Here is a 55,023-nt window from a genome sequence, read left to right on the forward strand (position 1 = left end):
CTGGATGGATTTTCACTGAGGCTTGGGCTCTTTATCTGACCCGGCCCTGGGAAAATTTTTGGCTCTTAGGGAAAAAATACAATATCCTAACTTTCTTTGGGCCACAATCACAATCACACAAGCATGCATCTCTTGAGTTGGATCCGGCTTGCGTCCAGTTGCAAAGTAACAGGACATCTCCAACCATGTTGGCAAGCAAAATCAAACCATGTTGAGAATGTTCTTACAATTTTAATAAAAATAAATTTAAAGAGACCATTGAGAATGTTCTTGCATTTGCTACGTTATTTTTGTGTTTGTACATTAACATATTATTTATTATAAATATTAAAAAAAATAAAAATATCTTTGATACTAGTTACTATGTTTAATGGGTAAATAGACGGTTTTGTTATTATTAGCATGCTTAACGGTTAAATAAATGATTTTACTTTTATATTTTTGTTGAGACAATTATAGTTGATGCAATCTATTGGTCATGTAAGAGAGTCAAGTTATTACAAGTGTCATGGTAGACAAAATTTCTTTTAATATTTATATTTTTGCAAGTGCCAGCGTAGAAGATATTAATATATTTTTGTTTTCAAATATTTATAATAAATAATATATTTATATATCAACACATAAATAACATAACAAAAATAAGGATATTGTCGTTGGTCTCTTTAAAATTTATTTGTAGTAAAATTCTGACAAAAATAAATAAAAATATATATATATCTCAACACGTGGCTCTCCAAATTAAGGTTACAGTTTATTCTCAACGTTGTTAAACTTTGAAACAAAGAATTGTGGTAGTGCTACAGAGTAGGAAAAGAAAAGAGAAAAAATTAAGAAATTTGGCTTGCCAACAGACAACAGTAGTTTTTTTTTTTTTTTAAAAAAATGCAACAATAGACCTTCGATTTTATGTATAACAGATTATATTTGGATCATTTTTCAATCTTTGACCGGTTGGAGTTCTACTTACGTACGTACAAGACACTTACCTGTTTCCTAAAAGCTTATGGAGTCTGATCATTAGATCCACTTCATCTGTTGAAAAGTTCCCTCTCTTGATATTGGGTCGTAGATAGTTCAACCACCTCTGTCTACAGCTTTTCCGGCATCTATTTAAACCTGCAAAATTAGTACGTAAATGCAAGAAACATTTTCTCAGATTATGGTGATGTAAATGAACTAGTCTATTCGATAGTCTGTTTAGTATTCATTCAGTTAAACCCGAATCAAACTTGACTCATAAAATGAAAATACTCGTTTGTGAAAGTAAATACCCACTCGATTTGTAAATGACACATATTTGACAAACTCGACTCGACTTAGCTAACGCTTGTTAAGGCACGCTAGTTTATGCTCGAGTTGACTCGTTAGTTTAACTCGATTAAAACTCATATATACATACACCTATGTATATATACACATATATATGTATTAACTAATAATATAAGTATATCAATTTTATAATTAAATATATAATTGTAATCTAATTACTTATGTCTACATAATAAATATACTTCATGGGTATATTTTAGAATTTATATAATAATTAGTCGATAAAATTTAATAATTTCATATAGTAGTACGTGAGAATCATATATGAAATAAATATATACTATCATCTTAAGTATATATATTAATAATGTATTGAGGCATATAATATATTATTATTTTGAATAAATATCAACTAGTTAGATATTAATTATTTAACTTTCTAAAAAAAAGATATTAATTATTTATAATTTTTTAAAAAATTCATAATTGAATAGAAGTTCTACTTGTTAGTTATATAAATTTAATATTAGATTTTTTTCTTTTTTTAATTTACTAATTATTAAATTTTATTTAAAAAATAAAAAATAAAAAATTTGATTTCATTTATGAAATGAGTTCAGAGTTTAATTTATCGAATCAGTTCAAACAAAAATAAAATAAAATAAATCTCGACCTCGGGCTAGTAATACCTGTTATGTGAGGAACTTGGTGCCAGTTTCCTTCTCCATGCTCGCCAATGCACTGCCTCAGACGGATATCTTCTTCTGCAGTCCATGCGCCTTTTCTCAAACAATTCACGACCATGATGTAGTAGTGCGTCTGCAGTCTACTTGAATTAACCGATCGATCGCCCATTTGTATAGGTGCTAAAAAGCATATGGGCCAACAACGTTGTTAATTTGTATTGCCTGTTCCATATGGGGGGCCCATTTGTATGGTCTGTTCTTCTGCAGTTCACTTCTACCATCCCGCATCCAACGATCACTCGCACTGCATCGTAAATAATAAATAAGTTCAGTGGTCCAAACTGTACATAGATATAGATGTTACCTCATCCCGACTAATGACAGCTTTTCTGCAGTGGCATCATTGTGTCTGCAAACTGAAGGATGAAGACTAAAAAAGAAAAGTCATGCCCTTATTTAACTTGGAAAATGCTACATGCCCCGCTGGGCTCCCGCGGGGACCTATAGCATTTTTTTATATATTTTTTTTAAATTTATTTTTGTATAGATATTTTTAAATATTTTAAAAAATAAAATAAAAATTATAATATTATTTAAAAATATTTTCTTAATTATGAAGTAGAATAAAAATTAATATTTAATAATTTATATTTTATTTTCTGATTAAGGAAATATTTTTTTTTTACTTTCTGATTAAGGAAATGTTTTTTAATGATTTGTTTTTTACTTTCTGATTAAGGAAGTGTTTTTTAATGATTTTTTTTTTTTACTTTCTGATTAAAGAAGTGTTTTTTAATGATTTTTTTTTTTACTTTCTAATTAAGGAAGTGTTTTTTAATAATATTTTAAATTTATTTTATTTTTTAAAAATATTTATAAGTGTAAAAAAAATCTATATAAAAAATAAATTAAAAAATTACACATAAAAAAGTACATGTTAAGCTCAATGGGAGCCCCCAACGGGGGCTATAATATGACTATTTTAAATATTTTTTAAAAAAATCATAATATTATTAAAAAATATTTTCTTAATCATGAAGTAAAATAAAATTTTTTTATAATTTTTTATTTTACTTCGTGATTAAGAAAGTATTTTTTAATATATATTTTTTACTTTTGGATTAAAAAAATATTTTTTTAATAATATTTTTATTTTATTTTATTTTTTTAAAATATTTTAAAATATTAAAAAATTTATATAAAAATTATTTAAATAAAATATATATTAAATAATACTACAGCCCCAGCGGGAGCTCCCAGCGGGAACCCAGCGGTGGCTGTAGCACCACCCTTGAGCGGCGGAGTTAGATGTAGATGTTACCTCATCCCGACCAATGACAGCTTTTCTGCAGTGGCATCATTTGTCTGCAGACCGAAGCATGAAAACTAAAAAAGAAAAGTCATGCCCTTATTTAACTTTGAGCGGCCCTACTCCGCCGCGTTTATACCCATAGTTATTTTTGTAATTTTTTTTTATTTTTTTATTGTAATTTTTTAATATATTTATAAATTTAAAAAATATATATATCAAAACATTTAAAATTATTTCTTTTATCATTAAATTAAAAAAAATAAAAAAAAAATAAAATTACTAAGGATTCAAGTGGATCAATAAATAACAATCATTTTCTTTTAACTTTTGGTGGATGCCTGTGAGTGCAACTTGAAAAAAAAAAATTGTCCTTTTTAAGGATTTGATGTTGACAATTCATTTTTGGCATTTTTTTCTCTTTTTTTTTTTTTTTAGGCTTTCGGTATGTTAGATGATGAATTTAACCACTAATCTCATTTATTTTACTATTTTTTATAAATATTTTTAAATTTATCTTAACATATAAACATACATAAACTTATTTCAAGTAAATTTTATAAAACTCACTCAATTATCTTAATTTATTATTATTCATAAAAAAACTCAATTCAATTTAACTCAACTCAACTTTTAAACGCAATCGTGGGGTGAGTCACAAGTAAATAAACAACGATAGAAGTATCCATTTTCTCTGCAACACCATCTTCATCCTCCGTGCCTTCTCATTTATCTCAATCTTTTATTGGTGTCACTGCTCAGGGCAATACTATTCCCATTACCAAATGAGGGAGCAAACACAAAATCAACCGATTGACATCCTTAGATTCCCTTTTGCATGGAATTAACTTACTTTTTCCTCAGAGCCAACTCCCAAAATCCTTAAGATTGCACTCTTTCTCAAGAAATGGCCTGATCCATCTCATGCAGGGGGGCTTGAACGGCATGCCTTGACCCTCCACCTTGCTCTTGCCAAAAGAGACCATGAGATTCACATCTTCACCAGCTCTTCCTCAAACTCCTTCCCAAGATATCCTGTAAACAATTTATATTTTCACCTCTCAAAACCAACCACTGCAGGTTATCTTGATCAAGTATCAGTTTGGAAGCAATTTCAAACTCAAAACACAATTGGAAGGCCATTTGATGTGATCCACGCTGAAAGTGATAGACTCAGGCATACACGATCGCGATATCTGACCAAGTTAGCCGTTACATGGCATGGTATTGCATACGAAATCATTCATTCTGACATCATTCAAGAACTTTCACGACCTTCTGAAGAACCGCAGGCACATGCATTAACCGAAAGAGCTATAAAGGTTGTTGAAGAGGTGAAGTTCTTCACAAGTTATGCCCACCATGTTGCTACAAGCGAAAGAATGAAAATGAGCATGAACAAACTAAATTAGGAGTTTTTCGACCAAACATTGTAGAGAGGAAAACATAAAATCCTTGTATTTTTAAAGAATGACCTAAAGTAGTTTTATGAAGTCTCTTGGTTTTTCCAAGAGTTCCTCGAGCAAACATTCAAAACATGAATAAAGCAAGGATGCTTGGCCTTGAAATGGATGTCTACATAATTTTCATGTACATAACAAACTACATTAGGCCTATCACCATTCTATACACTCTTAAAGACCACAAGCATCACCTGAATCCTGAAAAGGAATTTCTAAATATGACCAAAAAGAACATTAATTTCCCTGATTTTGTTTTTCATTACTATCATATTAAGTTCATCAATTATAGCAACATGATAGAATTCTCAATATAAAACAAAGTATGAGCAGTAAGGAAAACCTATCTTACATTAAACTAAAAAGAAGCGACGTAAAGATAAGAGAATAAGAACAGAAGAATAGTAATGTTAGATTATTAAGGAAAACAATAGTGACCAAAAATAGCAGCTGTAAGTAGTCAAGCATATCCATGATTTCAGCAATCTGTGACAGCAAAGGAAAATCAATTCATACATTTCTGTACATTTATTATCTTGTAACTGTTGCATATTTTCAAATTTCAGATTTTATTTATTTTCCTAAGATAGAACATGCGAGATGTATATATCTACTCAAAAACTGAATCAATAATATTATTGAGGATTGTTTTCTATCAACAGCAGTGTGTTATTCTTTATATGGTATCAAGAGACCTACCTCTAACGAGACAAAGATCCAACCATGTCGTCCACAACAAACCCAAATACTCAACCTATCTCTACCTCTAAAAATCCCTTGGTTGTTCTTAACATCACTGTCCAAATTAATGAAAAACTCACCCCTCTCCACTTTTCCTTAATGGCATGCTCAATTTGAAGCACTGCTCATTGGGTATGATCTAATGGACTATGTTACTGGTGTTTCCTAGTGTCCTCTCTCTGACGGCACACCCACGTCTTCCTTTAGGAAATCCCATTGGATTAGGCAAGACAAACTTATTTTAAGTGTTATTTTAGCATCTACTTCTTCCACCATAACCCCACTCATTGCCACAACGAAAACTTCTCATGAGGCATGGAAGTAGTTGAACAATATGTATGCTAGTTGTTCGCGTACCAAGGTGATGCAATTAAAGGAAGAGCTCATTTTGGTTCAACAAGGAAATCGTTCCGTCCCAGATTATCTTCATGCTGTCAAGACTTTGGCAGACAAAATAGTACTCATAAATCATCCAATTTCGGAGGATAATCTCATCCTCTATGTCCTCAATTGACTTAGACCCGATTTTAGAGAGATAGCTGCTCCTACTCGGCAAGGGAGAAATCTCTAATGTCTAAAGAACTCTATGATCTCTTTGTTGATCATGAGAATTATCTCTGTCGCATAGAGATGGCTTCCCAGCAGCTTGTTGCTGCTGCAAGTCATTTTCACCTAGTATCGTGGCCCCCCACATTAATTGCTTCCTGTGCAATTTCGTCCATCCAAAAGTTAGTATTCAGCTCTTCATCTAAGCGGCCAGCCATACTGTCATTTGTCAAGCAGGTACATCAAAAATTTAACAGAAAAATAAAAAAGATAAAATACACATATGAAGACCCAAATTTAGATCAAAAAATCTTCGCGACTTCCGAATCCTCCAGACTTCACATTATTTTTAATTTTTACCGATCGGTGGCTGTAATTTTACACTTTAACTTGGTCGTGTCAGAAAAGGCATGTACTAACTAGGCTGTGCTGATCTCGATGCCTGAGGACCAACTTTTTCACTTTTAATGTGCTTCCGCTACCACTTGTTACAGTTATTACATGCCAGAGACTCTGCCTACCCCATTTATTACGCGTTACATTCATTAAAAAAAAAATTATAAAAAAAAAAATTTATTATTTAATCTATTAAATTTATTTTATACTAAAAATAATTTTATAATTTAATAAATCAAATTAAATATTTTAATTTATTAAATTATTTTTATATAATTATTTTTTAACTAAAATATTTCCTCAATCACGGATTTACTACGCGTCCGACGTGTTTTTTTTTCTCTCTCTGCGGCTGACAGGTTTCTGCTTGACAGTCTTTCTCTATGCTGACAGCTTCTCTGCTGATAGATTTCTTAATGTGATTCGCTATTGGAATGTCGATGCACGTCTACACAGAACTCTTTTTTTTTTTTTCATTTCGAAATTCAAATCGTAACCGGTTGCTTTCATTTTCATCGGGCTCTCGAACGAACAAACCTTTCGTTATCACAGGCCGAGAACGGATCTCCAGCGTCGGTTTCAGACAATACTTTGAATGCAGTATGATATTAAAACGAAATATTTTGATATTAGTATTATTTTATATATTATTTTTAAATAATTGATATATAAATAAATTATATATATAAATATATATAAATTATATTTTAAAATAATAGTCTATATATAAATAAATTATAAATAGTTTACTCTAAATTAAAAATAAAAAAAAATAAATTTGTAATTTTAAAAAATGAAGAAAAAAATAAAAGTCAAAATATCGATCAGTACAGACCGAAATATAAGACAGTACGAAACATATATGATATCTATACCGACCTAGTGGCCAATACGACAAATATCAACCATACCGGCTGGTATGATACAAGATTAAAAACAATAGTTTCAGAAGGGCTAACCATACTCCCCGACATCGTCAAAGGTGAGATAAACACCATATTCATTCTCGAACCTCTCTCACATACTAACTATGTCTCTCTCTCTTTAAGAAGTGTCACTACGAGTGGCAAAATCAGTAATTATGTTGAGGCTTTTTTTAAGCTAGATATGAGATTTTGGAAATCCTTCACCAACAAGCTAGTTCTTAAGAGTAAATGTTATTATTTGTACCATTTGCTTCAAGTTAATCCCACAACATTGCATATGGGTATGAAATTATATAGCATCATGATAGGCTTACGGAAGCTTGTGTACACGGAGGATATGGATGCTAGGTTAAGGTATATTTGGTTTTATGTATTAGGTGGTGCTAAGTCATTGAATACTATTTTTATAATTGAAAGTGTTTCATATTGTTTGAGTGTAAGTTTAAGCAGGTGTATATAAGCTTTTGGACGCCATCCTCTTAAGCTAGTTTTCAAATTAACTTGGTCTTTCCTAAACCAGTACTAGTAACTTAATGACAAATTTAAATGATAAAGATTCTTTTTGGGGCAGGTTTGGGTTTTCACTTTCACAAAATTCAATACAAATCGTATTTTCAAAAATTAGTTAAATTCCATATGTTCTTTTACAAAACTCGATAAAATAAATAAATAAATAAATTCTCAAAAATTGCGAAACCAAACATGCCCTTGATAATAGACAAATTAACCCAGAATGTAAATGACATGATTTATTCCCTATGTACTTAGTATAGAGCTAATGAGCATAGTCTATTAATGACATGATTCATCAAAACCAGGTGGAGGTTTTGTCTTGTTCATATTTAAGGCAACTTTCAGTTGTACTGGAGGAACTAATTACAGTACTTGGGTAGACAAACAGACAGAATCAACAGTGGTTCATATCAATGTTTTGAATATCATATCGGAAGCTGTATCGATCAAGGCACTGGAACAAAATATTTTGGTACCAGTATCGTTTCGTGTACCGTTTTGGAATAATATTTCGGTACTGATACCATTTCGGTACCGGTACCATACCGATACCGTTTTGTATACCGTTTCGAAATAATTTATATTTGGATAAATTATATATATACAAACATTAACTATATTCCAAAATAATAACAAAATAAGTCATAAACTCAATACTTCTCAATACAAGTCTTAAGTTTTAAGTTACAACTAACATAAAGTTATAAACACCAACATTATCATTATAAAATCATTAACGTCACCAAGTCATCAAAGATACTCATCCTCTTCAAAAAGACAATAAGGATCAGAATTCGACATGTTAATCAAAATATTTACATCAACGTCATCACTGTCAACACCAACATTATCATTATCTTCCTCATTTAGTGAGGTTAATGGTTCCTCAATACTTGTCCAATCCAAATTTTCTCCATCAAGAAACTCAGATTCTTCACCCACCCATTCTTCCATCAAATCAATGTTTTCAAGATTGATTGGATCTAAAACATCTCTTCCCTTTTTTATGCTTCTGTCAAAATAAAATCAAACATAAGTGAAAATGTTATATATTTTTCAACAGTGAAAACATTAGTATTAAAAAAAGTTACCTCTCTCTCAGCTTCAAGTTATAACGAATAAATACTAAGACATTCAAATGTTTATGCACTAATCTATTTCTCTTCTTCGAATGAATAAAATCAAATGTGCTCCAGTTTCTCTCACATCCAGTTGCACTACAACATTGACTTAGTACTCGAACAACAAACATTTGAAGCGTTGGGACCTCACAACCAAAATGGGTCCACCATGCAACTACAACAATAATGCAATTATAAATTATTAATTAAATACAAGTAAAAATAAAATAAGAGAAAATTTAAAGTACAAATTCACACTATTTAACAAATGATATTGATAAATGATAATACCTGGATTAATCTTATCACGCTGGCAGATTGCTAAAGAATGTCCAAACTCACCTACTGCATTCTTATATAAATCAAGTTCTGCAATGATCTTGTCTTGATTATTGGGATCAAGTTCCATCTTCATAACGCAGCTGTTGAAATCTTTTACAACATCATTTTTATTTTTAAAGTTGGGGCTATAGTAAATTCCAGAGTTAAGAAAACAACCCGCCACATGTAATGGACTGTGAAGCTGCCTATCCCATCTAGAATCAATGATCCGGGTGAATGGACTGAATAAACTAACTTTGTTATGTATCTTGCTTTTATGTTCTCTTTGACTCTTTCCATTACATCATACAAGTATCCAATTGCAGGCTTCTCATCCCTATCAACAAGTCGTAGAACACGAACCAAAGGCTCACTAACTTTAACAATAAATTGACATTGAGTCTAAAACTCTTTATCTTCTAAAACGATCTCAGCTATCTCTTTCCCTATGTTGCTCTTAGAATGACTTGATGCAATCCATTTATCACAAGTAAACATTTGTCTGAGTTCTTTCTTAAACAAGAGCAAGCATTGGATACTTAAAAAATTTGCCGCAAACCTTGTAATTGCAGGATGACACAAATCATGACTTTTGGTAAAGTCTTTTCTCATCAATGCCAAAACCCAACCATGGTTATAGATGAACTTTGTTACCTTTTTTACCTTTTTTATAGTATCATCAATAAGGAAAAAATACCTTGGATCAGAAAAATTCTCCAATATTAAGTCTATGCAATGAGCTGCACATGGGAACCAGTAGAAAGAGCCATACTTCTGTTGTAAATTTTTTCCTATAACTTTATAACTTGCATCATTGTCCGTTATGAATTGTACAAAATTCTTAGCTTCAATTTCTTGAACAACCTCATCAAAGATATTAAACAATGTTTCAGCATCTTTTCTAAGGCCAGATATATCAACAGACTTCAAGAACATTGTACCTTTCAAACAATAAACTAGAAAGTTGATTATTGATTGTTGCTTCTGGTTTGTCCAACCATCTGTCATTAGTGAACAATCGGTCTCATTCCAAACCTTCTTAATTTATTGTAAATAATCTTGAACCTCATCCACAGCCTTCTTTAACAGATTTTCTCTCAACTCATATAAAGAAGGGCTCTTGAATTATGGCCTGATGACAGTCATGGCATCGATAGCTAGTTGATAAAACTTAGATTGAGCCTCATTGAAAGGCAGATTAGCATCATACTACCAACGTGCTACATCTATCTTTGCTTTTAAAATCATCTCATTTGAACACATAGAACTCTTAATTTAACGTTGGGCCCCAAGAGTTGTTCTTGGAGCAAAAAATCTACTCAATCCCCCCACTGACTTTCCAATTCCAGATTCTTTCAACTTCCCCTTACCTTTTGAAAGCTGAGATTGTCCCTCCATACTATTACTATCATCAATATCATCTGATGTTAAATCTATATCGCCTCCAATCTCTGAACTTATTTTTCTTTTCTTCTCTTTACTTTTTTTCATTTTATCAAGCAACTTCTTCATTTGCCATTTTAGATCTTCAGAGACCTTTTTATATGCTTCTACATCTCCTAGAATCCCAGCTAGATGATATTTCAACCGAGTGATCCCGCCACCTCTAATGACTTTATTACAATATAAACATTCAGTATTATTTCTTGCCCCTGACACTGCACGTGCATAGGCCCATTCTGGATCTTCTGATCTTACAGGAGCAAGTATTGGAGTTGAAGTCATACTACCGGTTGATTGACAACTAGACATTTTTAACTATTAAAGTATAAAAAATTAACACTTATAAATAAGCCATTAAGAAGAAACTCATCAAATCTAAACTACTTAGTTTAGCATTCTCTTTTGGATAAAGAGCTATTTTTAGTAAAATTGGATTAAAGCTACTAAATTTATCAGAGATTCAAACATCTATAAAAATATATTCTAAAACATTTATAAAAATATAAACAAATATCTATAACAATATAATCTAAAACATCTATAAAAATACAAACAAACACTATAACAATATAATCTAAAACATCTATAAAAATACAAACAAATATCTATAAAAATATAATCTAAAATATCTATAAAATACAAACAAACATTATAACAATATAATCTAAAACATCTATAAAAATACAATCTAAAATATTTATAAAAATACAAACAAACACTATAACAATATAATCTAAAACATCTATAAACATTTATAAACATATAATCTAAAAGACTAAAACATCTATAAAAATATAAACAAACACTATAACAATATAATCTAAAACATCTATCAAAATACAATTCTGATTTATTTATAAAAAAAGTAACAAAAAAATAATCGAATTAAGTTATAAACGAAAAAAATAGTAAAAATAAAATACCGAGATGAGACCCTGAGGGTGGTGGTCGGCGACGTGCGGTGGATTGTTGGGCCGCTGGCTGGCTGTCTGGGACTCGGGTGCTGCAGCTGCACTGCTGCGTGAAGCCGAAAGGCAATGGGCGAAGCCGACAATGAAATGCAAAGGAAGGAAAGTAGGAAACTGAAGGTCTGAAACTTGAAAGGCTAGGTTTTATGTTTGCGGTGAAAGCCCAAACTTGCCCATAAGAGTTTGTGAAAATTTCAAAAATGCCATCAACCCAGCTGCTGAAATTCGTACCGGCCAAAATTTGTGTTTCATCCGAAACATCAAATACTGGCCGGTACATCTGATATTTCGGCCGAAATGGAATAGTCATTTCACTGGTACTGGCCGACGATACGGTACAGTGCCAAAAAAACTGGTTCACATTTCTGCCCAAAAGTGTCAGTTTCTTAGTATTTTTACTAGCACGACTTCATTTATTTACACCCCTGCATCTACGCTTCGAATTTAGTCTTCTCTTCATTTTAGTTTATTTTGGCTTGTGCATGGTTTGTTGTGTGACAGCTTTGTTAGTGTGAAATGTCTACAAATTCTGTTTCAAGCTCAACTTCTAGATCAATATCTGACGATCTAATATGTCGGTATGGTGTGAACGCAAGCCTAAAAACTTCTCATAAGAGTGAAAATTATGGCAGACAATTTTTTACTTATAAGAATTGGCAGGTAAGTTGCCATATTTCAACCATGTCATTGTAATTGGAAAACAAACCTGACCAACATTTTTATATATGATGTTGAACTTTGATTATTTATGCCTTTATCGCCTTGTTTTAGCTTGACGTGTCTCACCGGAAAAAAATTGTATTTATTATCCTGTTGCCATGCTTTAATGTTGTATGTATTCGACAAAAATGAGATGAGGATACTGCTTGTTGTATTTGGAAGTGTGATCGCTCAGAATGGTCATTATATGTGAAATTCAGGATTCCAATGTCTGATTTGATGAAGTAAGAAGTTGACATGTAAATTGATTACTCCCTCACTAAAAATTTGATTACTTCAGATTGCTGCAATGATAAATACATATATTATTTTTTGGCTTGGAAGACCCAAGAAAATAAAGAGGTATGCTACACAACTTTTTCAACTTCTACACATTATATTTTTTAAAATTTTAAAATTTTTTATTATTTTTTTAAAATTTTTTTTGAGTTTATTCTTTTAAACTAATTTAATTTTTCTATTCATTATCCATATATTCAATATTTGATAAAAAAAATAATAATAAAAATTAAAAAATATGTGGTATGTGAAAGTTGTATAAATAATAAGAGGTTGTGTAAATTTTTTCAAAAATAAAAACCTCGACACATCCTGTCCATATCGCCCACCTCAGATTGAGAAAAAATTATGATAGTTCAGGGTGACCCAAAATAGAACACAGTGCATATCCCGTGCATATCGCCCACCTCGATACATCCAGTACATATCGCCCACCTCAGTACAGAAAAAATAATTTTGACACGAATAAACTAATTTTCTGATTCAGAGTGAATTTTGCATCTCATAGCAATACAAATGCAGAACATAACGAAGCAGTGCATCTAAGCTGCCATATTAACAATTTTGACGTTCCGACTAAGCCATATTTAATTCCAAGGCTAGCTAATATCGGAAGCATTAAATGAGCATGTAAGTTTTTTAAATTAAGAATCCCATTAAATTTTGAGAAGAAATAAAAATAACTGAAAAATAAATAAACAAAACAACAGGGAAATCATTTTTAACTGTGCATATCAAATAAATGAAACTGTTCGTAACATACACTAGTGAGGCAATTGCCCAAAACACACTGATCTTATTTTCCACCAAATCAAATAAACCACCAAATTTGATCATATTTTCGCGCAAGAAACGCTCTTCCAAAGCTAACAACAACACAGTAAAACTCACAAGGTATAATTTAACCTCTCACAATATTTGGTTACTTTAATTTAGAGTAGCACGAAATTGAGCACAAAAATCAGTTGTAGAAAATGAGCACAAGGCAAAGCACAAATAACCATCTTCCATTGTGAACACAAAACTACCACATCAGAAAGAATACCACCAGCCTTTACACCAAAATCAGCAAAATAAACATAAATAATTGAAGCCTGCACATAAACATCATAGCACTCAGCAATACAGTAAACTTAAGGCACTTCTTAGCTTAATTAAGGTATCAAACATTTTAATATATCTACCTTCCATCCTAAACAAGAACACCAATGGCTACTTTAATTTAACATCTTCCTTGCAAAATGACGCTAAAGAACGGATCTATAATACCAAGCTTCCAGTATATTGTTACACGAGCGATTATACAGATTAGAGATCATAACCTTAGGCACATGATTATTATGGTATCCTAAGCACACTTCTTTCGATCTAATCAGCTACTCAAATACAGATTAGATATCATTTTCTTCAAGATCATGTGCATAAGGGCGATATTGTACTAGAAGTACACATGATCAGTTGACATACATTTTCAAAAAACATTTTCCAGAAGATAGATTATGCATGATTAGAAGAGAAATAGGAATTATGCATGCCACGAATATCTGTTAAACATCTTATTTTTATTATTTCGAACGACTTACAAAAACTTGAGACTTTTAGCCTCATTTTTCAAGCGTTCTTGTTCTTCCTACATTAACATGTTATTCTTATCTAAATGAATAGGTAGATGAAATGAATAGTCAAGCAAGGATTTCAAATCCTTATTCTCCTACTTTAAATCTTCTATTTTTTTTTCGACTCGTGAACAAGTCAATGAAGTACAGTAATCTTCTCTTTAAACTTTTCAACCTCATGAGTTATGGACTGCAACTGTCGGGAAAACGTGATAATGGACGATGAGTATTGAGTTCCGAGACTCACAAGCTCATAAATGGTGTCATCATCTGACTTGTTAGTCAAATCATTCTCATGCTGCATCATAGCACCTATGGCAGATGCAGAAATAACTAGTGATCGAGGTGTAGAATACCTCATATAGTGATCAAGGGGATTGTTGGAAGAAGATTGTTGAGCAATTGCAAAAATGGAAAAAGCTTATAGAGTGAGAATGTAGATGGATCACAAAGAGTAAAGAAAATTTGATGAGAATTAGATAAAACTTAAGACTGATTTTATAGAGATAGAAATGAGACAAGACAAAATTATTTAGCTAAGCTAGCAAGATTAACTGCAGAATGTCCCAATTTTTCTCGTAAACACTGAACCTCTGTTGCTATCTGCTGATGTTGACTTTGTACTTGGACCCTCTCTTGTTCTAGCCTCCCTATTTGTGGTTGCAGGTCATGAGCATACCAGTCCACAAATTTCTGCAACTCCTTATTTTCTTGTTTTAATCTTTTATTATTTTACTTTTATTAGCTAGCCTTTGACGCAACTTAGATATTTAATTGTTAAGCTAATTGATCTCACTCACCCTTGTTGGTAACCTCCAAGACATGGTTATAATAGAGGTAGCATATTGAGTACTGAGCATTCTTGATCCTGCAACAACCTTAGAATCTATCCTACCAGAAAAATACATCTCTGCTCCTATCATAGTGTTGACAGCCTTAGGAGAGAAACTTAGTGGTTGAGGCGTAAAAGGTTCCTAATTCAAATCTGGAATATTGTAGGAAGAAAGTTGCTCGTTCATACTATCGTTCTGGCCAAACAAGAAACTAGGGCATTGAGCAATGTGAGAAATGCTGATGTGAGTATTCGAAGAGTGATAATGGTCTTTTAAATAGAAACCCAAAGCATTCAAATCTCATTTTTCAACTGTAACACCCCGTATTTTAGTGTATTCTTAATTGAATGATTATTTTTATTAATTCAAAAATTTATTCTCTTATTTTAAAGTTGTTGGATTTTTAGTTGGTTTATTTTATGATTTTTAATTTTGTGAAAATTATTTTTATATGTTTTCTTAATCTTAATTATTGTTATGCATTTAAATTGCTCTTTATTTTAAATTAGTTTATTGTTGGGTTTAATTATTTTATTTTTATTTAATCACTACGTTTAAATTATTTTATTTCACTTGCTGTTTTGAAATCTTTTTCGTTGGATCATTTTTGTGACCCAAGATGTGAGGATTGGACCTTATTTCTTTACCTTCATTTTTCTTTTTCTTCTTTTTCTTTTCCTTTTTCTCTTCATTTTCTTTTCTTTTCTTCTCTCTCTTCTTCTACACCCAGTGCCGCCGTGCGCCGCCCGTGTCCGACACCGCCCCTACCGTTCGCTTTCCAACCGGCCGGCGACCACCCCCCACCATTCCCAGCTCCTCCCGCACCATCGTTAGCCCCCACGCGCAACTCTAAGCTGCGTCCTTCCTCATTCTCGTGCGCCGCCTTCGCGCCACCGCAGGTCACCATTTCTTCACCACATCATCATCAACCTCTAAGCAACCTAATGCACCCATTCTCAGCTCCGATCTGTCACCGGTGAAGTACATCCAACTCCATTTCCGTTTTGAAATTTTTGGTCTTCAACCGCCCTCTACGTCGCCACCCACGGCCAACCACCACCACCATTAGCTTCACTGACATCCCTAAGTCATTCCCATATAATCTCGGGTCTTCGTTTGTTCCCTTCAAAAGTGAGTTTTTGAGACCCACGGCCACAGTGCATTTGGCATTGTTCTGTTGCCGTGTTGCCACTTCTTGCAGCTCATTGATCCTTCAGAAATTATAAAATAGCACTGTAAGTATTTTCTCAAAGAACTTTCGTGATTTAAATGTATTTTTACACTAACTCATTTCACTGTGATCTGGTTGGTTATGCCGGACTGAGTCCGATGAGTTAAGGGGTCGGATGGATTGGAGGATAGAGTTGTTTGTGTGCTTTGGACTGTGTTGTGAATTGTTGGATGTTGGATATTGAGACGTTTCATATACATTGCATATTTGCACGCATGATCATGTTTGTAAATGAAATTGGGTTTTCGTATAATTACATTTATGTTCATGTGTTTATTGAAAACTGGATTTTCATGTGAGAAATGATTTTTGGATGCGTGTGTATCACAACCCCAAGCCGAGATGGGGCATTATCTCGGTGGAGCTGCTCTAGTCACTCGGGAGCGGAATATACTGAGTGACATCTCTTGGGTTGTAGCTGGGCGACAACAGGATTGGACGGGATGGTAACGCTCTTGTACCGACTTCGTGCCCTCCTGCTGGCGGGAGCTAGAGGATGCTTGGCCATTGCCACATACGAGTTGGGTGCGGAACTGGGCATCGCTCGTTACGAAGTCACACGCACGGTCGTTACCCTTGGTGTGGCAAAGGGAGCAAGGGTGTGCGAATGGTCCCTATGGGAGATCATCATATGGTTAAAATTGATTAATGGGCTATTTTCTGGAAAAATAGAGTGTGTTGGATAAAAAGATTTTGTGTGGGTCATTTTCTGGAAAAATGACGGATTATTTTTTTTGGGCCAAATGGGATTTTAGCATGTGTTGGAAAATGTTCATTTTCAAGAAAATGATGTTTTGGGAATAATGCATACTTCATCGTATGCATGCATGTTGGTTGCATTAATGCATTTTTATTCTCGCGAGTTGTTTGGATTATACTTACCTGCAGTACCATTTATGGTAACGCAGATTTCGACGTAGAGGATGCTAAGGGCGAGCCTGAGGATTCGATTCTGCCGGAGGAGTGATATGAGATCACTCGTATCTGTATTTGGACTTGTATTATATTTTATTTTGGGATATTGTATAACTCTTTTTAAATGTTTTACTTATGTAAATTTGTATTAAAAATTCTGATACTTAGTTGACTTACTTAAATTATCCAATGCGTTGTTTATTGTACACTGTTGCATGTACACCCACTTGGCACTATCGTTGGGATGCGTGACTGTATTGTCATCTTCCTGGTATCTCGATTCCCGTATTCCCGTACATGGGGGTTGGGGGCGCCACATCAATAACATCAAGCGGATTTGAATCTCTTCTCGCACTATATCCTTGGAACCCCGGTGGGGCTCCAAGTTCTACAGCACTTGTCAAAACCAGGGCAGGGCTCGAGGCTCTGTAGCTCTTGTCGGGACCTGGGTAGGGCTCGAGCTTTACAACACTTGTCGGGACCCAGGTAACTCCAAGTTTTTACATCATTTGTCAAAACACATCATTTAGGCTCCAATTATTCAACTCTCTTATCACATAGTTTTCATCATTCCATTAACATTAGTTACTATGGCTCCTTTTTATTGATGCCAAAAGGGAGATGATGTTGGAGCGCCCAGAATAATGGGACAAGAAGCGAGAAAATTTCCATTATTCGGAAAAAACTTGCCATTGCACAAGAGAGGTAGAAGAGATATGCGAATTAACGAAGATAGGAACTAGAATTTAAGGAAGGTTGCAAAGTACTTTTGAGTGTTGCATCGATGAAAGGGATAATACGTTTTGATAAAATGGGAAAGTTAAGCCCCGAAGTACATAGGTCCTTCTAAGATTTTAGAAAAAATAGGTGTTACAGCTTATAGACTAGCACTTCCACCTCACTTGTCGATACTGCACGAATGTGTACGTGAAAAAGGATTGGGAAAAATATGCGAGATTTAGAAATGAATAATTGAGGTTTAAAATTTTGAAATGTTAGGCTCCACTAAATCATCGAAGATCTAAAATGGAAAGAATGCGATAAACAATATGTAGGTTGCTTGAGGTATTAGCAAATTTTGAAGACGAAATTTTTATATGGAGAGCAGTTTGTAACAACCCGTAAGCCTCAAATCTTATCTATTGATTGTATTCCTATCCCCACCCATAAGCCTCATCCTCAATTCAATCTTACCTCCTGACTGTATTCCTATCTCCTGACTATAATCCTATCTTCACTCAGACATCCTAGCCTCAATCCTCCATTTTTCCTCTTTATAAAATCCCACGAAGCCCACTGAAATAAACACAAAAAATTCTCACACAGCAAACCTACTCTCACAGTCCGACCCTTCCTCACATACTTGGCAGCAAACCACCGTACAAAACCACAAATTCCATCGTCAAACGTCCAAACAACAAACAGAGGAAATACATCTCCAAACTGCACACACAAGCCCATTATTTTCCATCCAACCATCATGTCGTCCCTCTCTGTTGTTTCCTTTTCCGTCGTGCCTCTCGGTTGCCAGCACCAAAGGCCTTCTCTCACCACTGCGTCCACCATCATACTTAGAGGAAACCTCCAGTTGCGCTGTCGTTGGTCTCAGCCCAACCCTAGATTTACTCTATCGTCCTATGCCTCCTCTCATGCCCTTCTTTCACACCCATTATCGTCGTAGCCTCGATTCAGTCACCACCACCCCAGATCCGCCATATCTCCTCTTGGAGCATTGCCGCAGTTGATCTAAGAGCCAACCAGCCCAACCCTGTCACACCACCACAGCGACCACCCAGCTGCGTCGCCGACCACCCTAGAACACCCAGATCTGCCTTGCAGCCCCTTTCTCGGTGAGCCCCTGCCTCGCACGCCTCTCTCTCCCGAGCCCTCTGTTTCTCTCACACGACCATGTTTTTGTCTCGTGTGTTCGGCTTCCTAAGGAACCCTTGATTCATAACCGGCCCATGGGCCCTAAGTATGCTGAGCTTATTTCAAATGGACTTGTGTTTTAAAGGTATGGGCCAGGTTGCACTTTTACGTAAACTATTCTAGTTATTTTAAATGGGTAGGCATGGCTAATAATTAAGCCAAAGTTTTACTTAAATAAATATATTAGTTAAAGGTTTATTTTTATAAGAGAATTGTTTAAAGAATTTGAAATTTATTTTAAAAGTATATTATTAAGCCTATTGTTTTAGTTAATATTCTCCTTTATCTATTTAGTCATATTTTAATAAAATCATTATGTTATACTTTAAATAGAAAAAATTAAAGAATATGTTATGAGTTTTGAATTATATTATTATGTATTAATTTAAGTGTAATTAAATATGATTAAGTCTATTTTTATTAATCGAATGTTTCCACTAATTATTTTAGCTAATGATATTTGAAACGTTTTAAATTCAATGTCTACCGTATGAAGAGAATTTCTACTGTTTATTGCAATTGATTTGATATAATTATGCTATTAAAGTTATAGATTGAAAATAAAGAAATATGTTAAAAATATTTAAATGATATTATTATTTATTAGATTTCTTGTAAGATTGAATAATTATGTTAATTATAAAAAAGGAATATCTATTTTAAGAATTTAGGTTTTCATGACTTATTTTTAATATAATTAAATATATCTCAAATATTATACTAAGTTATATTTTGAAAGTAAGAATATGCTATTATTAGTATAATAAATAATTTAAGATATCAGTATTCATTGATTTTTGTGATAAATAGAATATTGATTTGATTATGCTTTACGATGTGAATTTGATTAAGTGGGATAGTAGGACACGTTTTTCTAGACAGATTTAGTGATGTTAATACTTCATATAAGTGACAAATTACGAAGTGAGCTTCAGATAGCAGCACAGCGTGTAAGTAATTTGATCATAAATTAGGATTATCACAGTTCAGCTTATATGTAAGTAATTTGATTATAAATTAAGATCATCACAGTTCAACTTATATATAAGTATTATTCAAGCCAATTCATTGACATCCATTATTTATGCACCACTTATGTTATATGCAAGCAAGTCACCAAGTACAGCACACGATTATGTCATTCAGTATCATGTTCAGATTCAAAAATTACAGTTATTTATATTAGTACGTTTATCATGCATCCTATGTGACATAAGACACACAAGCTATCTTAAGTCAAAATGCAAGATAAGATCATATCAGTTAATCAGATGACCATTCAGTTCAGTATTCAGGATGGACGTGCAAGTCACGAACTCAAGCGTGATCTACCGTAGTATGCCAGAATACTACTCAATGGCTACCCTCGCTGCAATGGGATGTGGGGCCGGTGTACAACCTAGCACACAGGGTTAAGTGTGTGTGCCAACAGTTAAATCAGTCAGTCTGATAAACCATATTAGTTAGTTAATTCAGATAAATCAAGGCAAGTCATGCATAGCATAAGCATCAGTATGATCAGTTATGATTTTAAGCTCTCAACATGAAAAATTTATGAAAACCTTATGCTTATTATGTTTACGTTGTGATGGATTTCTTATTGAGTTATCGACTCATTTTAGTTTTGTTTCATGTTTTTCGCCACCCAAGTGATGGTGATCAGTATGAGTAGGTAGGCTTGACATAGAAGGCGCAGACTATGAACTTAGTGATTTTATTACTGTCTTTTCCGCAATGTTTATTTAATAAAGAAAGAAAAATTATGCAAATTCTCTTGCTTGGCTTCAGTCACGTGTTCGCGAAATTCCCTGTTGTTAAACAATTAACATTGCCTGAATACCCAATTGCTCAACCCACCATCTCTACTAAACAGATTGCTAAACTTACTACTTCGTCTACCACATCTGACAAATCAAATAAATCTTCTAAGTCCAAGAAGAAGTCTATTCTCCTAAGACTCAAGAAAAAAGATTTGATTTATTTATTGAAGAATTTCCTCTAGGATGACAATGATAATTCTGATTATGAGTCTAAGGCATCCTCTGAAACATCTATTGATAATACTAATCCTTATGATAACATATTTAGACATGATCCGAAAACTTGCCTAAGGCTATCCAGTGATTGATCCCCCATACAAAAATGATGAAATTATTGACATTGGTACAAGCCAACAATGTTGAAGACCCTTGATAATGACCCGTTGATTCTCGTTGATAATTCCTGCAAAAATAGATATTCCTTCTAATTGAACTCATGTCGGGAAGGGGTGCTACCCGCCCCGCCCCTACAACAGCTTCTTCTATCTCACTATTTCTATCCAAAATTATTACGGATCATTTTCATTCTGAAGTTGTGGAATATATGCATGATTTTCCCCGACATGAGTTAATAACTAATCATTATTAATTAATAATTTTTCCCAAAGAATTGTAAAAACGAAAACAAAACATAAAATAAAATAAATCACTTGATTGTCGTACTGCAATGGTCGGTATATTATAGTCTTTACATGCGAAGTCATGGCGCCGGACGGTGCTACTCCCACAGAAGGAGTCCACCGAAACCAATACCGAATAGGCAATTTTTATTTTTATTTTTTTGTCTTTTTCTTCTTTTTTTTTCAAACATTTTTTTAAATTTATTAAATATTTCTTTTTTACAATTAAAAAATATATATTCATTTTTAAATAATTACTTAAAAATTAAGTAAAAAAATAAAAATAAAAAAATGCATTCGGTGGCCACCATCGGTGACCACCTTATGTGGGAGAAGCAATTTCTCTGTTATTTTATAATAAAAAAAATATCTTTTATCTAAAATGCTATTCCATAAAAAAATATAAAAAACACTTGTTTAAATTTACTGGTTCAATCCTAATTAATTTCCTCCCGGTAAAAGATATGGGTTCGATCATTTGTAGCTTTTACGTACTCTCTACCGGTAGACATCTTACTCGTTTGTTTTTATTACTACTCTCAATTCTCTTATCTTATTTAATTATTATAATTTTTTTAAATTTTTATACAAAATAAAATAAATAATTTAACTTTTTTAAATCTCAAAATAAAAATAATATTAAAAAAATATATGTTAAAGCATATGATCATTTCGTATGAGAATGCATATCATGCATATACAGTTGTATCTAAAATAAAACATTAGAAGATCACAGGTGATCAGACAGACCGGGGAATGAATTATTGTCGATTTAAAAAATAAATAAAGAGAAAGAAATATAAGAATTTAATAAAATCCCAGCTGTTTAGGGTTCATATTAGGTAATAATTTGCTGATTTTGAACGAGGTTACTGTTTTTAATATTATATATAGTTCAATAAAAAAAATTATATATAGTTGGTATTTAGAGAAATGCTTTAATTAACATTGATATTTGCCAAGTTTATTTTTTAACACTTAATTCTGATATATACTCGGCATTTAAGTTTTAAGTTTTTAACAATGGTGGCAATATTTGAGGAGGCTACCTTCCCCACATAACAAATCATGAATATATCTTCCTAAAAGTAAATACGTATAGAATGGTTCGCTTCTACTTCTGATACTGCTTTTCAATCTCTCTTGGCCCTTTTACTTCCTCTGTATGCATACCTTAGTACTCTCTCTCTCTTTCTCTCCTCTTTTGGTTTTGTTTTTTTATTCTTAACATGCGGAACATCATTTTCTGGATGGTTTTGATTGACTGGTTCCTGTGGAATTCAGGTTTGCAACAACATGCTTCGCTCGTTGCTGTTGTTTTGTACTCTCCTTTTTGCAGGTTTGTTCTGATCTGTATATGCCTTTATAAGAATTAAGTTTCAACGCAGAGAATGCATGCATATTCGATCACCAGAAATAGCTAGAAGGGTGTTCTATTTACGTTCATTTTACTGATCACTGCTGTTTTTAACAAGAGGAAAGGAAGAGGAAGAGATTGGACCAAGGAATTTAATCTGCTTTGTTCAAGCTTTACGTACTGTTTGTGCATACATGGATGCATAATCCTTTGTTGCAAAGGCTAGACACCATTTCTCACGTTGTTTCTTATCTTGACCTTTTTCTTATGATTTATCACATTTTAATCATGTAAACGAAATTTTATATATATATATATATATATATATATATATATATACACACACAATATCTAGTATCCCATTGTTTCATAAATCAGGATTTTGTTTTCAGTATCTTAACCAAATTACAAAAATAAAAATCTTATTTTTTTTTCAGGATTTGAAGCTAATGCTTTAACATATGATTACACGGCGAGTATTTTGAAGCTTTTCCGTCCCTTTTCTCTCTCAACTTTGGAGATTTTCTCACCCTCAAAGTGGGGATCTTTCTTATTTACATTTAATCCATTACAGAGTTGTTACAACCTGCAAGGATCGAGCTAGCTAGTATCATATTTTTTGGCGGACTAGAATACATACACATCATGACCTTTGTTCCAACATATATAATATCTCCACACAAGTTTGAGATCTATCAAGATCTTTGTAAATCACAATTACAAGTTTGAATTCAAATATTTAAAATACACGAGTAGTTAAGATATGGATGTGGACTGAAGTTCTTGAAGATTTGAATTTCCTGATGGGAGAGCATTATCTTCCTATATTTGTGATGATAACTTGGGAGTTCTGCAATTGATCATTTAATAGCTTAACATCCAAGAGCTCACTTGTGTTCATATATTCAAATGCAAGGTGTTTGGAAAATCACAAAGCAATCGGTAACGTCTCAACAAATGAAAAACATAGTAATGAATGAAAATGTGCTGAAGTTAGAAGATATTAATGCAACGTATATTCTGTACATATGAGGGTCTATTAACTATACATCACGAGCATTCAGAGCTGAGGTTTTGTACTAACAGTTTGACTAACAAATTTATTGTAAACTAAGATGACCAGATGTTTTTTTTTTTTTTTTTTTGCAGTATGTTGCTTGAACAAATCATCAAATTCATCAAAACATTATAAATGTAAATACATGAGAATGACCGACATAACCTAATTAAATCTTATTTATAGCATGAGGAAGCCTTAATATTTAATATACAGAGATTTTTTTTTTTTCTTTTTGGTTACTAGCTAGCTAGAGTAGTACAAACACCACACAACCATCTGGTCATCATTCACTATTCTGTATTAATTGAGAAAATCCCACAGACCATTCTCGAAAGGGAAATGATCAGCCCCAGTGCAACTCGAGCCATCCTCATCAAAAGTGGCCCCAACTGAGTCATGTGCTTCAGGAAGTAATGACGTTTCATCCGCCCAAGTATTCGGCTCTTGATCATCAAACCCACTTTTAGTATATGCGGCTCTTTGGACATCACCTTCACAGTCATTTAACAGGTTTCCCCCCCAAAGATTCTGCTCTTCATCACGTCCACTTATGGTGCTTGTGACTCTATGAACGTCACCTTCGCAGTAATCTAACAGGTTTTTCCACCAAAGATTTGGCTCTTCATCAAGCTCACTTATTGGACATGTAGATCTTTCGTTGCCTTTGAAGTTATCTAACTGCACTGTCGACGTTTTAAACTTTTTCTCATACGACATCACTGTTGGAGAAATGTAATTTCTAACATCATCCTCTGTTCGAAAGCTGATTTCTTTGACTGTAGGTTTCCCATTTAACACAGTTAGATTTTTGGACAAGACCCGGCGGGGTTGAGGTTTTATTACGCTCACTTTTTTCACGTCAAGTACTGGCTTTTCTTCCACGTATTTGTGCATGTGTGTATTCCAATAGTTCTTCACATCATTAGATGTTCTTCCCGGAAGCCTTCCGGCAATCAACGACCATCTACACAAACAAATTAATTATGACTTCAAATACAACCAAAATGTTCATATAGTGCTTATGCGATAATATTGCCATGCATTAACTTCTTTTTCTTTTCTCTACAGAAGGAATTAAGTTGTATAAATTAGGGGGGAAAAAAAAAGTGGAGATCGGGAGTGTGAAAGAAAAATATAAAAACATAAAATAAAATGTCTTTCAAATATAAATTTTATGTTAAAAAATATGTAAAACATCTTATAAAAAATTATACTTTTTTAGAAAGTAATAAATAAAAAATGATTGGAGTCGGAGGGAGGCACCTCATTGTTATGTCTATATAAGTCTTTTACGAAAAGTAAGTTATACGTTGACTTGACGATAACAATAATATTGTGGCTCAACAAAAAATAAAATAAAAAAATTCAACTCAAAATAAAATTGTTCGAAACATCAGCAAATAAATTAAATCATTTTGCAGGATTTCATGCATGTATAGCTAGACAAAATAATTCTCATACAACGTAAGTACAATACAAAAATCATGGGCAATCCACAGCATAGCACAAAAGACTAGAGACAGCTAACGGTTTAACGATACAAAATCATTTTATTCGATCTCTTCTTAATGATGGACACTTGATACTTAAAAAGATTTATGAAAACAAAAATCTGGAAATATGTTTACTAAGAAAAACTGAAGTTTTGCGCAATTTCAGTTGGGCTTGTAGCCTGAGAACATGAGTTATGAGCTGCAGGATGGAGATTTCAATTTTAGAAACAGGTGGCTGATACTTGTGGTTATACCAGTCTCCAAGTAAGATAATGGATGGGCTACTACGCACGCAGCCTAGTTGTGTTTGTGGCATGCATTTCTTGAGTTGGATCCGGCTTGTGTCCAGTTGCAAAGTAATAGGACATCTCCAGCCAGCGTTGCATGTTAGCAAGCAAGATCCAACCATGTTGAGAATGTCTTTACAATTTTAATAAAAATAAATTTAAAGAGACCATTGAGAATCTCCTTGCATTTGGATTTTATAATTATATTTCGATCAGTATTCAATCTTTGACCGGTTGGAGTTCTATTTACGTACGTACAAGACACTTACCTGTTTCCTAAGAGCTTATGGAGTCTGATCATTAGATCCACTTCATCTGTTGAGAAGTTCCCTCTCTTGATATTGGGTCGTAGATAGTTCAACCACCTCTGTCTACAGCTTTTCCGGCATCTATTTAATCCTGCAAAATTAGTACGTAAATGCAAGAAACATTTTCTCGGATTATTGGTCAAGGATAAATAGAAGAAACAACTTTTCTTAGCCATCCAGAGAAAAATGCAAATTAAATAGTTAGGCTCTCTCTCTCTCTCTCTCTCTCGTAAATCGTATTACCTGCTCTGAGAGGAACTTGGTGCCAGTTTCCTTGTCCATGCTCGCCAATGCACTTCCTCAGACGGATATCTTCTTCTGCAGTCCATGCGCCTTTTCTCAAACCCAAATTAGCGACCATGATGTACCAGTGCGTCTGCAATAATCTACGTTGAATTAACCGATCGATCGCCCATTTTTATAGGTGCTAAAAAGCATATGGGCCCACACCGTTGTTAATTACTTGTCTGTTCTTTTTAGGGTGAGGTGAGTTGAGTCGCATGAACTTCTTCTATTCGGCAGGTGTTGGGGAATTGGGCTACGCCCGAGGCAATTATATGGCTGCGCGGTGAGCTGAATTTTGAATGGTAATGAATTAAATAATAAAAAAATTATGTATAATTTATCTAAATTAAATTTAAAATATATTTAAATGTTAAGATGAATTTAATATTTTTTATAAAAAATTGAAAAAAATTATGAATTCTAGATAGAAAAAAGTTTTGAATTAGGATAAGTTTAATAATTTGATAATTAGGTCTTCGGATGTTAAACTTAACTTAAAGTTAGATTGAACTCAGTTGAATTCAATAACCAAACGCAGCTTAAATAAACGACGAACGAGGTAATTGATGTTTTGTGATTTCTAATAATTCTAAAAGATTATCTTATTTGGAACTTAAGAGGTTTAGGCCATATTGGAATTTGAATTCAGTCAAATTTTAAATTGAGTCTAATATTTTAACACTTAATTCTTAAATTATTAAATTAATCTCAACTCAATACTTCTTTATATGTGGAACTCCTAACTATTTTCAACTCAACACCTCTTTATATGCAGGATCCATAATTTTTTTAAAATTTTCATAAATACATCTAAAATCATCTTAATATCCAAATAAATCTAAACTCATATGAGGTGAATCTTACAAAACTCAATTCACCAACTCAACTCACAACAATTCATAAAAATTCAACTCGTTTCAATTTAGTTCAACATTCAAACGAGATCTGTACTCATTAAAATTTGGTTTTGCATCCTAATCCCTTTTGAAGGAAATGGAGATTCTCTAAATTAAAAGAAGTTTAGATAGTAAGTTAAGAAGAGTTACGATAAAATTAAAATTTGAATAAAATATTATTAAAATATTATTTTTTAATATTATTATTATTTTTAAATTTAAAAAAAATTAATTATTTATTATATTTTATATAAAAAAATTATAATAATTAGATATGAATTGATATAAACTTATTTAGAGACATGTAGATCCAAATATGGCTATTAGTTGAAATGAGCTTAGAGACATATAGATCAGATCAATCCCTTCATTTACCACCTAACCACATTGAATTAGGCTCACCTAGTTCCACGTTGTCATCTTGTCGGGAGTGATTTAAATTAAAAAATAAGTTGATATAGATTGAAATAATTTATAAATAATAAAATAAAAATTAAATTATTTATTATATTTTATATAAAAATTTAAAAAAATTATTTTAAAATTTAAGAAAATTAAATTATTTATTATATTTTATATAAAATTTTGAAAAAATTGTAACATTAGAATTGGGAGGAAAAAAAAAAAAGAATGGTTACTTCCCGTGATGCGTTTTTCTAGATAATACAAATTATATCAAATTCTATCACATGAAGAAAAGTTTAGGAGTGAGGTGAGATAAAAATTTTATAAATAGTAATAAGATAATTTGTGAATAGTAGTGAAATATTTTGAATTAATGTTTTATGAAATTTTGAAAAATAAGAGAGAAAATTTTGAATAAAAAATATTATAACTTTAAAATATTATTAGAATATAACTTTTTAATATTATTTTTATTTGAAGATTTGAAATTGTTGATTTTTTTATTTATTATTTTTTGTTTGAAAATTTGAAAAAATTATAATAATTCGTTTGAAATATTTGTATTTAAATGATGTTTAAGAAAGAGATAGATGATAATTTTAAGATAAATTTTTTTTCCAAATAAGCCCTTAGAAGCATCGGAGTGACCCTTGGCCAGCTCCCTACGTACGTAACTAAACAATTAGCCACACAGTTGGGCAGTGACCCTTGGCTCTCTACGTGGCTAAACAACTAGCTAGCCATGCAGCGTGGGCAGTGGTGACCCTTGGCTCCCTACGTAGCTAAACAATTAATATTGTAACATTTATTGTTTTCACAACTCAATGAACAAGTAAAGTCGCGAGCATTATTCTTATCTCTAACAAAATCAGATATATGATCTGCAGGCAAATAGATTATAGATAGCAAAGCTTGATGTAAAGCGAGTAATCCAAGAGCTGCAAATAGATGCAAACAACAGAATGTAGATCATGTCTTGAGGGTTTTAAGAAAGGATCTAATTGCCTACATGTCTTTGTGAATCAGAGAAGTCATGTAAGACCACAGGAAGTGCAGCAGCAGCTAGCTTTATGGAGTTGATCAGATGAAGGTTACCCAGTGGGCCAGTTTCAATCTAGACCAGTTTAATATATAGTACGGCTCCGTAAGCAATAACGCATGCAGAACCTAAACATGCAGATTCTCTCAGATAGATAGGTAGTCACAGAGGAAATTGCTCAGCCACACATTGCAGCTGATTGGACAGTCAAATACATTGCAAGAGACATCAAATATTTTCTAAGATCCGTTGAGACCTGCACAGCTCATATATAAGTACTAGAATAGTGATGTACTAACAACTCTCTACTACTTTTTTATAAAATATAATTATTTTAAATTTTAGATACATCAAATCAAAACCAAAATACAAATCAAATTTAAAAAAAATATATTATTTTATTCAATAATAGTTTAACAATAGAAAATTAGTTGACAGTTTATCGTTCCTCACAAGTACATGATTTTTAGTTTAGTTCATCACTGTTGATAAGCGATAGATGCTTTTTAACATAGAATAGATACGTGGCCAATGTTGCTCCTTAAACCTAACTTCAATATCACTACTATTTCTTCTTTTCAAAAAATATATATAAATATATATCAGTACCATTTCGGCCAGCTAGAATTTATCACCGAAAATCATGTAAAGGCAAGAAAAATAAAAATTGGTGTTGGATGAAGTAAATCGTTTATCATTTTTTATCAATATGTTCAATATAATCCAACTAGATTAGCTGAGTTGATAATATCCTGTTACACACACATATAACTGGCCCCTTAAAAACTAAAATATTTGTATAACGATAAAATGCGAAATGCTACTCATCATTTCTACACGACATACCAACTTGTGATTTATCATTTTTTTCATTCTATTTAAACATACGCATATGGTGACATTTTGAAACAAACTGTTTCACCAGACTCACCTGAACAAATTGTTCGTTTCCATTCTAGAATCTAAAATAATGCACAACTTAATTATTATATTATTAAGAAATAATTTTATCTATATTACTATGTATTTTTAAATTTCTAAATGATTTGTTAAATAAAAAATTCTTATCTGTTTCACCAGACTCACTTGAACAAAGTGTAAACGCAATGTAGTCGCTTTGAAAAAGAGTGAGGTTTACAATTAAAAAATTAATTTATTTTCATGTGAATCTTATATTTATTTTTTTTAAAGTGACTATACGTCGTTTGTACATTTACAACTGTAACTATAATTTCTCGAATAAAATTCAATATTTCGCATGCTAACTTTTGATACGCTGCCTTGATTTCTTTGTCAGTGGCAGACTTTGAAATCCCAAAAATGGCATAGTAGTCCCCAGAAGCATTAACTACCGATCTAAAGCGTCCTGCAGAGACCCTTGTATTGAATTTCGTACAAAAAGTAGAATGAAAAAGAGAAATGAAGTTATTGTAGACCTGGAATTGGGTCCCACTAAAAAAAGAAAATGAAGAAGAAGAAAAAACAAAAACAGAAGCAGAAGAATATGGTGAGAAGAGAGATAGTTGGAGAAGTAAGAGAAACGTGATGGCCATTGAAGTGTGGGTGTGTTGTGAGAAGGTAAGAAAGTGTCTGATAAAAGTTCTAAGGGCAACATAAAAAGAAAAAAAATGATATATGGAAGTCACTGTTTGTATAAGCCAATTTTGCACTCATTAGGTGTCAAAACATACACCACGTATTTGAGAGGAAAAACGAGAGAGAGCACAGATGAGAGAGAGAGCACGGATGAGAGATGAGAGAGAGAGAGAACGAGCGGAGATGAGAGAGAGAGAGCGAGAGAGAGAGAGAGAGAGAGAGAGAGAGAGAGAGAGACGCCGAGAGAGAGCGAGACGACGAGAGAGAGAGAGACCGAGAGCAGAGATGAGAGACGACGAGAGAGAGAGACCGAGAGCAGAGATGAGAGACGAGAGAGAGAGAGAGAGACCGAGAGAGCGAGCGAGAGAGAGAGAGTGGAGATGAGAGAGAGAGCGAGACGATGAGAGAGAGAGACCGAGAGCAGAGATGAGAGAGAGAGAGTGGAGATGAGAGAGAGAGAGCGAGACGACGAGAGAGGAGAGCAGAGGAGAGAGAGAGACAGAGAGAGAGAGAGAGAGAGAGAGAGAGAGCGCAGACGATGAGAGAGAGAGAGAGACGGGAGAACAAGCTGAAGGAAGGAAAAAAAAAAAACAAATGGATGAGAGGCATCCACGTAGTGTGTACATTGTGTGCACCACTACAATAGATGCCGTATAGCACTACTCTAAAAAGAATGAGCGGAGTTTTTTTTTTCTTCGATTAATGTGGCAGCCGATTCTCCCAAGTTTTCGCAGCTCGGTTGTCTGTAGCAGAGCTGTTTTCTTATATAATCTTTATATGCGAAGTCATGGCTCCCATTCCGTACATTACCAACAACTTGCTGTTTGAGTAATTATTAAGAATTTGTACGATCTTTCTACTGCAATTCATTGGCCCTCCATTATCGAGGTAACGTTTTAATACGAGGCATTTTTTTATAAAATGATAATACAGGCTGTTATTTTATAAAAAAAATATATTTTATCTAAAATGCAATTCCATAAAAAAACACTTGTTTAAATTTACTGGTTCAATCCTAATTAATTTCCTCCCGGTAAAAGATAAGAGCTCGATCGTTTGTAGCTTTTACGTACTCTCAACCGGACATCTTACTCAGTTTGTTTTAATTTTACTATTCTTATCCACTCATCTTATCTAATGTAATCATTATAATTTTTTTAAATTTTTATATAAAATAAAATAAATAATTTAAAATAAAAATAATATTAAAAAAATATATTTTAATAATATTTTATTTAACTTTTAACTTTAATTTTAATTCATCTCGTTTCATCTACAGAAACAAACAACTCTCAATTCCAATCAGCTAGCAAGCAAAACTAAACAAGATTTTAGCCCGGTTTCCGTGAGAGATAAGATTAATAGGCATTATCAACAACCGACAAAAAATAATTATAGGAAAATGATGCTCCTATCACTAATTTTTATCACTTGGTGTTATCATTGAAATTTTAATTTTAATTTTTAATGTTTCTTTAGTGATTAAGAAAGTATTTCTTAATAATATTATATTTTTTATTTTTTATAAAAATATTTATAAGTGTTAAAAAATATATATAAAAGAATATTGAAAAAAATATCAATTATGCCTAACGGTAGCTTAAACCCCATATGTTTGACTATGTGGGGTTAATTTATCCAAGACAAATGTCAGAAAATATAAAAAATTATTGAAGATAAATCAATAATACTTGGAACAAAAATATATGTTGGATCAAATAACGGTATTTATGATAATTACGTAGCTTATATATTTTTCCATCTTATATATATTTGCATTAATATTGATCTCAATCTCAACAAATGATTGTCTTTGTCATCAAGTCCATAAAGTACATTTACAATCAATCATCTTCTTTCTAAGGTAGCTACAATGAAGCATTGGTAATTCTCGCAAATTAACAATTACATATTAATCCATTTATATTAGAGTTCATTATGTGATTTATGTAATTTTCTTATATATTTCATTTCCTTATATTATTCTTCATTTCTGAATTTTAAGGGCGGATAATAATAATTTAATAATTAAAAGTATCATTGTAAGATGATTGACATACCTATTTACCCCTCTATCATCTATTAGTATTCGAGAAATTGTGAAGAATTGAGATACTGCAGAGTTGATAAAGGGTTTGCAACCCATGGCAGTAAATATTTTTTTTATTAGTAATAAATTAAAATATTTACACAAGCATTTCTTCTAAAAATTGATTATGATTTAACGTAGAAATAAAAATTATGGATAGAGGCGAAGATATATGTAATTGACTTGGCCCAAGTATTTTATTACATGTCATGTGTTGGCTGTAATAAAGGAACTAGATATAAATACAATGAAAGCTTTGTTTGTATATATTGCAAAAGCCAAGGGGTCTGCAAACCACAGTATATATCTTACAATTTTAATTGACATATAATTTAATTTATAATTAAACACTATTTAAATTGAAAATAATATATTAAATGCATTTAAAGTGCTATGGCATAAGTTGAACTTAACGATAATACGGGAAAGCTAGATGCTACTATACTTGGTGAAGTAGCAGACGAGGCATATGGTTGTTTAGCAGTTGAGTTGATGGAACATGTTGGAGAGGTATCTTTTAAATTTTTATTCAAAAATTGAGTTTGGTTATAATGAGTTAATTAATAAAGAAATTGGGTTTTTATTAATTATGTAAAGATATTCAAAACTTATTTTGTGGGAACATCGACCATATATTAAAAGCGTTGTAGAGAAATTATCAAAAAGAATTTGGAAGATTCAAGTTTACGTAGATCCAGAGAAACTAAAGGTGAAAAAACATAGGCATTTTAATGTCCACTCTATTGAGACAATGCAAGATGAGGAAAATGCTGGATCGTCATCCTAGAATCAAAATTATCTCAAACAACTTTCATAAAACTATGGGCGATGTTTATTCATAGGACCATGTTATAGCTTCTATTAATGCTCTTCTTTTATAATATATCACATCTTTTAATTATTTATAAATTACATAAACATCACATCGTTATATAATTAACGAAAAACATTACGTCCTTATTAATAAAAAAATTAGTTCATAACAAAAATGAATAAATATAAACTAAGCAAACATGCATTGCACGTTCCTTTCACCTAGTATATAAAAACTATAGGTATATATAAGTATAATATTTATGTTAAGAATATATATAAGTTAAAAAGTATAGTATAAGTTAAGAATATATACAAGTCTAAATATATAGAAGAAGATAAGGATATAGTAGTGTACAAGACTATATAATTAGGAAAATGATTTACACACAACATTTTTTACAACACTTTACACAACTATGTTTTAAATGAAAAGTATTTTTGTAAAACATATTACAAAAGTAACATCATTTTACAAAAATATCCTCATTTTATAATATTGTTATGCAATGTGTTGTGTATATCATTACTCATATAATTATATAGTACACCCATATAAGTATTATAAGTATATTATATAAGAGTATATTATATAAGTATATTAAATATATAAGTATATTATATATAAGTATACTATATAGTATTAGCATAAGTATATACTATATTATATGATAGTTATAAATTTATAAGTATGTTACATATAAATATAATATATATAATATATCGTAGTATATAAGTAGATATAGTTGTATATCTAACTATAATATAAGTGAACAAATATATATAACTATATAAGTATATTATATATATAGTAGTATATATATATATATATAACTATATATGTAAGTATAACTATATATAAGTATATTATATATATAGTAGTATATAATAGTATAATATTGTTAGTCTAACTATATAATTATATAGTTGTATATATAAGTATAATATATTGTATATATTATAAGTATATATAAGTAGTATATAAGTATTAGTATAAATATAAGTATATAATAATTAAGTATGAGTATTATATAAGTAGTATAGGTATATATATAAGTAGTATAAGTATATATACTATATTATATTTGTTAATATAATAATAACTAACGCAATATTTTTTTTTTCGTTGGGACTGTATTTGTAAGACGTTCGAACGGACAAAATATTTATGAAAACCATTTGAACGTCATAACTAGCCGTTTAAAAGGTAAAAAATAAATATTAGCGACGTTAGAACGCAAAAATCGATTCCACTCTGCTGCTCTAGTGCCAACAACTGCCAAATGCCACCGTCAAAGACATCGTCCACCACCAATCTCCAACTCGCAATAGATATGTTCTCTCCTCAATGTTTTTACCGATTAATTTTTCCTAAAACTTTTTTTAAATGGTTTCAAATTGAGATTTTCAAAATAACCTCATTTCAATCCTGTAGTTGGCTGGAACTGGAGGACGGGATGGCTCTCATTGTTGTTGTAGGTGGAAAAACGAAAGTTTTAAACGATTATTTACGATTTTGGCAATGATTGAGTCGACTCAACCATTATCGAGCTCAATCCAGAAATATCCGTTCGAACGTGTATTAGACGTTCGAACGACAATGAATGGTGATCGTTCGAACAACAATTATAAGGTTCGAACGGAAATCTATTAGTGTTCGAGCGGATATTTATTACCAGTCGAACGCATTGTAATACCGTTGGAACATATTGTTAGTCATTCGAACGGTACATTTCTTATTTTAATTTTTTGTTAGATATAATTACCTTGATCTAATTATAATCATGTCATTTTGTAATCATTGTCCTTAATTTTATAAATTAAATTTAGCGTCATTTCAATGGCTTTTCAAGGAAAGAAGCGGGTTGGGTCAGAGCAATCATCTAGTGAAGAAGTCCGAGATATGACTATTTTGTTGGAGCTCCAGATGAATATAGATAATTTTAGGGACCTTCTGTGGGAGAGATATTCTCTCGCATATGACTTTCTCAATCGTGGTTGGATACCGATCATCGATCAGAAGGACAAATGGACGAACAACATAGTTTTTTACATCAATATTGTATCTAAGTTTTATAGAGAACTTGGTCGTACCAGCCAGGAGGATGACGCATACATCTTCTTCGTTCGAGGGGTCTCAATACAATTTTCAGTTGACGCAGTTGCTGATTTTCTTGGTATCCCTCTGCTGAGCACTGCATATCCTAACGTGGTGCATATAGAGTTTACACCTGCAAACGATGGGGAGACTGCATAGGAAGAGGATACTGTAATGCCTGATGAAATCGATAGCCTTGCTGATCATGAGGTTCGTCAGTTGGTTATGGGTCCAGATGCTCCTTCCTATGATGGGAGCAACAGCATAAAAAATATGGACTTATCTAGTTTTTTCAAGATCATGAACATTATAATAGCCAACAACATCGATCCGCGACTATACAAGACTAAGGTGTGCATGGATCGAGCATGATTTATGTTACGGGACACTCGTGGGGTGCCTATCGACCTAGCGAGATATATATTCACTAGGATTCGATTAGAGGCCACCTATATTACAACGTGTAGAGTTTTATTTTATTCAGTATACTTGGTTACTCATTTTTATATATATAATACTTTTACTTATCAAAAAAAATTTATAATAGATATATTGTCATTTTGGAGTCCTGCTCACATGATTTTTTTTAGTGAAAGGAGTCAGGCCAGATGCTTTTGAGTGTGTTTGGGAGCTGATTGCACTGATCAACTCGACGACCTTGTCTTGTAGCACCGGACACTCCAGGTTTCGTATTCGTGCACCTACTACAGAGGCAATTGACACTCAGGGAGGTGCACAGGGCATATTTGGTGAGGCATCTACACAGGGTGCATCATGCAATGCTACTCGTGAGGAGATTGCAGATATCGTGTGTGCAGATATGCACGCACAGACATCAGAGATAATTGATGCAATCCGGGTCGCTCTCGCACATACTAAGTCGAAGCTCATGTCTTGAGTGACTGATATTGAGACACGCCTTGTTGGAGTCGAGGCGGTGTGACACGATCTGGCCCAGTAGAGTATATCTTTTATTTGCATTAAATGTGTTTTTTTATATTGACAATCATGACTATTTGTATTTTGTATATTAATTTAAATATTCAAATAGCGTATATCTTTTATATTCCTGCCATACATTATATGCAATTAATGTATGTTTTTTATTTTTAGTGTTTGCTAACTTGTTTATTGTTAATTATTTTTTCTTTTTTCATTTTACTTACCATTCACGATAATATAAAAAATGACACTTTAAGTAATATTTATTTAACAAAAAATCTTATTTAACATAAAATAAATCACTAAAATATTTTTACATTAATTATAAAATTAATTTATGAATTCGTAAATATTTTATGTTCTGTTCAAAAAAGGTTTAAAAAAATTCCCGCCAATTTTAATTTAATTTCCCACCAAATGATTCGTTTGAATGCATAAATGTTATGTTCGAATGCAAATGTGTAGTTCGAACAATCTTGCAACCTTCCCGCTAAATTTTCGCACTAAACCTTTCTCGTTCGAACAAATAAATTGAGGTTCGAATGGATTTTTACTTTCTCCAACAAAATAAATTACTTTCCCTCCAAAATTACTATTCGAACAGAATTGTTGCCATTCAAACGGATTTGACTTTTTATGACAACCTAATTCATCACAAAAAATTTAGTTCGAATTGATATTTAGCCGTTTTAACATTTTTATAAAGTCATCCAATCTTTTTTTTTACGAAATTACTTTAGTTGCAGTGGCTGTATCGCTGTAATTTTGTACTAAAACTAAAATTTGTCGAAGTGTTAGCTAGCACGATTCTACTACCCTATCACAATAACACTGGGGCCATTACAAGTACTCTATCAAGTGCATGGCCGTATGTATGTGGGTAGGAAATTAACATTTATGCCTTTGTATTTCCAACCAATATTGGTACGTAAGTACGTCGCAATTATTTGAATTCTTAGAAGTTGGTGAAATTGTAGTTTTCTTCGTTAGTTAAAAGGTAGGGTAAAAGTCATGTTTTTCTTGGTGGTGAAAGATTAATATTGTCTAGAAAAGCTGATGATGAGAAAGAATAAATTGACTCGTATTTGAAAATTTGAAACTAGCTAGGCTTGAATTAATTTATAAGCACATACGGTCGGCACTGTTTCACTTGAGGCAAGGGCTGGCCATGCAGCGTTGGAGTACGACATAATAGGCTAATAGCTAAATAATGTTATATATAGGCGTGAGGAAGCATTAATATTTAATATAGAAAGAGTGTTATTTAATATAGAGTACGAACACCACACAACCATCCAGTCATATATTATTCATTATTCTCATGTATTGAGAAAATCTCACATACCAATAATGTTAATAATGTTGAAAGAGAAATTAGCCCCAGTGGCTCCTAGGCCCGCAACCCGATCCACTGAAACCAGAATTGGGACCGACCCGACAACTCATAAATGTGTGAGGCTGACCCGACCCGCACGATTTGGGTCGAGTCGAAATCTTTTTGAGCCGAACGCTTCATTTTGCATCTCCTTCTTCTTGCGTTGCGAGATCAATACAACATCACATCCAAGTTTCGTGAGTGGATTCCAAAGAACAAGGCCTGCGCATAAAGCTGTCCTCTCTCTCCGTCAAGATAAATAAAAGCCAAAAATTATTAGATTTTCTGTTAAAAAGTACTCGCCCAACAACGTCGACAAATCTTGAGATTGATAGCTTCGATGTCGGCGCCAATCCCTTGCTTTTGCGTCTGAAATTGGACCAAATGGTTAGGCAAACAGAGAAGAAGGAGAGGCCGTGAAGGCAATCCAGAGGCGGCAAGCTCCGAAACCAAGCAGAGCCGTCCAGAGGAAGTGGAACTTGGAGCAAAGGCTGTGAAGGCGATCTAGAGGCAGCGAGCTCCGAAACCAACCAGAGCTGTCCAGAGGAAGTGGAACTTAGAGCGAAGGCCGTGAAGGCGATCCAGAGGTGGCGAGCTCCGAAACCAAGCAGAGTCGTCCAAAGGAAGTGAAACTTGGAGCGAAGGCCACAATATCGAAACCAAACAATCTCTACCAACCAAGCGTAGCCCATATCGAAACCAAAAGCTTCTTCCCTAGCCTATATAATTGAAAGACCAACGTTCTACTTCTCTTGGTGGAATCGATGAAACAGGCTGCTCACAAAGATAAATAATGGAAAAGGGAGAAATGCAGAAAATGCAGACGGGTTGAAATAAAAATGTAAACCCGTTAACTTGTCGGGTTGGAGACCCGAGCATATACTAACCCGACAAAATGCAGGTCGGGTTACTCTAAGCGGACTCATCGGATTTACGGGTGATTTGCACAACCCTAGTGGCCCCAACTTATAAGTGTGCATTTGGCAATGAAGTTTGGTTCGCCCAATTAATACTCGCACGGCTATTGATCGTCATGTGGCTGCTCTTTGGACATCATCACCTTCGCAGTCATTTAACATGTTTTTCCACCAAAGATTCGGTTCTTCATCGAGCCCACTTATGGTGCACGTGGCTCTTTGAACATCACCTTCGCAGTCATCTAACATGTTTTTCCACCAACGATTTGGCTCTTCATCAAGCTCAATACTTATTGTAGCATAGGTAATTTTTTCATTGCCTTCCAAGTTATCTAACTGCGTTGTCTACCTTTTCCATGTCTACAAACAGGTTATATTGCTTTTAATTTTGAGAAGTTGCTCATATGATTCTCAGTATGCATCAAACCTGAATTGAAAGTGATGTGCTTTGTGACTAGCGACTAATACTGTTGGTGAAAATCTGTATAGACATTTTATTTTATTGGTGGAATTTAATGTGGGATTGCAACTGATTTATAAACTATTTTTATGGCTGGGTAGGAATAAGTTTTGTTTTGTTGGTGTGGTAGTTGCTGAAGTTGATGGATTTCTCAACTTTTGGATTAAATGTTGGTGGAAATGTTGTTGAATTTAATTTGTGATAGGCATTTTGTGGAGACTAAATGTGTGTTTGCAAAATATTAAAAAAATTAATATTAAAATATATAATATTTTATTATTATTTAAACTCTGGAATGGCTAGTCAAATGTGGACTAATCTAATTAGAAGTCTATGTTACCGCCAAAAGATAACATTCTAACTAAATCTTAGACTTAATAATAACTAGGTCATTATCAATGCTCTAATAAACTAATAGCTAAATAATGTTATATATAGCGTGAGGAAGCATTAATATTGAATATAGAAAGAGTGTTATTTAATATAGAGTACGAACACCACACAGCCATCCAGTCATATATCGTTCATTATTCTCATGTATTGAGAAAATCTCACGGACCAAAAATGTTGAAAGAGAAAGAAATCAGCCCCAGTACGTACTGCATGAAATCTGCCAGCCAGTGGCCCCAACTAAGTCATGTGCATCGGGCAGTGAAGTTTGGTTCGCCCCAATCAATACTCATGCGGCTATCGATCGTCAAACCCACTTATGGTACACGTGGCTGCTGTTTGGACATCACCTTCGCAGTCATCTAACATGTTTTTCCAGCAAAGATTCGGTTCTTCATCGAGCCCACTTATGGTGCATGTGGCTCTTTGAACATCACCTTCGCAGTCATCTAACATGTGTTTCCACCAAAGATTTGGGTCTTCATCAAGCTCAGTACTTACTGTAGCATAGGTAATTTTTTCGTTGCCTTCCAAGTTATCTAACTGCGTTGTCCACCTTTTACATGTATTATTCATCGACGACATTGATATTGTTGGAGAAATGTTTCTAACATCATCCTCTGGTTGAAAGACGGTTTCTTTGATTGAAGGCCGTTTCCCATTTAACACAGTTAAATTTTTGGACAAGACCCGGGGTTGAGGTTTTATCACGCTCACCTTCTTCATGTCAAGTACTGGCTTAATTTCTTTCCTGTATTTGTGCATGCAGCTTGTATTCCAATAATTCTTCACATCATTAGATGTTCTTCCCGGAAGCCTTCCGGCAATCAACGACCATCTACACAAACAAATTAAGACTTCAAATATAAACAAAATGTTCAAATATATAGTACTAGTACTACTAGTACTTATGCGATAATTACATGCATTAACTTCTTTTTCTTTTCTACAAAAGAAGGTTGTACAAAGAAATTAAAAAAAAAAAAAAAAAAAGGTGAGAGTGTGAATTATAGAAAAATTTATTAGCCTCCAAAAAAGAAATATTTAATTTGCTGACAATATGTTTGTACAGTGTAGGGTCGAATAATTTGTTTTCCAATGCCTTGTATATATGGTACTACTGGTCATATTTATAACATTAATATAGCTTGCGTATGATTCTTACGGCCAGGAATTAGAGCCAAAACATATACATGAAAATATAAAAGTTATGATTAAATGTATGTATTAAAACAAACTTATGCTGATAATTAATTAATATTTTCGATTATGAAAATAATTTATCAGTCATGAGTTTCTACTAAACTTAATTTGCAACGATTTATATATATATATATATTTATATGGACAACATGATCATCAAAGAATCAGTACTCATGCATTAATTCTCGATTGGACATTCTAGAATTTTAAGGAAAACTGTTGAGTTTCCAAAAGTCAACAAATCAACTATCTTTTGCCTTAAAATTAAGAAGTCACCAAGATTCACAGAGCTATATATATAGAAAAATAAGGTTTCATGATTAAAAAGTAAAACCTTTAAAAAATCCATCATTAATGAGTGATGAAAATAAGAGGGGATCAAAGAAACGCCACAACTTTAATATCTCTTTCAGGTTTTTAAATGAGCAGTGAGTAATACAAAAAGACTTTGATTAATTGTTTGTCTAGACCAGGCCCAGCTAAATTTGACGAAAAAAACTTTATCTTTCATATGGATATATTTATATGTATAATATATTACCAAGAAATATAAAAAATAAAATAAAATGTCTATGAAATATAAATTTTACGTTAAAAAATATGTAAAATATTTAATTACTAATAAAAAATTTATATTTTTTAAGAAAACAATAGATAAAAATGGTTGGGGCAGGGGGGAGCCACGTACCTAACTGTTATGCCTGTAGTCTTTTACAAAGATTAGTAACTTATACACTGACTTGACATGATTAATAACAATGTCAGTCTTGGCTCAACAAAAAATTATATAAAAAATTCAATTCAAAATAAAATTGACTGACAATATATAAAATCACTTTTGCAGGATTCATGTATATATGGACAAATTAATTAAATAATTATCATAGAATAATATATGCAAGCATGCATATATAACACAAAAGATCACTAGAGACAGATCGAATTAAATTTAACGATACATTAATCTATACTACCAAAGACCATATCAACAACCACAAACAACGAGAAAAAAAGAAAGAAAATAAAGAACTAAGGTAGACGCGATCGACCTAGGTGATTCTCATCCATAGATCAGCTACATGGGATGTATATCATATATATAATCATCATGAGCTGATCAAGAAACGCCGCCACGTCAGACAATGGAAAATATGAGAGAAGCTTGGAACCAACAACACCAAAATTAAGAAAGGAAAAGGCAAAGGTGAATTCAACTCGAGTCCTAGCTATTCCTTACGTTTAAGTTGAAAAATCACTATAATATGTTGTACAGTTTCCACCCTATTTAAAAGGGCTTGGCATGCAACATGTTAAAGAAAGAACCACATATATATATATATATATATATGCATAACACTCAACTCCGGGAATCGATCGTCAAGTCCATTAATATATTTTTGTTTTCAAATATTTATAATAAATAATATATTTATATACCAACACATAAATAACATAACAAAAATAAGAATATTGTCGTTGGTTTTTTTAAAATTTATTTGTAGTAAAATTCTGAAAAAAATAAATAAAAAAAAATATATCAACACGTGGTTCTCCAAATTAAGGTGGCAGTTTATTCTCAATATAGTTGAACTTTGAGACAAAGAATTTTAATTTGGTTTGATCAAAATGGAAAATAAAAGAGAAAAATTAAGAAATTTGGCTTCCCAAGTCACAACAGTAGCCCCTTATTTTTTTTTCTTTTTTTTTTGTGAAAAATGAAACAATAGCCCAGCTTGGATTTTATAACAGATTATATTTGGATCAGTTTTCAATCTTTGACAGTTCTATTTACGTACGTACAAGACACTTTACCTGTTTCCTAAGAGCTTATGGAGTCTGATCATTAGATCCACTTCGTCTGTTGAGAAGTTCCCTTTCTTGATATTGGGTCGTAGATAGTTCAACCACCTCTGTCTACAGCTTTTCCGGCATCTATTTAATCCTGCAAAATTAGTACGTAAATGCAATAAATATTTTCTCGGATTACTGGTCAAGGATAAATAGTTAGGCTCTCTCTCTCTCTCTCGTAAATCGTAATACCTGCTCTGAGAGGAACTTGGTGCCAGTTTCCTTGTCCATGCTTGCCAATGCACTGACTCAGACGGATATCTTCTTCTGCAGTCCATGCGCCTTTTCTCAAACCCAAATTAGCGACCATGATGTAGCAGCACTGCCTTCTACGTTGAATGTGACTGATCGGTCGTCCATTTTTATAGGGAGAAATTCTACTCAGCTTCGTCGTCTAATGTTACACCGCACACTTTGTCGACGTGTATTTGTTTTTTCACTTCTGCTGCTATAAACTAGCGTATTTATTATTCTGTTGAGTACAAGCTAGGCTGTGCTGATCTTTGATGCCTGTGGACCAACTTTTTAACATTTTGAAATGGGCAGACCCTTCCACTTGTTACGTGTCAGAGACTCTGGCATGTAATAAGACAGAAAATTTTTGGCAAGTGGGCAGACCAACCTTTTTCACTAATTTGTGAAATGGGCAGAACCTTCACTTTTTAGTTTTTGCCAACTGCAACTTCATTTTATTATTATAATTTTTTAAAATTTTTATTAAAAATATAATAAATAATTAAATTTAATTAAATTACAATTTAATTTTTTAAATTTTACGATAATGATAATATATTATATATCTTATTCATTTAGCTATTTAATTATATAACTTTTCGTTCTACTCCATATTTTTTAATTTTGACGTAAAGAATATAAAGTAACAGAATCTTTAGAATGCTTTTCATGTTCTGAGTATGTGTCAATATATATAGTATATACTCGAAAGCTAGGAATAACCAAATCATTGATGGTTTTCAGATTTGGTGGAAGTGAAAAGTCTAAACCGTAGACTGTCATGGTTACTATACCCATGCAATTGAAAGTTGGAACTACTACTACGGCTTTTCAGTACTGAGACTCACAGTCTCAGAGATCTTACAAGTACTCCATCTTGATTTGGTAATAAGCAAGCTCCACACATGCACGGTAAGCCCGGCTTTAAATAGTAGAAATAGAAGCCTACGTGTTTGTTCTGTATCCATCGAAACCAAGTGCGTTTACGTACGGAAGCTATATTGTTGTCATTTTGTTAGATTTTTTTTAAAAGAATTTTTGCTTTTAAGATCTACGCACGTTTGGATATTATTCAACACTGTTAAGAGTTATTCTAGGTCTTTCTTTGTACAGAACTCAAATAACAAAGTAGGATAGTCAGGGCCGGCTCAATGGCTTTAGGCTATTGCGTCTGGCTCATAATATTTAGGGTGAGTTTAGTTACCAAAATTATCTCAACTTATCTCAATTCATCGTTACAATTTTTTTAAATTTCAATACAAAATATAATAAACAATTCAACTTTTTCAAATTTTAAAATAATAATAATATTAAAAAATAATATTTTAACAATATTTTATCATCTCAACTCAACTCACTTCAACATCCAAACACAACCTTAGAGCACTCTTAATAAACTTAATGTATCTTTTTTTTTAAAGTTTATTATTAAAATTTATTTTTTTTATTTTATATGTTGATTTTTACTATATACTATATATCAATTTATTTATTTATTTATTTATTTTTATATTATATTATTTAATAGTTTGTTAAAAAAAATACAATGAGAGAGAAATTATTGTGAGAGATAAAGTATATAAAAAGAGAATAAATAAATAAAATATTTTTATATTTGTGTAGCTAAACACTGTAGTAAAATAGAAAATAGATTTGAAAATACATAATCTGTTGGAGGCAGTTTTGAACTATTTTTCTTTAAATTTTACATAAAAATGGGTTTTATAAAACCCATTAGGAGTGCTCTCTAAAAATAAAATTGAGGTATTTTTCTTAAATGTTTAAAAAAACCATTTTATTAAATAAAATTTTAAATAATTTTTTATATTTTTTAAAATGTGCAAGGCCTCATAATACTAAATTTAATATTTAATACAATTGATTATTTATATTTTAAATAATTTTTTTAAGATCTTGCTAAATTGAGATATAAAATTTGCATTAAGACCTCATTTTATGTTGTTGTATCAAATATAAATTCAAAAAAAATTATTTAAAGATTTTAAATAAAATCTTATTTTATTGAAAATTTTGAAAATTATTTCATATAATAATTTATATTTTTACGAATGAGTCACTTAAATTTTGCCTTAGGCATCAATTTGTATTTAGCCACCCCTTATGATAGTGAATATACACTGACAAAACCAAACAAGATTCGGAAATAATACAAATCGCAAAACAGAATAAGAAATAGCAAGAATTAGAATTAATAATCAAAGAAATAACAAGAATAAGAAAGGAAATAATAAACACAACCGATTTACGTGATTCAACTCTAATAGTCTCTGTCCACAATAGGAATGGTCTCAGAGCTTTATTGATAATCAATGTCATTCACAGAGAAACCTCAGAATCACTCCAAAAAATTGCATTGATTTTCTCCTCCAAGTGAAACCCTAACAAATCCTAAGTTCGCCCCTCTCTGCTCTCTCTCTATCTCTCTATGAGCCTCTTAAAACAACAAAATGTATAAAATGAATGAATTAGGATTTACAAAACGGATAGCTATGAATATATAGGATGAAACAGATGCCAACACATGTAGAGATCCAGCAGCTTCAATACTTGATTCCTCAGATGCAATCACGAGCTTCTCACGTGATCAAGCAGCTCAGCCTTATTAACTTCAAAGGTCATGATTTTGCCATTTGTCTCTCATTCATTTATTTAATTAAGAAAAAATATGGTAGTAAAATAAAGGCAACATATAAATGTATTGACACATCTATTACAAAATACATTACATGTGTCACATGCAACATTAATTATGTTGATCACTACCATTAATTTTTTTATCTACTAATTAATTCTCGATTACCCAAGATGCGAATAAGAGCACCTATGCCTCCCTGAGGCTCCTTCCCTATATATTTAGTCTCATCGGCCTTCCACGACCTAACGCCATTTTGTCAGGTTGGGTTTTATTTGGGAAATGCTATGCATCTGCCCCACACCGGCACACACTTCACATCACTTTTTTTTTTTTTTTTTTTACACTCAATAGGTTGAGTGTGTGCCGGTGTGGGGCAGATGCATATATTTTTCCTTTATTGTTTACATGAGCGCCAGGAATACGCCGGATGAATTTTTCAAATTTCTTTTTTCAGTGTTTCTGTTCGATCGCCTGATCTCTGACCGCTTAACCAGTTTGAGTTTATCAGATTTTCGAGTAGATCACGAGTTTTTCTTTCTTTTTCATTTGGCATTTTTCTGCCAAACGAGAACTAGAATATTTCAATATATCTATGAATATTAATAAAATAATTGAATTATTCGAATTTTGAGAAAGAATAGATGAAAAGCTGAATAAAAGAATTATAAAATTTAAACAAATTATTTGAATATTATTTTTATTTTAAAATTTGTAAAAGTAATATTGTTTTTTGTGTTTTGTATTTTGTTTGTAAGTTTAGAAAAGTTGTAATGATTAGATTAAAAATTTGAATAAATTGAAAGTGTACTTCTATATTTGAGTGTTGCTTGAGAATGAAATATATGAAAATACTTGATAACAGTTATGTTGCCAAAACAGATCCTTAATTTCTGTAAATGATCAATTCCTCATTCTATTTAATTACTAACCAATTAGTCGAAGTAGTCATATAGAGTAATACTACATACAATCGTGGAATGTATAAATATTGCATAATCGTTTTGAAAGATAATAGAGTCTAATATTAAAAAATTAATTTTTTTCATGTAGATCCTGTATTTATTTACCTTTTCTAAAAACAATGATGCCGTATTTACACATTCTATAATTATAAATATCATTTCTCTTTTTATAATATTGTTTTGTCCTTTTTAATTATTATTATTATTTATTAGTTAAGTTGCGAAGAGATTGTACAGAGTTGGTGGATTTTCATTATTCTTTGAGTGGTGTTAGGCCACATAAACTTCTTTATCTTTTTTTCTATCTAATAGCGCAAACTTTTTTTTTTATTTCTTAAAAGATTTTTAAATTTATTTAAACATTTTTTAAAATAAAAAATTATAAACTCATTAAAAAATATTTTCTTAACTATGAAATAAAAATAAAAAGAATTCAGTACAAAATGGAATTCGGTACTAATAAAAAATAATTTTTTATATGAAATTCACTTTTTTACAAAGATTTATATGAGAATTATCTATTTACTACTTATCCATATCATTTCTAGTTAATTAATTCCATGCTGCTCCTGAGAGTTACTTATGTGACAGTTCAATTAAAAGAAAAAATAAAATAAAACAATATATATATATAGGATTATGTATACAAAAAAGAAGGGATTAGGTTTAAAAAAATGAAATACCCATTAGAGTAATTGGGTGTAATAGAAAAATAAAGGACAATAGTATCGATAAATTAGTTCGGATCCATGTATGTAAAAGATCAGACAAAGCATGCATGGGAGGATTGGAATATGGAGTGATCATTTGCTGATTTTCTGTCATACGAACAGAATAAACTCATTTCAAAAATCTTTCTGGCTTCTGCATATTCTTTTATTTTATTACGAGACTTGTGCCAAGTTTTCAAGCTCTAAAATTGGGATGGTCTTACTTTTTACATATTTCATACGCGTGACTTCTCATTCTATCATGAGATCTATACAAAATCATTATTCTTCTTCTACAACCATTGCTAGATAAATGCATTGTTGGTATCCGATGAGTATCAACTCTTATATATTCTTGAGACATCGATATCATCCATAAATATAGAACAATATTAATGTTATCAATCATAGAGAAAAAGAACAACTTATAGCAATAATTATGTCCTAAATCTAGCACAAAAACCTATGCAGGCTAAGATGGATTAACATAGAGCAGATTTGTACTACAAACCCTGGGAACCAGAAACGTCTATCCACTGCAGCTGGAGTTCCACCTCCCCGCACTCCACGTTTTGCAGTCTAAGAATCATATTTTGAACAAGTTTGCCGCGGGTCCAGACAATATGGCTCTCTTCTGCAAGACAATTTTGCCTGTTTGGTTCTACTCTATAAATTATGGTTCCACTTGGGAGGCCTTTCAAGGGGAACTTCAAGGCTTCAAAAAATGGGCCAATCTCAAACTCAGCATCCCCCATTTTATCATCCAGAGAAAATGTGTCTTTGTCATACACAAACTGCAACCACAAGGAATTCACAAGTCTAAATATCAATCGGATGTTCGAGGTAGTCACTGATCATTTGAAGTAACAAAGTAGGTATCAGCTAGTAATACCAATAGTGCCATGTCCAAATGTTCTTAATTATCAAAATCTCTTCATGCAGGGACATTCAAATTTAAGGATACTAATTGCCAGGCTGGTGACTTTTTCGGTTGAAATGTTATATTCAAGTTAGGATGTTGTGCACTATAGACTATTTAATCCCTGAGGATAACTAGGGAACATCCCTTCTAGCATTTCTTCCTGGATCCAAAGTACAGTTGCTTACGTGCTGACAAGATTTGAATATTATTACATAATGAAGCAATATTAGATATGAATCTTAGGGTTGCAAACGGTCCGGTCTGGCGATGGACCGAATATTTTCGGTCCATCATTTTTCCGAACCGGACCGGACGGGACCGATAGCTATCGGTCCAATCCGGTCTATTTTTTTTATTTTTTAAATAATTAATAAAAAAATTATTTAAAATACTAAATTAAATTAAGTGATTTATTAATGTGGATTATGTAACAAATTCAATAAAAAAATATTTTATATGGTCAATGATAATAAATTAGATGAAAATATTATTAATTTATATAATTACTATATAATTAACTAATTGATATTATATATTTATTAATTTATAGAATATTAACAAGTGTTAATAGCATATTTAAAATTTTATATTGTTAATAGTGATAGGTTAGATGAAAATATATATAAAATATTGTTAATTTATAGAATATTAACAAGTATTAATAATATATTTAAAAATTTATATTGTTAATTGTACAATTATTATATATATATTTTTTTTCATTCGGTCTGGTCCGAAAAAACCGTGGACCGTGGACCGGGCCGAATGTTTTCGGTCCTCTAAAATGTGGACCGGACCAGACCGGTCTAAGTCTCGGTCCGGTCCGGGTCGGTCCGTTCGGTCCGACCGGACCGTTTATCACCCCTAGATATGATATGTTTTCTGTAGTGAAAAGTGTAACTTCATTTCCTTCAATGCTACATGTAATGGAGCTAAGCCTCCAATGTCACAACAACTATAACACTCACAAGTTTGATTGGTAGACTCGGATCTGCAACAGCAAGAGTTAAATCTTCATTCCACTCTGGATTGGTATTCTTCTTCACCACTCGAGTCTTCACTTTCTGCATCATAAAGCTATGATAATCAGTTGAAATAACTAGGGATGGGAATACAATTGGTCAATAGGCCCGCTCTTGAAACCCACCACACGAAGAACGAATGCCCAAGCCCATTTTCTAGAATATAACTATTACCATTGATTAGACAGCTACAAGCCACCCACATGAAAATAATCCAACGGCCATAAATTCATAATTCAGGAGAAATTCAATAAAAGGGAGGATTCACATATACTATGGGATTTTCCTCCTTGCTCTCTCTATTTTATTTTTCATTGTGAATTCTGTTGACCAGTTTTCTTCTTCCAGGAGGCACAATTCACTAGTCCAGCCATTCACTAGATAAGGGTCTCTAAGCTGTTTTCAGGCATCATCAATAGCATTGCAGTCTAAAAATACAAACGAAAATTTTGTCTAAGGTGTTTAATTATTGATTATTGATGAGGGGATAACCAAGTAAATAATTTGTTAATCAAGCTTTTAATTATTTGGGTTCCAGATTTTTTTTATAAGCTATTGTGTTCTAGATTTGACCATGAAAGGAAAGAGTCTTGTTCGCTAGCAGCCTAGGCACTACTTGGGAGAGACAACGAAACAAAGCCAGAATATAGATCTTCAAAAGGGAACAAATTGCCAATGTTTTGGCTGATTTTTATAGGGAGCTTTGCTAGCCAGGGACGAAAATGGTTCAAATAACAAAAATTGTAGCATTTTGAAATATTAGGAAACGAAGTATATCGTTTAGGAATCAAATTACTGATCTTAGAAACCAAAGCAAGTGAGCAAGGTAAAGACAAAATCCTCTGTTATATTAGGAGAGAATTAGGGGAGGGATGATGGAGAATTTCTGCCAACGATGAATCAGATCAAATGGAACAAAAAAAAAGTAGAAAGGCATTTACAAGATCGAGAACAAAATTAACAATCTGAAAAACCCAAGAGCACAGTCAACAGGATGTGCAGGGCGGTTTGCTTTTCATCTAGGAAAAAAAAAAAAAAAAAGGAAAATCTGTGATCCTACTGCTAAAATGCTTAGAGTTTCAACACCAAATACCAAGCGAATAACATATAAATTTCATAACCCTTTTCCAATCATAAAAGGGCGACTGCAAAGTAAAACACGAATCTCCAGCCAAATCAAGTACCAAATAAGCAACGAATTCAAATTCTAGAACATACGATCACAAACACACAAACCCAGAACCAAGAAATGCGTATGTATAAGCAAGAAAAGGACACCGAAACAACTTTACCTGTCTTCCCATTTTGATAACAACATAAGGGTCACTGCTTCTCACATCCCTGACTGCAAGGTTCACCCCTCTCTGAATATGAACTCTCAGCAGTCCAGTCTTGTTCTCCATTTCAAAGAGAAAGAAAAAGCCAGAAAATTTGCACAACTTAGCAGGTAACCAAGGATGGGAAAGATTCGTTTAGCTTATAGCTATGGATGCGCTTTTTCTCTTCAGTCTGGTGAAGTATTTGACAGAGGTTTGAATCGTTTGACAATCATGAAAGCCCAAACCCTCTCGTGTGTGTGTATATATATATATATATATGACGCGTATCCAGGGAAAAAAAAAAAAAAGGTCTTCAATACGCGCTTCAATGACTTTTTCTCTTGGATTGCCTTGGTTTATTCAAACCTTACTCGTAGTCGTTGATGTCCGCGCTTTGACAGTTTGACCCGCTAAGAATGGGTCCCCAGGGGAAATTCGTGGATGGTGGGTCGGTTTCGAGACTGATTTGATTCGATTGGATTCGATTCCAACGCGGAGGCACCGTTTTTCTAGAGCCGCGCTGCATACAATTTGTAAGAGTATTCATATTAAATTAGTTAAAAGTTAAATTTAATAAATATTTAATTATTAAAAAATAAAATATGTTCATATTAGATTATTCAAATTCTATTTAAAATTTAACTACAGTGACTTTTAAAAGTTTTTCAAATCTAAAAATTACTATACATATATTAAATACATATTTTATTAATTATTTCTCTCTCCCTTTCTTTCTATCATATATTTTATCACAATTAATATATTAATTTCACTTAATAATATATTAATTTAATAAAAACATGATTATTAATTAACATATAATAAGTAGAATAATAAAATATGATAAAATTAAAAAAATTAATAATTAAAAAAATTAAATATTTTTGAAATTATTAGTTATTCATTACCATATAATGAATAAGTGTATAATCTAATGTGGAGATTTAATATGAATAACCAAAATCAAATTCATCTTATATTATTTTATTATTTTATAATGAAAAAATAGTTATTCCAATATAGAGATTTATGTGAATGGAATTGTGAAAAGTAAAATTTCTCTTACATTCATCAAAACTATCATTTAACTTTGACTAATCCAATGAGAGTACTCTAAAAAGACTGTATTGCAGACCCATATATGAAAACACCAATTTGTCTTATTTTTAAGTTTGAATTGACTACATTAGCTCATTTCTTCTACAACCTAAACCAAAATATTGAAATTAGGTCATTCTTGCTGCAGAAATGTTTTTTTCTCTCTACCTTAACAGAGGGCTGTGTCTTCCTAAGTGGTTAGTAGAGCTTGTAAGAATGTCTGATAGTGATCTCTCTATTCTGTGGGAGGGACTTAAGCATACGGACAAAGAAGATCTCTCTATTCTGTGGGAGGGACTTAAACATACGGACAAAGAAGATGACACCATAATTTTGTCAAACAAAACAGTGAAGGCAGCAGCTTAAAATGGCAAAAACATAAAAATTGGAATATGGTTTTGGTCTCTGAGCGCGCCCCAATAGATTTCCACTATTTTCCTCAAGGTTTCTACAACCACCTTGGCCACCATTGACGCGAAACACAACTCCATTGTTCCATTATTTTTCTTTAAGTTATTTTATTTTATTTTTTTATTCCCCTTTCATATTACTTTGATCACTTTTTTTCATTTTAATTTATGTCTTTGGAGCCTGATAGTGGGTTTGAAACGTGGAGTTTGGGTTTTGCAAAACAATAGTTAGTTTCAAATGTGGAGTTTGGGTGATTAATTTAAATAATAGTGGGGCTCGGTTGCTTGAACTGGAACCGTGGGGTGAAGGGGACTGTGTTGGTTAATTTCATTTGTGTATGGGGGTGATTTCATCTGGGTGCTAGGGGGGCAATTTCATCTGGGTATGGGCTGGTTTCGACTTCACTAGGTGACAGTGATGGTGTAAAGGGATGACGATTTCATCTGGGCAAATCACTGATTTGTTCCTTCACTGGGCGAGTTCCTCGTCACTTTTCTTTTGAAAATTTGAATTCATTATGTCTAAGGAGGACTTATTTGCTTAATGAAACATAGTATTTTATTTAATAATGAAACGTTGTGTTTCATTAAGCTTGCGATGCAGTCCCCGAATAATTCTTTTTCAAAGGCCATTGGCATTTTATTTTAGAAAAGGAAAAAATTATTTTGCCTCTTAAGTTATACCACTCTACTTGCTCACTTGGTCATCTTTTTTTTTTTTTTTTACTTAGTGATTAAAGAGTTGATTTTAAGTGTATTGGTGTATATTTTTTTTTATTTTTTTAAAATATTTAAATAGATTAAAAAAATGTTAATAGAAAAATGAATAAAAAAAATTGAAAACCAACTAGCAGTCAAGTAGAGCGGGTTATTCTGGGTGGTAGAGTAGCCCGACTCTTTAGAAAAAGCTGGATGCCGACGAGATGACGGCGAGTTTGCGCACACCCTTGCGTACAAAGAAGATCTGGCGTGGCCAGCTGAAAATTGATACGATACGTTTATACGAAGGATGCACTTATATAAAATGTGTTAAACTAAAACGGTGCGTTTTAATTAAAAGATCTAAACGAAGAGTAAAATTTGAAAATTAAATGTGTGCAAATGGGTTTTTTTTGTCTTCGAAATCTTAGAGGTTTCGTGAGGTGATTTTGGTAAAGCTAAAGTAAAACTCACACCCTCGACATCCTCCGGTTGTTCATGGTAGTTGTTGGGGTTATCTTGTGCAGGATCATCTTCCACCACATTGAGAGCTTGCTTCTGTACCAACATTACTTTCGAAGCAAAACCTAAAGAATATTGAAGAAGGTTTTGTATACACTTATGGAATGGGTAGTTACTCTGGTTAGAGAAAAATATGGGGGAAGAGAAAAATAAAAGTGGCGCAGTGTGGTTATGGCCAACTTGACCATCAAAAAAGTTTTAAAATATTAGGTGAGAGAGGATGCGTGATGTATATCACAATTTAATGCTAGCGATAATATTTTCTTTAATGGGTGTAGAAGGTGGGGCCTATTAAAAAATTAGTATTAAAATTACGTGATGTACAGTTGAAGAAAGAAGTAGCCCAAGGAAGACGCCACGTTAGCTTTGTGCACGAAAGTGCTTGTACGTAACGGTGCTCTTTATTTTAATAGATGATTCAACCCTAAATTTTACTATTAAATGAGTACAAATAAATTTAATACTCGTGGTTCATGGATCATCGATGTTTGACTGGAGATTGAATCGATCTCAACGATGTGAAGTGAAAAGGGCAATTTTGTGGGAGTTTGTCCATCAATAAATCCACTAAGCTCTTTGAGTATATATATGGAGTATTCATATTATGGAATATGTCACAATCGTTTAAGGTTGTAATCAAGCTGAGCCGAATCGGTCTTTAGCTTGCCGAGTTCGACTCAACTCAAAATACATGTAACTAAGCTAATTGCTATTTTTTAGAGTTTTTGATGATTAAGATAAATTTTAGGAATTTCACTTCACACGTTTATCTCTCTTACATTCTATATCTTAAAATTCTTCACCATGAAAATGAAATCCCAGTTAAGCTTTAGGGTCTGGAAAATAGGTTTCTTTTGATTGGCGACACAGATTGAATGAACACTCGAATGTTGCAGCTATGGAGCCTCTTTATTATCTTAATCAAGATAATGATAATGAGAGGGAGGTTTCATTGGATGTTTGCAGAAAAAGAAAATCTAGGACTTCAGTGGGACTAGCTTTGTTTCAAATCTTGGCTTTCATACGTGTTAGCCATCAAGTAGTCGTTTCTTTAAGAGACAGCTGGTTACGATGGCGATTGCATTTCCAATAAGAAAAATGATATTATGACTTTTAAATATGTCTGTCAAATATATATATTTGTATATTTGTATTTATTTATTTTTCTTAATAGTTAAGAAAGTAATTATTAATAAATTTATATTTATATTTTATTTTTTCTTAATGATTAAGAATGTTTAAATAGTACTTAAAAAAAATTCATTTGCACTAATGTACATATTTGAAATGCACATTTGGTGTACTCTCTAAGAGCATGGGCATTAGATTAGTCATCCCAATTTTTAAAATTTGACTAAAATGTAACTTTTTTACTTATAGCAAATCACTCAAAACTTAAAATCTACATTAGATTAGTTATCACACTCTTTATAATAATAAAATTTTATTATTTTATTATTATTAATATTTCTTTAATTAAATTATATGGATGGAAATTACTTATATTATAATTTGTTATAAGATAAGATTATTGCATTATTTTGTACTTTATAAATAATTAATAAAAAGTTTATTCATATTTTCTCACATTATTATAATTTTTGCATGATTATAGATAGATGAAAATAATAATTTCTTAATTATTTTTATATTTAAAAAAAATTAAAAGAAAGATGATTAATATTATTTTATAAATATATAATTAATAAAAAAAAAAGCATCGTAATTTTAGGCACGAAGTTATACTAGAGGGAAGGAAAAGAAAAACATAGGAAAATAATAAAATATTAGAATGAAGATACTACAATTTCCTTCATATTTGACTCTAGGGATGAAGTTATTGTAGTTCACCTTCTGAATAAATTATGTTTAACTAATCTAATGTAGCAAAAATTTAATAAATATTCTTCAAAATATGACTTTGCATTTGACTAATGCTCTAA

General features: G+C 32.2%; 5 protein-coding genes across 5 annotated transcripts in view; 1 reads left to right on the forward strand and 4 right to left on the reverse strand.

Annotated features, from left to right (window-relative positions):
- Positions 1-2,107, reverse strand: part of LOC109007809 (transcription factor MYB113-like) — a 10,223-nt gene extending 8,116 nt beyond the window's left edge. The window contains exons 1-2 of the mRNA XM_018987659.2: positions 1,962-2,107; positions 990-1,119 (exon numbers count right to left, since the gene is read on the reverse strand). Of these exons, the coding sequence (XP_018843204.1) occupies positions 990-1,119; positions 1,962-2,076 (245 nt within the window). The 5' untranslated portion in view covers positions 2,077-2,107. The remainder of the gene's footprint in view (positions 1-989; positions 1,120-1,961) is intronic.
- Positions 2,108-3,604: 1,497 nt separating this feature from the next.
- Positions 3,605-4,679, forward strand: LOC109007799. Its single transcript, XM_018987645.2, has 3 exons — positions 3,605-3,610; positions 3,706-3,712; positions 4,132-4,679. Exons 1-3 carry the CDS (start codon positions 3,605-3,607, stop codon positions 4,677-4,679), a joined length of 561 nt encoding a protein of 186 aa, XP_018843190.1.
- Positions 4,680-24,382: 19,703 nt separating this feature from the next.
- On the reverse strand, positions 24,383-26,531 carry LOC109007798 (transcription factor MYB113-like). The gene is made up of 3 exons (XM_018987644.2): positions 26,414-26,531; positions 26,132-26,261; positions 24,383-25,046 (listed from the first exon to the last, which is right to left on the reverse strand). Exons 1-3 carry the CDS (start codon positions 26,529-26,531, stop codon positions 24,383-24,385), a joined length of 912 nt encoding a protein of 303 aa, XP_018843189.2.
- A 13,051-nt stretch (positions 26,532-39,582) lies between these two features.
- Positions 39,583-42,838, reverse strand: LOC109007802 (transcription factor MYB1-like). Its single transcript, XM_018987649.2, has 3 exons — positions 42,719-42,838; positions 42,491-42,620; positions 39,583-40,313 (listed from the first exon to the last, which is right to left on the reverse strand). The coding sequence occupies exons 1-3, from the start codon at positions 42,834-42,836 to the stop codon at positions 39,773-39,775; spliced, it is 789 nt and encodes a 262-aa protein (XP_018843194.2). The 5' UTR covers positions 42,837-42,838; the 3' UTR covers positions 39,583-39,772.
- A 4,556-nt stretch (positions 42,839-47,394) lies between these two features.
- On the reverse strand, positions 47,395-50,584 carry LOC109007808 (protein C2-DOMAIN ABA-RELATED 1-like). Its single transcript, XM_018987658.2, has 3 exons — positions 50,325-50,584; positions 48,979-49,074; positions 47,395-47,882 (listed from the first exon to the last, which is right to left on the reverse strand). Exons 1-3 carry the CDS (start codon positions 50,433-50,435, stop codon positions 47,592-47,594), a joined length of 498 nt encoding a protein of 165 aa, XP_018843203.1. The 5' UTR covers positions 50,436-50,584; the 3' UTR covers positions 47,395-47,591.
- Between the last annotated feature and the right edge of the window lie 4,439 nt (positions 50,585-55,023).

The sequence above is a fragment of the Juglans regia genome, chromosome 10, assembly GCF_001411555.2.
Source record: "Juglans regia cultivar Chandler chromosome 10, Walnut 2.0, whole genome shotgun sequence".
In the NCBI taxonomy this organism is placed as follows: Eukaryota; Viridiplantae; Streptophyta; class Magnoliopsida; order Fagales; family Juglandaceae; genus Juglans; species Juglans regia.

What these genes read in the sequence shown, in the direction of transcription:
- LOC109007798 (XM_018987644.2), bottom strand. Translation starts at nt 26,531, where the DNA reads ATGGTCGCTAATTTGGGTTTGAGAAAAGGCGCATGGACTGCAGAAGAA. An exon ending in CCAAGTTCCTCTCAGAGCAG is followed by an intron (nt 26,262 to 26,413) that starts GTAATACGATTT and finishes CTAATTTTGCAG; the next exon opens with GATTAAATAGATGCCGGAAA. An exon ending in CATAAGCTCTTAGGAAACAG is followed by an intron (nt 25,047 to 26,131) that starts GTAAGTGTCTTG and finishes TTGTTTGTGTAG; the next exon opens with ATGGTCGTTGATTGCCGGAA.
- LOC109007802 (XM_018987649.2), bottom strand. Translation starts at nt 42,836, where the DNA reads ATGGTCGCTAATTTGGGTTTGAGAAAAGGCGCATGGACTGCAGAAGAA. An exon ending in CCAAGTTCCTCTCAGAGCAG is followed by an intron (nt 42,621 to 42,718) that starts GTATTACGATTT and finishes CTAATTTTGCAG; the next exon opens with GATTAAATAGATGCCGGAAA. An exon ending in CATAAGCTCTTAGGAAACAG is followed by an intron (nt 40,314 to 42,490) that starts GTAAAGTGTCTT and finishes TTGTTTGTGTAG; the next exon opens with ATGGTCGTTGATTGCCGGAA.
- LOC109007808 (XM_018987658.2), bottom strand. Translation starts at nt 50,435, where the DNA reads ATGGAGAACAAGACTGGACTGCTGAGAGTTCATATTCAGAGAGGGGTG. An exon ending in TTATCAAAATGGGAAGACAG is followed by an intron (nt 49,075 to 50,324) that starts GTAAAGTTGTTT and finishes TTTATGATGCAG; the next exon opens with AAAGTGAAGACTCGAGTGGT. An exon ending in CGAGTCTACCAATCAAACTT is followed by an intron (nt 47,883 to 48,978) that starts GTGAGTGTTATA and finishes TTGTGGTTGCAG; the next exon opens with TTTGTGTATGACAAAGACAC.